Source organism: Salvia miltiorrhiza, chromosome 1 (genome assembly GCF_028751815.1).
Source record: "Salvia miltiorrhiza cultivar Shanhuang (shh) chromosome 1, IMPLAD_Smil_shh, whole genome shotgun sequence".
NCBI lineage: Eukaryota > Viridiplantae > Streptophyta > Magnoliopsida > Lamiales > Lamiaceae > Salvia > Salvia miltiorrhiza.
This window is the reverse complement of record NC_080387.1, coordinates 54889131-54949331: the sequence shown is the minus strand read 5'-3', so window position 1 is coordinate 54949331 and position 60201 is coordinate 54889131. Positions and strand designations below refer to the sequence as shown.

At 35.6% G+C, this 60201-nt stretch overlaps 7 protein-coding genes and 1 long non-coding RNA gene across 15 annotated transcripts; 5 read left to right on the top strand and 3 right to left on the bottom strand.

The window, feature by feature from the left end:
- Positions 1-7481: 7481 nt before the first annotated feature.
- LOC130994786 (NAC domain-containing protein 17-like) lies at positions 7482-10213 on the top strand. The gene is made up of 3 exons (XM_057919851.1): positions 7482-7803; positions 8380-9531; positions 9779-10213. The coding sequence occupies exons 1-3, from the start codon at positions 7623-7625 to the stop codon at positions 10132-10134; spliced, it is 1689 nt and encodes a 562-aa protein (XP_057775834.1). The 5' UTR covers positions 7482-7622; the 3' UTR covers positions 10135-10213.
- Positions 10214-11374: 1161 nt separating this feature from the next.
- LOC130994778 (NAC domain-containing protein 17-like) lies at positions 11375-14421 on the top strand. Its single transcript, XM_057919846.1, has 3 exons — positions 11375-11748; positions 12326-13519; positions 13952-14421. The coding sequence occupies exons 1-3, from the start codon at positions 11568-11570 to the stop codon at positions 14308-14310; spliced, it is 1734 nt and encodes a 577-aa protein (XP_057775829.1). The 5' UTR covers positions 11375-11567; the 3' UTR covers positions 14311-14421.
- Positions 14422-16335: 1914 nt separating this feature from the next.
- On the bottom strand, positions 16336-24211 carry LOC130994750 (uncharacterized aarF domain-containing protein kinase At1g71810, chloroplastic). 5 transcript variants are annotated; one of them, XM_057919828.1, is made up of 21 exons: positions 23778-24210; positions 23341-23385; positions 22945-22983; positions 22463-22633; positions 22175-22327; positions 21904-21939; positions 21540-21583; positions 20980-21070; positions 20576-20617; positions 20381-20489; positions 19814-19928; positions 19681-19730; positions 19472-19550; positions 19160-19210; positions 18880-19021; positions 18713-18757; positions 17984-18085; positions 17845-17886; positions 17247-17411; positions 17015-17125; positions 16336-16808 (listed from the first exon to the last, which is right to left on the bottom strand). In XM_057919828.1, exons 1-21 carry the CDS (start codon positions 24111-24113, stop codon positions 16698-16700), a joined length of 2079 nt encoding a protein of 692 aa, XP_057775811.1. In that variant the 5' UTR covers positions 24114-24210; the 3' UTR covers positions 16336-16697. The 5 variants fall into 5 exon arrangements, 4 of the variants coding, with proteins under 4 accessions (XP_057775811.1, XP_057775798.1, XP_057775814.1 ...); XM_057919815.1 differs by having other exon boundaries at positions 19385-19550; positions 23778-24207; XM_057919831.1 differs by lacking the exon at positions 20576-20617.
- Positions 24212-24910: 699 nt separating this feature from the next.
- On the bottom strand, positions 24911-25902 carry LOC130994741 (16.9 kDa class I heat shock protein 1-like). The gene is made up of 2 exons (XM_057919806.1): positions 25592-25902; positions 24911-25188 (listed from the first exon to the last, which is right to left on the bottom strand). Exons 1-2 carry the CDS (start codon positions 25779-25781, stop codon positions 24968-24970), a joined length of 411 nt encoding a protein of 136 aa, XP_057775789.1. The 5' UTR covers positions 25782-25902; the 3' UTR covers positions 24911-24967.
- A 1651-nt stretch (positions 25903-27553) lies between these two features.
- On the top strand, positions 27554-29962 carry LOC130994729 (uncharacterized oxidoreductase At4g09670-like). The gene is made up of 2 exons (XM_057919799.1): positions 27554-28166; positions 29221-29962. The coding sequence occupies exons 1-2, from the start codon at positions 27702-27704 to the stop codon at positions 29839-29841; spliced, it is 1086 nt and encodes a 361-aa protein (XP_057775782.1). The 5' UTR covers positions 27554-27701; the 3' UTR covers positions 29842-29962.
- Positions 29963-30048: 86 nt separating this feature from the next.
- Positions 30049-34356, bottom strand: LOC130994718 (laccase-14-like). Its single transcript, XM_057919788.1, has 6 exons — positions 33975-34356; positions 33189-33340; positions 32872-33116; positions 32660-32788; positions 30457-31398; positions 30049-30372 (listed from the first exon to the last, which is right to left on the bottom strand). The coding sequence occupies exons 1-6, from the start codon at positions 34062-34064 to the stop codon at positions 30242-30244; spliced, it is 1689 nt and encodes a 562-aa protein (XP_057775771.1). The 5' UTR covers positions 34065-34356; the 3' UTR covers positions 30049-30241.
- A 13707-nt stretch (positions 34357-48063) lies between these two features.
- LOC130994619 (uncharacterized) lies at positions 48064-51371 on the top strand. 4 transcript variants are annotated; one of them, XR_009091825.1, is made up of 6 exons: positions 48064-48437; positions 48523-48646; positions 48736-48804; positions 50090-50202; positions 50498-50600; positions 51097-51371. It is a non-coding gene; the product is annotated as an uncharacterized LOC130994619 (long non-coding RNA). The 4 variants fall into 4 exon arrangements; XR_009091826.1 differs by having other exon boundaries at positions 49241-50202; XR_009091833.1 differs by having other exon boundaries at positions 48523-48651.
- A 4910-nt stretch (positions 51372-56281) lies between these two features.
- LOC130993856 (laccase-21-like) lies at positions 56282-58732 on the top strand. Its single transcript, XM_057918893.1, has 6 exons — positions 56282-56420; positions 56507-56658; positions 56727-56971; positions 57112-57240; positions 57474-58400; positions 58474-58732. The coding sequence occupies exons 1-6, from the start codon at positions 56310-56312 to the stop codon at positions 58632-58634; spliced, it is 1725 nt and encodes a 574-aa protein (XP_057774876.1). The 5' UTR covers positions 56282-56309; the 3' UTR covers positions 58635-58732.
- Positions 58733-60201: the final 1469 nt, after the last annotated feature.

Genomic DNA, 60201 nt, shown 5'->3' with positions numbered 1-60201 from the left:
GGCCAAAACCTCTAACATTTGCCATAATTTGCTGCTTCCATATAAGAAAATTTGTGTCATTTAATTTGACAGAAAGTTGATTGCTTTGAAGATTTATGGGGAGTTGAGCTTGAGTTTGAAAGGTGGGTTCTGCCATGATACAAACAAAACAAGAAAAAGGGAAAAGAGAGGTAGGTACTCACGAGAAAGAGAAAAAGGGAAAAGAGAGAATGGTGGGTGGTGAGTATCACGAGACAGGTCCTCAAGGGGCCAGCTCTGATACCATGATAAGAAGTTGCATGAAAAAGGAAATAAAACTCGTGCTGTAATCTTTCATTGATATGTTAATTATCTGAACTGAACAATTACAATAAGAAGAAGGATTAAATATATACTAGTCTATCGAAGATGCTAGAACCACTAAGCTAGAAACCCCAATGCAGCTGTCAAGCTGTACAAGGTAAAACAAAAACATAAAGCTGCAAGAGACCATAATTACATAACAGACAAGCCAACAAAACATAGGACTATCACGTGCTGTGTTTGGCTGATTCAAGACATAAGGGAGCATCTTTATTCTCTTGTGTTTTCATCTTATGTGGCATCAAATGCTGAGTGTCATGCTGAGATGGACCAGGCTCAGTATGAGCAATACTTCTAACAATTTGTTTATTTATTTAATTGGGCGCATGTAATACACACACTTTTTTTTAATCGTTGAACTCGACTCGTTGGAACGAGCCTCACTTCAAATTAGGGGAGACTTCATCGACTGACTCATCGGATCAACTGACTCGAGCCACCCGCATGAACCAGTCGATGCAGATGCTCTAAATGTTACTATCAAATTAACACAATGTGTACTTACATATGGCTATGACCAACTTATATAAGTATATCATTGCTATTAAAAATACAAGTACATATCCCTTAATTATATTCAGAAAATGAAACGTTACTACAGATAAAAAAAAACATTATCTTAGCATCCAAAGAAAAAACTTTTTCCCTCGAAAAATAAAAGAAAACAACTTTTCATAGCATCCTAAGAAAAACAACTTTTCCCCTCAAAATTTAAAAGAAAAACAACTTTTCAAATATCCATAAATATTCATATCAAATACGTAGAATCATACATCCATGAAAAGGAGAGTCCACGAAGAGAAAAGAAGCTTAAGAATTAAGATTCAAGGTCAATTAGCAGGTATTTTTCTTAACTTTTAATTTTTCTGTTGACAAATGAACTTCTTGTAGCTATTATTCAGTTGTCATGGAGTAATATATATCTCTATCCGTACAACATCCCACAGATTATATAGTTTTTTTAAAAAAAATTAATTCTTCCATTTGAATTTCAAAAAAACCGGTTAATAAAAATATGATTCATACACTAAAATATTCTTCCATTAATTCGCCCTTGAAAAAAAGAAGATATTCTTCCGTTGGAATTAAAAACTCGATTGAAGTTTTTATAGTAAGGGTGCGTTCTCTTTGGTTGTAATTTTATCATGGGAAAATAAAGGATAAACAAAATTTCACCCTCTAAATCATTCATTTTATCTCTCATTTGTAGTGTAAATGAGGAATGAGTAATGGTCAAGTAGGAATATCTCTCATTTGTAGTGTAAATGAGGAATGAGTAATTGTCAAGTAGGAAATGTGGGAAAAGAATTGAATGATTTAAAATGTGAAATTTTATTTATCCCTCTTTTTTCTCATGATAAATTTACTACAAATTTTCTTTTAAATATTTTCGTTTGCAAAATATGGTTCTATTTTGATTTTTCAACCGTAGTTAATGCAAATTAACATTTTTTTTTTTGGAAATTCCTGCAAATTAACATTCAAGTGAATTCTAGTATATTTTTAAAATGTCTATTTTGTTATCTTAACTCAATCAACATATTTTCTAAATCAAATCGAATAATAGTTGGTGGTATAGAAGAATCAGTCTAAGGTTATTATCGTTTCTTGATTACAGTTTATAAATTTCCATGAGCCTAACTTTTGAGATAATCATATTGAACAATAAAATTTAATATTTGGTCCTCTCATCTTAAAAATACAATTAAATTTCGATAATTCTTTACAATTTCAAATTGTATTGCCCTTAAGTTGGAAGAACCAAATCGGATTGGGCGCACGGATTCGGGTGGTACTTTTGGTACTGGTGTTATAATTTGTGTCAAAAATACCAATATAAAGCAAAACAAAAAAATATTAAATAATTTGGTACTTTTGGCACAAATGAGAATATTAATGTCAAATGTACCAATATAAATAAAATAAAATAAAAAATCAAGTAATTTAGTAAGTTTGCCACAAATTTGGTACTTTTGACACAAATGACAATATTAGTGCAAAAAGTATCAAATTACTTGATATTTTTTTGTCCTAAGTAATTTGGTACTTTTGGCACAAATTATAACATTAGTGCCAAAAGTACCACCCGAACCCGCACACAACGATCCGGTCTGTCTAAATTAAGGGCAATACAGTCCAAAATTGCAAAAGATGGCCGAAATTTGTGTTTTTAAGATTGGAATGCCAAATATTGGGTTCTAATCCCCAATATGGCTATACGAGTGCATATTCAATTCTCAACTTTCATTTGATGTTTATATTAAGTAATATCTTACTAATCTAAACATTTATAACCACTAAAATAAAAAAGGTACCACCAAAAATTATTTATTTGAAAATCTTATTTATTTGTCAAACTTAATAATAATAATAATAATAATAATAATAATAATAATAATAATAATAATAATAATAATAATAATAATAATAATAATAATAATAATAATAATAATAATAATAATAATAATAATAATAATAATAATATAACTGTTTAGGGTTAATTACGTTAAAACTCATGAACTTTTGGCTGATTTTCGACTTTTACATGAACTTCATTTTCGTCTTTAATTCCATCAATTTAATGACTCGTTCAATTTTCCACACTTTTCTTAAATCCCCAAATTAGAAGCTGACATGACACATTTGAAGTTGCCAAAAATATGACATAGAATTGTCGGTGAATGAATAAAGCGACGTCGTTTAATTGGATGGTTTAAACAGCGTCGTTTAGTCTCTCTCTCAACCTAGACTGCTCCCGAATCCTGGCCAATTAACCGCTATGACTGTTGTGCTACTCAATCGAGAAACGTCTACCTGAATCCATGGCTGCAGCATGGCGACGCTGGCCAGGATGGGACTCTGAAGGGGTAAGAATTGAAAAAGGTATTGGAGATAATGTCAAGAAGCAGGAAAATGAACCCGATTTTGGTGGGCGATTTGGAGCCGGAGGCGGTGCAGTGGTGAAGGAATTGTTGAGGAAGATAGTGAACAAGGAATTTGTGGGTGATGGGAATTTGAAGAATGTTGAGGTTGTGTCAATGGAAAATGAACTTTTAGCCGACAAGAACCAGATAGCATCGAAAATGGAGGAATTGGCAGGGGTGATTCTCAATTTGGGAGATTTAAAATAGTTGGTGGAGCAACAACAACAACAATGGTAGGTGGTGTCGCAGACGGGAAGGGCCTTTGCGACGTAGACGAAGAAGCTGCTGGCTAGATTTGGCTATGAGAACAATAAGTTCTGGTTGATTGGAACTACGACTCTGATGAAGAGGTCGTCATTGATTTTGTCGACGGAGCTGCCGGCGGCGTAGGCGAGAAGGTCGGCGGTCCTTTGGTGGACTTTCACCGGACTTGGATGAGGAGGGAAGGGAATGGATGGATTTATTTATTTATTTTTGTTTTTTTATTTATTGTTTTCAAGTGTCAATTTTTTTAGTTCGAATAGGCGCCATGTCAATTAGGTACTACCACGTAGGCGTCATATCAGCTCGGTACTTCACCTAAGCTCAAAAGTGTGAAAAAATTGAACGAGTCATTAAACTGGTGGAATTGTAGACAAAAAATAAAGTTAATAGAACAGTTGAAAATCAGCCTAAAGTTCATGAGTTTTAACGTAATTAACCCAACTATTTATTTGGTGACATAATTAAATTGATATTGCAATTTGATTAATATTAATGTAAATTGCTCTGCCGTATGTCTGAATACAAATTGGGCACAAGTTTCTATGTCGATCTCATAATTGCTATTATAATACTACTTCATTAGTTCATGATACAACTTCATAGGAGGGAGTGACACGAGTTTTAGAAAAATATTGATGAGTGTATTGGAAGTGAACAAAAAGTTGTTAAGTATATTGAGAGTGGTGAAAATGTATTTTAATTAATATTAGAAATGATGAGAAGTAGTAAATGATGTATTTATAAGTGGTGGATATAATCCAAAAATAGGTATGTAGTTTTATTGTGGACATCTCAAAGCGACATTTTTGTGGCGTCGAAGCAATAACAGAGTTCCTTGTCGGGTCTCATCTACAATACTTCATAAATTATTATTTATATAATTAAATTTATAAATTACATAAAAATCAAAGCTCGATTTTTTTATTAATTATTTTAAATTATAAGAAAAATAAACAAATAAAACTTCAATTTTTGCGTAAATTATAAATTAATGATATCAATAACAATTTATGAGGTATTAATATAATTATATAAAATAAAAAATCTAATGCTAACATGAGCTAAACGACGGCGATGCTTATAATAAAGTACTCCTTCATTAGAGCATCTGCATCGCTCTACACGATGCGGCCTACTCGAGTAGAGGCGGCATCGTGTAGGGCGATGCAGCCCCTTCCTACTCGATGGATGCACGATAGAACGGGTAGGGGGAATTGCGGCTTTATGCACGCGCCGGAAAAAAAAAATCAAATTTAAAAAATCTGACCGTTTTTGGCATTTTCCAATTTTTTTTTAAAATCGGTCCATTTGACCGTTTGACATTTTCCTTTTATTTTTTTTCTTTCTTCTTTAAATTCCCATTTCTTCCTCTTTCATTTCCACCATCTCCTCTCTCTACTATCTCCTCTCCACCATCTTCAATCTTCTTCCTCTCTCTACAATTTCCATGGATCCACACAACCCAAACTACTATAATCTAAATTGGTGCCCCGATCTCTCCAGCGACTATCATCCCGATATGGAGGGATGTAACTTGGGGGATGATCCTCCAATCGGCGAGGAGGAGCCACCGGCAGCCCATAGTGCCGCCAAATCGAAGAAAGACAGCCGGAGGAAGAAAATCGCCTACAAGATCAAGCATGACAAGCAGGCGACGGCTGCGGCGGAGAAAGGAAGGACTATCCGTCATACCTACACCCTCGAGGAGACGGACCTCATCATCCAAATTGGGACGGAGGAGACCAACGACGCCATCTGTGGGGCCGATCAAAAGGGGGAGGCGTACAGGACACGGATTGTCGACCGTGTCAACCCCCTCATCGGCGCCAACCTCAAGCACCGCCAAATTTAAGGGCACTGGGCCCGAGTGATCCAAGATGTGCAGCTCTGGGAGAGTATTTGGATGGAGACACGCACCCAGTGGCCTTCCGACCATTATGACGATATGCTCCGGGACAAGGCCCAAATCCTCTTCAAAAGTCGGAGCCCAAATAAGGCCGCATTCAACCATTGGAATGCGTGAAAAATTCTCCGTGTCAACCACAAGTTCAAGTCGATGTACTTCGAGGGAGAGGTGCATTCCTCCAAGAGGACGAAGACTACAGAGGAGGGCGGCTTCACCACCTCGACGTCGGGCGAGGAGATCTCGTATTCCCGGTCGATTGGAAACAAGGCAACGGCGAGAACGGCGAAGGGGAAGGGGAAGGCGGCAAGCTTCAAGCAACCATCGGAATACAAAGAGGCATTGGAGCGATCCGACCAGAACTTGGAAAAAATCACCGCCGAGTACACCAAGAAGAACGAGCTAAAAGAGAAGGATCTCCTACTCAGGAAGAATGAGAATGAGCTCAAGGAGAAGGAGCTCGATATGCAGCTCCTCAGCTTGGATACGACGCATATGAGCGATGCACGAAGGAGGGGACACGAGTACATGGTCCAAGAAATGCTCAAGCGTCGTGGACTTATCTAGAGTATGATTTTAATTTATGTAATTTTAATTATGTTATTAAGTTTTTTTTTAATGTAATTTTTAGGATTTTTATTTTAATGGAAATTTAATTATTAGTAAAATGTGTTATTTAAATTTGAGCAATTAAAATTAAATGAAAAGCATAAAAATCAAAACTAAAAAAATCAAGTAGGCTATCATGTAATCCCAATGCGGCCTCCTTACTCAATGTCGTCCCCTCTAATCAAGTAGGCTATCATGTAATCTCAATGCGGATGCTCTTAGTCCCACATGAAACACCATGTTTCTTTTGTGCACGAGTATAGTATGTAGATGATTTAGCTATAAAATGAGTTGTTTATAATAAAGTTAGAAAAAGAAAGTAAATTTTTAGGGGTTTTATATTTTTTTTTTGTGATATATTGTGTAATTTATAAATTATATTGATGACACTATTTGTTATTTGTTGAATGTTCCAAAATAAAATAGGACATCTCAAGTGAGATAACCCAAATAGGAGTATAAAAATAAGACGCTTCAAGTGGGGAGATAGATAGTGTGTAACATAATATATACTCCCTCCGTCCATGAAAGAACTTCCTAGGAGGGAGTGACACAGGTTTTAAGAAAATATATTGTTGAGTGTATTGAGAGTGGATAAAAGGTAGTTGAGTGTATTGAGAGTAGTGAAAATGTGTTATAATTAATATTGAAAGTTGTGAAAAGTGAAAAATAAGAGGATTATAAGTGGTGGGGTATAGTCCAAAAATAGGTAGGAAGTTCTTTTGTGGACGTTCCAAAAAGGAAAGATATGAAGTTCTTTTATGGGCGGAGGGAGTATTTTTATATGTATATATAATTAATTTGCTTAAAAAAATTATAGTCGGGAAAAATCAAAATTTTATTCGTGAATTTATAATCAATTAATTCCAAAAGATACGTCGTGAAACATAGATCTATAAAATACAATTAAAATTTTGCAAAAAAATTTCAATACTAAAAGCAATTATTATGTACTCCCTACGTCCACGAAAGAACTTCCTATCTTTTCTTTTTGGGACGTCCACAAAAGAACTTCTTACCTGTTTTTGGACTATACTCCACCACTTATAATCTTCTTACTTTTCACTTTTCACAACTCCAATATTAATTGTAACACATTTTCACCACTTCCAATACACTCAACTACCTTTTATCCACTCGCAATACACTCAACAATATTTTTTCTTAAAATCAGTGCCACTCCCTCTTAGAAAGTTCTTTCATGGACGGAGGGAGTATTTTTTAAAGAACCATTATAAAATTTTTGTTTTCATAAAATATCAAAATTCAAAACCTTCCAATTTTATAAAATCCTAAGAATATTTGTCACTACAGAAAAAATAAAAAAATGTTTGTCCCTCTAGACTCCTCTGTCCACCTACAACATTTTTTTTCCCTTTCTATTTTATGGTATTTTCCAAATTTCGTCGTATAAAGCAGATCGGTTAATTAAGTTTAATGTATATATCTCCAAATTTGACCAAATCGGCATCTCTCTCCTTATATACTTGTCCACCACGCTTCTTCACTCTTTTCTTACCCTTCTCCCAAAACCACTCTCAAAAACCCAAAACCTTGTCCCATTCTCCCTCGCCTCGGTGATGATGCTGGATTCCGATTTCCTCGTCAGCGGGAAGAGATTCCCTCCGGGGTTCAGATTCCACCCCACCGACGAGGAGCTCGTGCTTTACTATCTCAAGAGGAAGATTTGCTGTAAACGACACCGTCTCGACGTCGTCACTGAGATCGATGTTTACAAGTGGGACCCCGAGGATTTGCCTGGTAGGGTTCTTATTCCTAATCTTGGTGTTTCTTGATTGGAAGCATTTATTTTACTGTTTCTGGTTGTTGATCTCTCATTAATTGATTTAGTAGGGCTCTGCGTTCTATTTGAGGGAATATTTCAGTTTCTTGATTTGTTATGAATGTGCTTGTGAGATTTTCTTACCGATTAGTTGAATGCAGAGTTGTGTGTTGATTGTGTTGTTTACTTTTCCAGGAAGGATTTTTTTTTTTTTTTTTCGTTATTTGATTTATTGCGAATTTGTGATGAATACGACGCAGAACTTAGTCTAATAGGCCTTAGGAAATAGGAATGAATCAATCGAATCTGGATTAAATTAACAGTGTATAAGTTTTCTAAATTGTGACGTGAACTGTGTTAATGACCTCGTGTGTCGTGTAGCTTAATGTATTTGCACATGTGTCTATTGTCACTTCCCAACTTTTCCATTGTTACTGTGTGCTATGAGTATCATTTATTCATTGTGTGCATAGCATTCATGCGAATGAGTTTTTGGTAGTTTATTTACTTTTCTTGATGGCATGATTTACTGACTTTCACTTTGTGATGCACAGGGATGTCGAAACTACAAACTGGTGACAGACAATGGTTCTTCTTCAGTCCTAGAGATCGGAAATATCCAAAGGGAGGGAGGTCCAATAGGGCGACCGGGCATGGTTATTGGAAGGTAACTGGGAAGGACCGTGTCATCTCATATGGTTCTCGTGTTGTTGGGACAAAGAAGACTCTGGTGTTCTATAGAGGTCGTGCCCCTAAAGGAGAACGCACGGATTGGGTGATGCATGAATATACCATGGACGAGGAGGAGTTTAAAAGATGCCAGGATGCTAAGGGATACTATGCACTCTACAAGGTGTACAAGAAAAGTGGGCCTGGTCCGAAAAATGGTGAGCAGTATGGTGCGCCGTTTAGGGAAGAGGAGTGGGACGAGGATCTTGAAGTTCAGTGTCCCCTTGAGCCAGATAAACCAATAAAGCAAGCTCACGAAACCATGCCTGTCGATAATACTAAAACCGTTGATTGTCAGCATCCGTCCTCATTAGATGAGCTTGAGGAAGTATTGAACCGAATAGCAACTGAGCCCGACTCTGTTCAGCCACCGATTGTTGATCGCGAGTATGCTCTGGATCAGTTTCTTGGTGAGGAGACCGAGAGTACATTAATTCACCATTCTTTTGTTGATGTGTCTGTACCAGTGGTTCATCCAGCTCATTGTGACCTTTCAGAGACAACTCAATTACAGTCACAAGTGGCGCCTGATCCCTCCTCTGCCACATTCGTCAATATGGAAGATCCTAATGTGACTGAGGAGGACTTCCTCAAAGATTACCTTGAAATGGATGATCTAGATTCAGATCCGAATGTACGAAGTCATGATAACTGGGGGAATTATTTTGGGAGCCTGCAGTTTGAGGATTTTGATGGTTTGGACAATCTGTATGAAGATGCTTCTTCTTTCCTTTCTGAGCCTGTTGAACCCTGGCAGGCTCCTCAGTCATCCGTGGATAACTTTGACAATGGAGTCATGGACCCGAGTTCAAGCTCATATATGAATAGGTTTGACAACACAACTCAAAATTATTTAATGCGGCAAGAAGCTAACAATTTAGATGGAGCGAGCTCTCAGCTGTGGAGGTGTGAGCCAAGTTACAGTGTAGTGTCCACATCTAAAGTTAATCAGGACTTCAATGCATCATCAACTTCAGGTAGGGATTCCCAGTGGAGCAATTCTTGAGCTGCTTCGACTATATTTATGGTTTTGTGCGATTTTCTGATGATGTGCATGCCAGTTATTCTATTCTTTCACCAATCGAAGAGAGCTCTTGTCATCTTCAGGGCGGTGAAAAACTCTCATTCCCCAACTGGAGACGGGGGGAGTTTGAACCAGCTTCGAGAGCTCTTTAGAGTTGTAACACTCTGTTTACTAATGTTGGTGGATTTTGGCGTGTTTAGGTGCTCCGTATCAAAACCAAAACAACGGTTTTGTAAATGGAGGAAACAAAAATGGGAGGGGCAAGCAGGATGATGATACAGACACATGGTTCTCCTCTGCCGTTTGGTCCTTCTTGGAGTCTATACCGACGAGCCCGGCTTCAGCTTCTGAAGGTCCTTGGGTAAATGGGGCGTGTGAACCCACACAAATGTGTAGCTTAAGTCGGGTAAGAGTTGATGTCAGAAACACTGCAACTTCAAGAAAAATTGGCAAATCTAGCTTTGGTTTCTTATGTTTTTCTATACTTGGAGTAATCTGTGCTATTCTATGGCTACTGACTGGAATCTCAAAGAGGGTTATTGGTTTGTGTTCATAGCTCTCGTAGAATATGTAAATAGAACTTTGCCTCATTGATTTGCTGAAAATCTTTGGTAAATCAAAAGCAGTTTTGAAAATATCCGTATCTTTTGAATTGCGATATATTGGCAAAGTATGTTGCACTCCATTTAACTGCCACCACAATACTCTTCAATTATTATTGGGATAAATGGTGTAAATTAATCGATTCCAATTTAAAGCATTACCACAATACTACAAACATTGTAGTTTGGTGGTATTTCGCTAAATAAATACTATCTATTTTCAAATTGAGACATTAGTTAAGACTTGCAATTGTGATTGAAGCATATAATATCAAAATTTTCTTTTTAACTCAAAATTTGTAAAATGGATCAGGAGTTAGATCTAAATTCATATACTTATATCGTATATTTTTTAATTTTATTGATATCCATATCTTATGGATTATGATCAGTAAGACGTCTTACACAATTAAACACTTCGATGAGTAATCAACTAAAATTTTCCAATAAAAGTAAATTTATCGTTTCTTTTAAATCAAAGCCAAATACTTCATATGTCCCATGTTTCATTTACCATTTTGGATTGTCTCATTATTCTCTTCTCATTTTCATATTATTATTGTCTTATTTCTATAAAAGGTAAAATTTAACCTTTCATAAAGTGTGGATCATATCACATTTTATTAATTTATATATTTTTCTTAATTTTTGTATATAAAATTTTGCGATAATAATAATAAAATGGAGAGAGTACAATTTTAGGAAGCACAACAATAATGGAACGGAGAAAGCATATATTTTGGAAGCTCTAAATTCATAATACTCTCCCCGTCCACGATAAGTGTGGTATTTTTGCCATTTTCATCCGTCCACAATAAATGTGATCTTTTCATTTTATGACATATACATTTATACGTTTATCTCATCCGTCCACGATATATATACCATTTATTAATTAACTAGCAATTTAATTTTGGCGGGACCCTTTCTCTACTTTATATACATCTCTCACTATTTTTTAAAAACCCGTGGCTCTTCCATCCACACCACACTTATCGTGGACGAAGGGAGTACTAGTAGTCTCCTAGTCGACGACGGAACCTCCTTTCCACACCAATCACAGAAGGAAATAAATAAATAAACTCTGCAAAAGGTGAAGCTCAGTCAACAAATAAAGTCAACTAAACCCCACAAGAAGCACAGTGCACTTCACTCGCAGCCTATCAAAATTCCTTACCATAAGTTTCCAAGAAACTTCGACTTCTCTTTTTTGATTAGTTAATATCTATCTCATTGACCCAAGAAGAGTTGGTTTCCTTCTCCGCCACTCCTCTTTCTCGCCCAATTCCCCCCTTCTGCTAGGTTTTTCTCAATCTCAGACACGCACACCACACACACTGAAGCCTCACAAACATTCCCCCCTTTTTCCGGGTTATTCAGTGGTAATATGAAGGTGAAATCGGATATTTCTGGCGACGGTAATGTTTTCCCGCCGGGATTCCGATTCCACCCGACTGATGAGGAGCTCGTGCTTTACTATCTGAAGCGGAAGATCTGCTGCCAGCGCCATCTTCTCGACGTCATCGCTGAGACCGATGTTTACAAGTGGGATCCCGAGGAGTTACCTGGTAAGGTTTATCGCTCAATAATTTCCCCCTTTTTTGGATTTGATTTCATCGTTGACCGTCTGTTTACGAGTATACTGGATTAGGTTATTATTTGTTAGACTGGCTTGTTATGTTTGATTTGGTCAGATATCTGATCAACTGTTCTTCAGGGTTTATGATGTGTTCTTGATTGTTCTGTTTGTTGCGATTTAGATTTGGTGTTAAATGTTAATGCTGATTGTAATTGAAGTCAACCGTCCATGTGGATAGGTTTGTTTTCCTTTTTCATGATGGCTGTTTTTTTGCTTTCTATCTCTTTATGTTGTTTAGTTTGTTTCTAGTCCAATTGCATTGTATGCATGTATTTCGGAAGGCTGTTTGTGTATATTTGAACTTGTAATCACTGGAAAAATGTCCAAACCATGGATCTATATATTTGCTTTTGTGAGATTTGGGATTTTATGTGTGATTGCAATCTTAGCATAGGGTTGCATGTATTGAGTTGGACAGCTGGTTTCTGATCTTTAGTTCTTTGTCGCAAAATTCGCTCTCTTCATTATTGTGCTGCTTAGTGACTTTTTACATGGCTGAAATGCAGGGCTGTCGAAACTGAAAACAGGTGATAGGCAGTGGTTCTTCTTTAGTCCAAGGGATAGGAAATACCCAAATGGAGCAAGGTCTAATAGGGCGACAAGGCATGGATATTGGAAAGCAACTGGGAAGGACCGTGTCATCTCATGTGGTGCTCGTGCTGTTGGTTTAAAGAAGACTCTGGTCTTCTATAGAGGTCGTGCACCTAAAGGAGAGCGCACGGATTGGGTGATGCACGAATACACCATGGATGAAGAAGAGCTGAAAAGATGCCAGGCTGCTACGGAGTACTTTGTGCTGTACAAGGTCTACAAGAAAAGTGGGCCTGGTCCCAAAAATGGTGAGCAATATGGTGCACCGTTTAGGGAGGAGGACTGGGCTGATGACGAAGCTGAAGTTCCATCTCCAATTGAGAAGGAAATTATACTGAATCCGGTTAATGAAACACCTCCTGCCAATATTACTAAATTGGTTGATTTTCAAGACCTTTCCTCACTTGATTATCTTGAGGAGATCATGAACCAAATTGTAGATGAGCCCCTCCCTGTTCAGCCACCAGTCGTTGATCATGAGTTTAATCTAGATCAGTTTGCTGGTGAGGAAACTTATAGTTCGTTGGTTGGCAAATCCTCCAGGGACATTTCTTTGGCAGCTCCCCAACCATTTTTACAGCAACCTATTCTAGCAACTAGTTTTGACCTCACACAGTCGGGCACATCTCAATTCCAGACTACCGACGCACCTGAGGTTTCTTCTGCCCCAGTTGCTAATGTGCTAAATTCTCGTGCCACTGATGAGACCTTCCTCGAAGATTTTCTCGAATTGAATGATTTGGGCCCAGATCCAACTGCACAAAACCCTGGTGAACTGGTTAAAGATATGGATGAGTTTCCATTTGATGATTTGGATTGTCTGCACGAGCTTGAACTGTTTCAAGATGCACCCCTCTTTCTTTGTGATGCGGGGCCTGATGAGTCCAGGCAGACATCTCAATCATACACGAATAGCTTTAGAAATGGAGCTATTGATCCAACCTCAAGCTGCTATATGAACAACGTTGAGAATACTACAACCTACATTCTTCAGCAACACTTTAACAATTCCGACGGAATCAGCTATGAGATGAGCACTGACGGCCAAAGTTGCAGTGTCGTAACCGAGGCACACACAAATCAGGGATTCGTTCCTCCATCGACTTCAGGTACTGATATTAGTGGAATCCATACTGAAGAAATTTTTGAACTGTTACAGACGCATCAGTGGCTTTCTACATTTTGATCTGCTACAGAAACGTTTATGACTACATTTTTTATGAACTTCAAAAGCATGTATGACTATTAATTATGAGCTGCTACAAAAGAATCTATACCTGTTCATTAAGCTGCTGCATAAGCATCTATGACTTTGTTTATTTTGTCATGACTTGCACACTGTTTACTCTCTTATTCTACTTAATCTAAGAGTGAGCTCTTGGTCAGATGGATGGTATGGAAGACCATGTCATCTTCAAGATGGTGAAAACTCTTATGCCCAAGTGGAAAGTGGGGGAGTTTGAGCCAGCTTCAAGAGCTCTTCTTGTATTGAACTTGTTTAGATTGTTTACTAATATATTAGCGGATTTTGCCATGTTTAGGTGTTTTACATCAAAATCCGAATTATGGTTTTATAAATCATTCTGCCGGAGCAAATCAAAATGGAAGTGGCAAACAGGATGATGGTGGTACAGACTCATGGTTCTCCTCTGCTCTCTGGTCCTTTGTGGAGTCTATACCAACAACTCCTGCTTCAGCTTCTGAAAGTGCTTTGGTGAATAGGGCTTTCGAACGAATGTCTAGCTTCGGTAGAGTAAGAATGAATGCCAGAAACTTAAATGTTACTGCAGGTAATGCCATGGCAACTTCTAGAAGTTCTGGCAAATCTAGATCTGGTCTTGTCTTTTTGTCTTTGTTAGGAGTAATGTGTGCTATATTATGGATGCTGATTAGAACCTGACTGATTGATGGATAACACTATTATGTGGTATTCATTTATATGTTAATAGGGAGTTTTTGCTCCGGTGCCTCGCCGGATCATCATTGGAAATATGAATGCAGTTTTGAAATATTCAGCATTTTGCAAAGCTTAGGATTTCCAACAGCACTTACATGAACGTGGTTTGCATGTGTAGTCTTTGCATTGTAGAATTGTAGCCATTTTCATTTTGGCTGCTTTAGCAAATCTGGAGTTGCATTAAGCATGTGTAAATACACATGTTCAAAAGTTAAAGGATATAAAATGGTACAACTAAAAAATTCTTATGGTGAGAACTGTGAGAATATTGAATTTACACGTTCAATGCATTATTGTAATTTAGTTACTTTCTAGTGCAAGTGTTCTCACAGTTTAATTATCTGTACCGTTTAATTTTTTTTTTAATATTTTAGTGAGTGCAATCATTGAGTTTGTACAATTATTTTCATCTTTTAGTTTTGAGTTTCTACAATTAATTTTACCTTTTAATTTTGATTAATAATCATTAAATCAAGCCAAGCAATTCCTAATACGTAGCTCATATAACTTGCTAGGACTTAACTTCGTTGAGTTCAGTATTTATTTTTAAATTACTAGTACTCCCTTCGTCCCTGAAATAACTTCTTTTTTTTTTCTTCTTTTTGGGACGTCTCTCAAATAACTTCATCTTTCTTTCTTTCCAATTTTAGGCAACTATTCCACCACTAATAATATATTTTTCACTTTTCACCACTCCCAATATTAATTATAACACTTTTTCACAACTTCCAATAATAGTATAATACTCCATCCTATTCTAAATGATTGTCGTTCTAAGCTTTTAAATTATTTGTAATTTGAGTGTCGTTTTGGAATTTTTTTCCATTATTTGCCCTTAATTATTTTCTCTTTCATTAATTACTCATGCATATGCATTCACAATTGTGGTGGCGCATCATGGAGAAGATAGTTAGTTTCTCTCTCCACTAGTTATCTGTTTATCAATAAATAAGGTTAATTTAGGTAAACTTATTTTTTATTAATATGTGTGTACGAACTTAGGACGACATATAATATGAACAGGAGGGAGTACTTTTTCTTCACTATCAATACACTTTACAATTTTTCATTAAAACTCGTGCCGTCCCCAAAGAGGAAGCTATTTCAGGGGCGGAAGGAGTATTATTTAGGGTTCCCATTGAGTCAAGTACTTATAAAATTTATTATTTCCGTTGAGTGAGTTGTTTTTATATAAATAATAGTAGTAAAATTTTGAAAAATAAAATTACATGAATTACAAACAAAATTAAGTAGCAAATTTATTACATATGGCTCTTCCCTTCTTTATTCTCCTTTGGTTGCAGGCGGCTACTCTACCAACAATTACTAGGCCTTGTTACTGATGATGGACCATATACCACATTTTCTAAATATGTTGTCTACAAGAGTTGAAGTTGCTTACTTCACATAACGTTGATTGAATAAAATTTGCTGTTTCGCAGTCCTAAAATCAATCATCAATCATTTCGACTTTATTTCTTGTTCATGTTCAAGTAATGCAGTTCCTTCTTGTTTTCTTCGTGAGGAACAATTGTAATTCGTTGTCCAGATTCTTCGAAATCGAAAATAATTATAATCTTAATAATATAAAGTTTAATTTGATTGGAACACTGCCGATTTTAATTTCCAAATCTGTGATTTGATTGTCCGGTTTATCCAATTTTCAAATAATAACAAATCTAAAAGGAACCAAATAATATACTTTCAGGTGTCCGATCACGTTCACTTTCTGTCAGCCAAAATGAAATTAAAGCAAATTAAGGTTTACAACGGAAATAAATAGGTATCTTTCTCCATAGTTCTTTAAATAAAAAATAATAAAAATATCAATATATGTACTGTACTAGTTTAGCTCTATAGCTCATAAGTCAAATTCCTATTATAGTATTATTGCATGCTAACTGAACACACTTATTCAAACCACAGATACTACTGAGTGAGTTACTTCAGAAGTTTGTAATGTCGAAATGAATCAATAATGCTTCGTCTTTTCCACTTTTCCTAGTTAAAGATTGAAGATTAGCATGGTATAATCTTTCTACAGTAACTAGTTTGAACACCGAATATATAATCTTCCACCAAAAATCACTTATACAGATTGAAACAAAGAGTATTTGAGTGAATAACAAGCGGCCAATTCCACGGAATAAATGTGAGCCATATTTTCTACCTTTGCAGCTTTGCTATTGTAAGTTTTTGCAGTTGAGTTGGGTGCTGCTCTCCATCTGATCATCCGATGGTCGGAGCAAAATCCGAAACAAAATCGTAAGGCTGATGTGAAAACACGAAAAATCCTCCATGTTTGATGAGATGAGCACAGCTTTGACAAATCAATTTAGTAGGAATGCCCGTTTTAACGTCCTAGCAGCAATGCGCGAGACTAGTTTTCCAGCCAGATCTGCTGGCAGTCTTAGCAATTGTTGTTGTGAACCTTGTGGGAGCTGAAAGAGTTTTACAATGGCGCACGTTAGTGAGGGAGAAATCATCCAAACTTGATGCAAAAGCACTAATTTTCTTAGCTGTTGACGATAGATGAATACTGTTAAAAAGCATCATCCGTTGTGTATGAATAAAGTATGAAAGGGCAAGATGCCATAGGTCCCTAGCTAAAAGCCAGTTGAGAATATGTTTGATCCATGATTCCTACCTCGGAAATTGCAGAGAGAAGAAGTGGCAGCATTTCCTGAGAAGATCTCAATCCATAAGGGAGCAGCGCGGCTCCATCTGAGGAGTCATACGAGCCAACTCCATTGTCTCCCTGCCACGAGAAATCAACGAATCATAAAATTTATTACTACTTACTTATTTTTCATCATCATAGTTAAGCAACAACTAGTATCCTTTGGAATGGGGAAGCAAAGGGAGTGTTTGTAACAAACCACTGCAGAAGTTTCAGTTCGTTGAAGCTCAGAAATTAATAGCATAAGGCGTCTCAGTGTTCGCAGATTGTTGATATCTTCATCAGTCATGGAGGTCGAACTTGGCCTGAAGGGTAGGTTTGCTGTAAGTGAGTCCAAGGTCGCTAATCCAAGTGCATCCAACCCCTATATGATCACACTTATAAAAAAGTAGTAAGAAAAAATATAGCCCTTGAAAAGTTGGTAATGACTTGCAAAGCAACAGAATTAAGAGCTAAAATGGTGAGCAGATATTGCATCTTAACATAAGAACTTTTCATAGTTTGCTCAAATGATTAATTTTACCTCACCCACACAAACAGCTTCAGTGAAAAAGTCGGCATATGCACATGCAGATTTAAACTCATAAGGGTTGGCATTGGCAAATATTAAAAACCTTTCCTATTCCGTGGACTTCGATTTCTTTGACAATTAATCAGGTTACTGGTCTTCTAAAGTGTCTCTAGCCTTCTTTGTTAACGCGGACATCATACAATCTATGGATTCTTAATACCATTGTATGAAAATACGTTTATGAAATCCAGAAAAAGCAATTCAGGAAGATGTCTCCAGATCTAACCTTGGCAAATTCGTCAAGAAGTATTTCTCTCACCAATGCTCCCTGCGCATTAAATAGAATGGATTTTATCATGTTAAGAGTACTTTTGATCTACTTTCTGCATTTTGCTAATTAACAAGAAGATAGAACTTAGAAATACCGTCTCATCCAAAGTAAAAGAAAGAACTTGCTTGATCATCTTCTTAGAGTTGTCTTCTACCTGTTCTCCAATCAATGCTCTTTCTGTCCTGGCACGCAATGACTGTCCCAAAGGAAACCTTTAATCAGAAAATTGTCCGCAAGTCCAACTGGAAACTCATTTAACAATTGGTTGTGAGGCAGTTTAGTAGTTCCTCGAGAAAATATGTATCTTATTAGGTTTCAGGTGTACAAATACTATGACTACCTGAAACTAAACAGCTTTAAACATCATGAATCAATACAAGACTTCTTTAGTATGGGAATAATTAAGTTTTGAGTGCCCTCTCCTATAGGAGGAGCTTACATCGCTGAGGTAACTGAATCAGGAACAATTCCCAAGCGATAAAGATCTCCGAAGAGCTATGAGTGGCTCGGTGACCACTTTAATATTAGATACTAATACTGATTACTGATTGACCATGAAGCCGAATGCAAATTTACTTGAATATCATCTTAAATGGATCTCCTCAAATGGTTCTCTAAATAGCAAAATATGGGAACAACAGAATATCTATATACAAAATTATAAATAACAAAATAAGGGGACAACGGACTTATCTCATACATAAACAACGGGGCAAGAGGGCACAAGGTAAATTCAGTTCTCAGGGATTTCTTATTGAACCAAAGGACATGGTGGAGAGAGGAGACAAATGACGAGTAATATTACAAAGAAATTTTATCTCACCTCTGATAAGAGAGACTCTAGTCGATCAATTCTGAACACGCCATCCTAGTTAAAAAAAAACTTGAGATCAGTATCTTGATTTGATCAAGAATGATGTTCGACTCGCAGAAAGTGGTTAGTAAAGAGCTTTGAAAGACCAACCATCATCCTTCTGGCAGTAGGTATACCTTGTAAAGAAGAGCTTGCAACGAAGATTTCAATTTCGCTGAGCTACCAATAAGCACCTTCCTGGCAATCCAAGGGTAAGTATTTCCCAAAACTTTGTAATTTGGATCAGAGCCGATGGCAATTCCTTCCAAAACAGCCAGACTGGAGCACCAAGAGAGATGAAACAGTAAGTGTTAAGTTGATTCCACACGACTAGAAGTCTAGAAGAAATATAGTTATCTTGAAAGAGTATTATATATTCATAAATCATAGAATAACAGATAAAATATACAAATCCACCTTCTAATGACGAGAGAAAAATAAGATGGAATCCTGAACTTGTATTTGTACCTGCAGCCATAACAGAGGAAAAGGCTTTATGATAAAATAGAATATACTCCAAAAACATGAAAAACACTGATCAAATTTTTAAATAAGGTGACAGGATAAGGTTCTATCAGTATGCTGATGTGCATAAGTAGTTTTGCATCCGGTCACCAGCAATTACAATTCTAATGAAGTTACCCAGAAAACATTATCAGTTCCTGGATTCGGAAACAAACACAAATGGAGATTATCCAGTAGAAGGTGAAGATGTCAGGAAACAAGTACATGGTGAATCCCAAATCTCCAAGAAGATCCCCAAAGCTAATGTTCTGAACTCCTTTGTCAACGGCACCTCGAAAGACACCTGCATATCATCTCACATTACAGAAACTGAATAATAGCCGATGGAGAATGAGAAAGAACTAGATGAAAGGCAATGAATTAGAAAGAGTACTACAGTAGTAAGTATACTGCATCTTAGGGTCAGATAGGACCTGTTAATGCTTTTGTAACTTCTTCCTTGTCAGCTGTTGGTGGAAGAAGCCTGTGGAATTAAGTTTCGCTCTTGAATATATACTCAATAAGAAGCATGCATCAACTTAATGCAGACCAGGATAGTCAAAGTACCCAAGAGTTACAAAGTCTATTGCAAGTGCATCATAATCACGGTTAACAAGGTGGAGACAAGCTTCAATAAATCCATCACGAAGTTCTTCTTTGAATTCACCCATCATGCCAAAGTCTGAGGAATAAGTTATATCTTTCAGAAATTGATGAATGCTACGGTTTGAAATGCAATTACAAAACCTAATATAGTAGGCCCAGAGACTATAAGAGGCATATCATATCAGGCTGCCACATTCTTATAAAGCATAGCCGTTTTCTGGTCAGCTCCTCAAAACCATGTTTAAATGAACAATATTGCTTCAGAAATCGTATTCCCTTAAAAATTGAATTTTGTCAGTCCCAGGCCTTAGCATTGATTGATCTAGGAACTGAACTCAACTTATCAACTGTATATCATAACAATGTAATGAAATATTTCTGCATTATGAATATCCACCAAAGAGAAGACCGATTTCTAAATGACGGCGACTAATTTTCACTATATGTTGCAACTTGTCATCTTCATATTAAGTTGTAATTCATCTTCTTCATATGCATAATCATGTAAATACTGTGCAAAAAAAGTACCTAGGTAGGCTAGTTTCCCATCATATGTGCGAAGCAGGTTTCCAGGATGCGGATCAGCATGATAAAACCCATACTCTAGAAGTTGATTGAATGAACAATAGACCCCGACCTGTTGGCCATCAATAAAGCAACTAGTTGTATAGAAGTCGATTCAGATAATAGAAGAGCAGACTGCAACTAGTTTCAAGAATAGACCTGAATCATGTAAAGATCCTTCACTTCCTCTAGCTTTTGACCCTACATGATGCAATATGAGCCATAAACATGGCTTTCTCATAAAAAAGAACGACATTTTAGAATTAAAAAAAATATCACTCTGATCATCAGTTTGGTTGAACAACTTTCTTATACTGCATACCACAAAACCGATATATAGAGGAAAACTTCATAGCCAAAGTTACTGATACCATGACAATAAATTGATGAACATACTTGGAAGTAGAATGAAAAAAGTTCTTTGCTGAGGTAGAATGCATGCAATAACCGGATCAACAAACAGATCAACTACCTTTCAGTTTGATATTTTGATCATTTATAAGTTTAAATGCCCTAAGGACTAAGGAGCGTACATATTCACATAAACAAAAGATTGAAGTTACCTCAATCCATTGCATGGTGAGAACCCTGCCAGTTGTTTGGTCAACATACATTTCAGGAACCACAACATCCTTTATGCTGCCGTATAACTGTCTGATCAAGTAGCAAATATTAGAAAGCCTTCTTGAAAGTAGCCTTCTGATTTCACAGAACAAAAGAATAGATGAAAAAAATGTACGAACAAATCCATGGAATCAACAAGCATGCAGATTATGGATCATAACTATTATCATATATCTTCCATAGATATGTGAAGTAAATGGATCTGAGAAAATTCATTAAGATATAGAACTTTGTCTGCTACCAGTAAATTTATCGCCAGACTAGAACTGTTTCTAACAGAAGTTCAAGGACAACATAGATTGAAATGACTGCTAAGTTTGATAGCTTCCATCAATCATTAGACTTTCTCCATCATTCACTGCTCACAACAGTAGCAGATTATCAAATACTTAAGGATCTCTTTTTACCAATCAAATGTTGCCGGTCCAAACTACAAGACAGGCCTTTTAAAGTTAAAGGATCTTGAGGCGCTATTATAGCAGCAAGAAAAATTACTTACCTAAACTTTACTCCATTTTTTGCTTCTTGGTTGTAATCCATCTCCTGCATTCAATTGGATTACCTGTATTCAATATGAAGCACTAAGAAGAAGTGTTGAGTAGAACTTCAAGTGATGCTCTACCAAGAAAAATGTGTCATCAAATAAAATTAGTAAAATCAAACGTCACATTAATATAATTGTATTTTCTAGAAATAATCACAACCAATACAAGCCAAAGGGTCAATAAACTTGTTTTTGTCTAAGGTAGTGCAATATTAAGTTCTACACGTCAGTATGTGTGATAGCCAAGAAAGTTCCTTTTTAGACTGCGGCATATTCAGAGCATCGAAATTCCATAAAGAAGTGAAAAAAAGAAAAATACCCGGAAAAGGCTTGATGCCCATTCGTCAACCACTGACTGCAAAATGGTTATAAGGTATTAGTTACACTTAACCCAAAGAAAGATATATGAACTAAGAGGAGATATATGATAGAAAATAGATGCAAATTTTCTCTGATCACTGAACTTTTTGACGTGTTATGTGTTAAGAAAACTAGAAAATGATAAGATACGGACTACCTGTGTTGAGGTGACATAAATTGTGTTCAGAAATCAAATTCGAGAAATGTGTCGAAGATTTATTCCATACTACCTGAAGGTCTGTGTTAAATCTTCCTACAGTCCTTATAATTCCTGCCAGGAAACGCAAGATCAGTATGTCCAACGAGATTGCAGCTCTAACTCCAGGCCTCTGCACTTTTATAGCAACAACCTTCCCACTTGACCGAAGCCTAGCTTGATAAACCTTTTCCCAAGTATCAAGAATTAGTTTTTGAAAAGTATTAGTTGACCTCAAACTTTGATCTTGTGATAATTTCTACAAAATCCATGAAGAGGACAAATTTCTAATTATTCTGATTATAACTTAAAAGTTGAAGACCTGTCCAAGTGATGCTGCTGCCACAGGCTCAGGGGAGATTTCCGAAAATAGTGCTTCTATTGGTAATCCAAGTTCTCGCTCTATTATATCAAATGCAACTGCTGTGGAAAATGGTGTAATTCGATCTTGCAAGAGTGAAAGCTCATCCAAATATGAGGGCGGTATCAAATCCTGTAAAAAACAGATATTCACGGGAATATTACTGCACGTAGATTGATAGGATAAGAACTTCAATTTATAAACTGATGGGGAACCTTTACGAATTTTAGAATTTATAAATTGGTTCAATATTGACTTGTTCATGCTTATCTTCTTATTAAAACCTTAAGCAATTTAAGTGTAGTATTTTGAAATTATGAGATTGGAAAATATTCACATTCAAGAGAATGGGAAAACTGTAAATTTGTTAAGAAACGCAATATCCAGTACAAAATACGTGATTTACAATCAAGTAGGATAATAAAGAAGCACACAGAACTTACAGGTCGAGACGAAACAGCCTGAGCTATCTTAATATAAGCCTACACAAAAGGTCAAGATACATTTTAGCAAATTAGCCACATAAATATGATGCAACATCATGAAGGAAATGAAAATGGACTTTGAAAAGCGGAAATTAATATGAAAAGGTCTCTGTTTTTTCATGTCATAGCAGTCCATAGATTCTTTCAAGTTTTAATTAACACCAGATGTCCATGCATTTGCTAGAATAAAATCAACAGCAATAAGATTCCCAGGAAACCGAGTTCAAAGTCCTAATTTGAAAATAATTGTAAGACTGTAAGGGAAAGCGTGCATATAATGGAAAACCGAAATTGAAAAAAACTGACACAACATAAAAAAGTGAAGCATTTATTATGAAAACTAAAAACATATACCGGCCCGAGTTGTACTAGTATCTTCCTCAATTCAGCAGCCCTGACCTACAATCCATAAGAAAAACAATGAAAAACTGATGAAGGTGCACACATCAAAAGAATATTCACATATTTATCAACTAATAAGCTGCAGAAAGTGAATAGACAAAGAGCAAGTTGTTCTTTTGCATATCTAATTCAATTGACAATGACTAAGTATTGAGAACAAAAATAAAATAAAATCAAATAATCCGTTTCACGCCAATGAACCCACATTTGAAACCAAAAGCTGCAAGTCATAAGACATTCCGTCGCTCAGGAGTTGCCTAATTGGCCTATACACGCCGAAAACCAATCGAGTTGCTCATGGGAATCACAATCGCTCCAAAATCAGAAATCAGAAGCACACACCATGTCACTCTACAGACTACAAATTAGTGGAGACTTGTAACCCTAACCTCGAACATGGCGTCCGCACGCTCGGTGATGCGGTCGTAATACCGGAGGGCGAACCACCGGCCGAGAGTGGTGGCGGTCTGCAACAACCGGCGGAGGAGAATCAAAGGCTTCTTCTGATATATAGCGGCGATTTTCGATATTTTGTATTCGTTCAAGGATTCGGCTTCAGATGAGCTCAGCTCGAAGAGGTAGCCGGAGTATTGCGTGAAGGCGTCGACTTCATTAGTCGCGGCGACCTGGTGGCGCCGAAGCGTGCTGAGTCGCGAGTGGCGGCCGGAGGCGAAACTGGCGGCAACTGGAAATGACGGCGGCGATGGAGGCGGGACCAGCAGCATCTTGCCGGGAACTGAAACGAATTTCGCTGCAAATTTGCAACCGTTGGCGGAGGTAGTTTGTTGGCCTCTATTAAAAGATTCGTATTATCTGATTTTTTTTTTTTTTTTGCTTAATTATGTCGTATTTATTTACAGGCGAGACGTAGGATTGCCACAAAAGTAATCACTACACATATTCTGCAAAAATAATTATTTTTGGTGTAAATTAAGTAGAAAGTAGTCATATAATATTCTTGTAGTAAGCTCCTCAAATATTTTTAGATACATAAATCATACTGATATACACCTTTAAGGGTCCGTTTGATTTACAATTTAAGATTGATTAGAATTAAAATTATCTTTAAAAATTAGTATGGATTAGTGTGAATTTATACTATTTCATGGGTGTTTGATATCATGACTACTTCATCCTATATTGTGTTTGATATCCATAGGATTATGTTGGATTATATTATCTAATATCAAAACTATCCTCATATAATTTTAAAAATATCATGTGTGTCCACCATTACCTGGGCATTTGCATCGATATGCGTGAAGAAGGGTAGCAGAATTTTTATCCAACTTCGCAGTATTAATGTTATCCAAGGGGGAAGGGCAGATTATTAGTATGAGTTATTCCCACAAAATAGCATGGAGAAGTGGGATTAAGTAGGAGTTGACCATATTAACTGCACATGATATCAAACATCACACTAATCTGTATTAATTTAATTTATCCTACCTATAAACCCATATTAAACGGCCCTTCAAATCATAAATTATACAGATGGCACCAAAAAAAAAAAAACAACCGGACTACCTACGTAAAATACACACACAAAGTTGAGGTGACATTCATATATCGCAGATTTCTATGTTGGTGCACGTAGCTCCTTCTTGGCCATCTCCACCGTGAGCACTCCATGTTCCAACCCGCACTTTATTCCCTCCACGTCAGCATTTTCCGGCAGCCGGAATCTCCCGCGGCTGCGCTCCACCCTGTGCCATTTATCCTTCTCCACACTTGTCTTCCCACTTATATGCAGAAAGTTGCCATCCTCCACCTGCACCTTCACGTCCTCTTTCCTCACCCCTGCCACCAAATTTAAATAAATCACTTTCTCTCACACCAATATTACCAAATAAAACACACAATCAATCAGTTTATCCAATTCATTACGATGTCAAGATAAGTTTTTTCATGACTATATATAATTTTCAAATTCAATATACAAATACATTTTATATTATATAACTTGGACCTCACCCAAAAATTATGAACTACCTAAAACTTGGATCACCATAATCAAACTTTTGTGTGCTTCAATACCTTCACACTTGACACAACAACAACACATACAAATTTATGTTATGGTATAAAAGATAAATTAATAAGACAAGAAGTTTTAATTAACTAGTTAATATCTAATGCTCAAAATCTCAAATTCAAATCCACGTCGCATCATCTTTAAAAAAATGTGTGTATATGTTATGACCAGGGAGATCGAGGCGGAAGATGTGGGCGCTGTCTGTTTCGCGCCAATGGGCCAGAGCGGCGGCGTCTTCGCTGCCTCCGCCGTAGTAGTCCCAAGGATCCCATGGATCGGAAGAAAAGGGCATGCTGAATAAAGGGCTCGTCCAGCTTCCACCGCCGCCGTCGTGCCACGCTCCGATATCGGAACTCATGTTTGCTGTTTTAAGGATTTATTTATGTGTGTTTGATAATATAGGATAGAATGTTGGATTATAGAAAATGGATGCAATATGGTGGTTCGGTTGCATGAAGCCACGTGTCTACCTTAGAGCTTAATTTTCTGCCACGTGTTACACCCTAAATTGTGGAACATAGGATTTCATCTCTAATTTTAGGGCCCGAGACACTGACGGATATGAAATATTTTAAAGAGATTGAATATTAAATTGATTTTTATAAATTCTAAGATAATTTTAGAAAGAAAACTACAAAAACGGATGAAAGTTATCATAAATTTACGAATTATACATTATCTTATAAACACGATGTATACTCCAATATTAGGTGACAAAGAACGAGACACTAATGATAATACAAGAATTAAATAGTACTCCACTTACATACGAAATATTAGAGGTAAAAATAATACTTCAATAATTCATTCATTATAACCATGAAATAACAAATCCCAATCCCAATTTGTAATTATTCCATCCTTCCCGTTAAAGTACGGAGTATATTAAAACGTCACATTAGTAATATTTTATACTTCATCCGTCTCTGAAATAAGTTTCTATTTAAGGACGACACGAATTTTAAGAAAATATTGTAAAATGTATTGATAATGGAAAAAAATATTATAATTATTATTGAAAGTCGTGAAAAGGTATTGAGAGTGGTGAAAAAAAAAAGAAAAATAAAAATAAATAAGTATTATTAATGATGAAGTAGTTGTCCCAAAATGAAAAGAAAGAAAGAGGAAATTATTTGGGAGACGTCCCAAAAAGAAAAAAAAGAAACTTATTTCAGGGACGGATGGAGTATTAATAATGGATTCAACCCATTTAAAATAATCTTTAAATATTTCTCACCAATTCACTTTATAAAATATTAATTTATATTATTTTTAATCTTCATATTAAAAAATAACATGATATTACTAATACACAAGACATTAAACAAAGAAATAAATGATGATTGATGGGATACGAATAGAACACAAATAACGTTTGATATGATATACTACCTTCGTATACATCAAAAGCCTTTCTATTTTCTCTTTTTAAGATATTTATAAAAGAATTTCTTAATTATTTTTAAATTATACCCCATTATTTATAAATACTACTCTATTCGTTTCATTATAAATGTCTCATTATTTTTTGGGTATGAAAATTAAAAAATGTGTAATTAATAAATAAAATAAATTGGAGAACGACGTGAGTTGGTGAAGAGAGATAAATAAATTAAAATTTGTAAAAGTAGGTATATAGAAAATAAGTAATGGATCCAATAATTAATTAATCTCTTAATTATCTAATAAGATATTTGTAATTAAACATTAAGACATTTATAATGGAAGGTGTATTATTGCCTTCCCCTTTTGAAGGACAGATTTTATACTCCCTCCGTCCCACTAAAGTTGGCTACATTTGTTTCGGCACATGAATTAAGGAGTTGTAGATTAGTATTTTAAGTGTGTAGTTAATAAAGTATAAAAGTAATAAAGTAAGAAATAGAAGGTGATAAAGTGAGAGAGAGAATGTAATAAAGTGATAAAGTAGGAGAGAGGATGTGATAAAGTATGAGAGAGAAGGTAATAAAGTGATAAGGTAGGAGAGAGAATTTGATAAAGTAGGAGAGAGAATGTGATAAAGTAGGAGATAAAATGTGATAAATATTTCCATTTTAGGAAAGTGGCCAACTTTAGTGGGACGCCCAAAATGAAAATGTAGCCAACTTTAGTGGGACGGAGGGGAGGGAGTACTCTATTTCTGATTTGTTAATAAGAAACAAAAACCCAATTCAGACAGACAGCAATGATTGGCGTTCCTTCATTATTAACTTTATGATTTATCTACGCCATTTCCTTATCACAGCCTTTAATCTAGCAATATCACAGTCTCCCAACCATGGCAGCAGCGCCTCCGATCAAATTCGGCATCCTGGGCTGCGCCGACATAGCTCGGAAGGTGTCCCGCGCGATAACCCTCTCCCCCAATTCCACCCTCCATGCCGTCGGCAGCCGCTCCCACGAAAAGGCGGCCAAATTCGCCGCCGAGAACGGGTTCCCGGACTCCGCGAAGGTGTACGGATCGTACGAGGCCGTGCTGGATGATCCGGAGGTGGACGCCGTGTACGTGCCGCTGCCGACGAGCCTTCACATCAAGTGGGCCGTGCTCGCCGCCCAGAAGAAGAAGCACCTGCTCCTGGAGAAGCCCGTCGCGCTCAACGCCACCGAGTTCGATCAGATTCTCGCCGCCTGCGAATCCAGTGGGGTGCAGTTCATGGACGGCACCATGTGGATGCACCACCCTAGGACCGCCAAGATGAAGGACTTCCTCTACGATTCCTCGCAGTTCGGCCTCCTCAAAACAGTATGTTTAAATGCCCTCGATATTTCTTCCTCATCATTCTTCGATTTCATCGCTTCAGAGCTCGTGCGAGATAGAAGAATCTTTTTTTTTATTTGACTTTGGGAGTAAATTAATAGAAAAATCGATTTTTATGTTTTAATTAGGAGAAATCGTTGTAGTTGGTGTGAGATAAAAAGAATCAACTTTTTTTTTTTGGAGGAAATTGGAAAAATCGAATTTATGTTTTACTTTGGGGAGGAAGTGAGTTAAGTTGCAGTGGGTTCTATTTGTGCCTTAATGCTTAACAGTTTAAGTGTGGTGTATAGCTGTTATATGAAGAATATGCAGTGGTTAGAGTTTTGGATCCCACAAATTGGTTGTGTGAATTATAGTAAAAATTGTTTAATTTCTATGTGAAACTATTCCAAGAACTTTGCTTCAATCTACTCAATCTAAGTAAGCAGAGAAAAAAAATGGGAATATTGAATAGAAGTGGTAAAGAAGAGATTAGGAAGTTGATGACCTATCATAATATGGGAAAACTTGAGCCTCGGGGCAAAAATAGTGGTGGAGGATGTTTTGTCTTGTGTGCTAAACTACGGTAAGGTGGGTCTCATGAGGGTGAAAATTCGGGTTCGAGGTCAGATTTTGTCTTGAATTTTTATGAATTTGTCCCTGTGCATTTTGTGTTTCTGAAATGTGCACACTAAGATCAACAATAAGATTAGGCTTCTCAAAATAGCCAAAGGGCTACTTTGATCTCATATATTGCTCTGTGGTTCAACTTCTTCATGATTTATAAGGAGCATTTTAGCGAGGAAAGATATAGGAGAAGCAATGTTGAAGTGGTAATGGAGAAGCGATGCTTAAACAAAACATAAAGTTAAATGAAATTTGTTATTTCTTTTCCTCACCGAGCATAAGATTTAAACAGATAAGAGGAAGGATCCTCCATTTTAACTTATTTCTGGTTTCTTGTTGGTTTAAATAAGGTAATTAGGGAATAAAGCCCTAAAGCTAGAGGCTCTGCACTATTCTTGGGTTTTTAATAGTTATCTCTCGTGTTATTTTTCAGGTGCATTGCTGCTTCACCTTTGCTGCCGAGAAAGATTTCCTAGAGAATGACATCCGTGTGAAGCCAGATCTCGATGCTCTTGGTGCACTCGGTGATGTAGGCTGGTACTGCACCAGGTCGATCTTGTGGGCTGCCGATTTTGAGCTGCCCAAAACAGCACTTGCATTGCGTGGCACTGTCAAAAACAGTGCAGGAGTCATTCTAGCTTGCAGCGTTTTTCTGCAATGGGAAGATGGAAAGACGGCCACCTTCCACTGCTCTTTCTTGGCCAATTTGACAATGGATTTAACCGTCGTTGGAACTAATGGCACTTTGAAGTTTCAAGACTTTGTAATCCCGTTCGAGGAGCACAAGGCTTCATTCTCCACAGCTGTGAAATCTGGTTTCACCGAGCTTGTAACCGGATGGGATCCAAAGCCGAGTGAGCACACTGTTATGACCGACCTTCCGCAGGAAGTTCTCATGTTGAAGGAGTTCTCAAGACTGGTCGGAAGCATCAAATACGATGGCGCAAAGCCCGAGAAGAAGTGGCCAACGCTTAGCAGGAAGACGCAGCTCGTTCTGGATGCAGTGAAGGCATCAATCGACAGAGGTTATGAAACTGTTGAAATCACGAGCTAGCTGCATTTCATTGCTTGTGTCGTCTTTAATTTGCCCTTGTATTTGTCGAGTGAACACGTTCTGCTACTTAATTATGCCCTTTGAATGGTCTTTGCAGTAAAATAACAAGTTCAGTGTGTAATCTTATCTCCTTTTCCACAATTCTTGATCCTATTTGAATATTGCTGATCACAATATCAAGAAACAGAGGAGGTATGTAGTATGCTATTTTCTGAATCAGAAACAGAAAACTGTATTTATGTTTTAAATGATCAAACAAGAACTGGATTTATTATTCATTTTCCTAACTGATCTTGATGGTCAAAACTATGTCAAGCCATTTTACAGGTCTGTATACAAATCAAGAAACAATATAATCAGAAGAGATCTTGCAGTGTTTTCTCTTTGATATGCCTCAGCTTTAGCATCTGGGCATGTCTGCAGGTGGAGGCAGCATCTTAGCGTCTTGGCTCTTTCCCTCTCTGACGATGAACGCCATCTCCATTCCCCAGGTCACGTGGCGCTCCAGATGGCAATGCAGAAGCCAAACACCTGCAAGAAATCGGATCTCTCCCTTTTAATGCGAATGGTTGCAGAAATGGGCACAAATGAGGAAAGGAAAGTACAGTGGCATACCTGGATTATTCGCCTTGAACCTAATCGCTGTCCACCCGTTTCTTGGAACTGCAATGGTGTTCTGCAGAGGAGGATCGACAAGATTATAGCTGGAAGGGTCCCTTTCCCGGTCAAAGTTTCCGTTGCCTCTTCCGACCACATAGAAGCTGTAGCCATGGAGATGCATAGGATGGTATGTCCCACCAAGAATGTTTGTTCCTTGGAAGACAAGCTCTACTGAAGTATTATACTCCACCACTCTAACTTCTGTCCCATTTTGAGGTATCCATAGCAGCTGTGGCACGAACTCCATCGTGTAGTTGAACGGGAAAGGCGGATTCTGAGGGAAATCTTCCTCATAGACTCCGTTAACACGGTTATAATAGGCATCAAGAATGGAGATTCTTGGCTGCACGAACGTTATGTTGTTGAGGCTCGTTCTGAACCGGCCTTGCAACGGTCCGTTGCAAGTCTCGTTTAGAGCGCATTCGAATATGTTTACCGAGAGGGTAAACAGAAGCTCCTTGTCCACTGTTTGAGGGACGTCAATGGGGTGAGCCTCTGTCGCTAAGCTTCGCAGCCGTGCTGTGAAACTGTCAGAGGCGACCTCGTCTGCAATGTCGGGGAGGGTGGGGAGGAGAGGAGACGAGGGTGCCGTGTAGTTTCCGGTGTACTCGAGGATGGCGGTTGTGGTCGTGTTGGCGAAGTTCCCGGCGACGTTGTGGGGCCGAGAGGCCATGTAGTAGTGGCTTGGTTGTTGGTTGGCTACGAACAAGACATCTATGGTTTGGCCCGGAGATATTGCCACGTACTCGGCCGTGAACGGCTTCGTGTAGGCGGCGTCGGAGCCGACTACGGTGAGGTTGTGGTTGGCGATTTTGAAGAACATGATGTTGTTCATCACATTGTTGATCATTCGAAGTAGGTATGTTTTGCCAGAGTCCACTTTCACTTTGAATGTATCTGTGAAACCGCATTTTCAACAGAAATAAGTTGATTTTAATTATCCAGATGAATGTGTGCCAAAAATAAATAAATTATTCAGATAAATGTGACATGTTAATTGATCGGATGGACTAGTAGTCTAATTAGTAACAGTTGAAACTGACTAAGATCATCTTATAATATGTTGTTTTTATAAAATGACACAAGTGTCAATGTGAAGTAGTAGCTGCAAAAATTGACGAAAAAAAGAAGATAAACATTTTACTTATTTTAATTTTTGGGAAAATGTAGCTTGTTAATTTGGTCGACTAATAAGCCTAGCAGTGAAATTTGACTCAGTAGTAGGAGAAAAGTAGCAAGTAATTTAATTACTCCTATGAGTTGGTTGAGACTAAGCTTTGTAAAGTATTATTTATTTGCAATCATCGGAGAATTTTGGATAAAGCAAGATAGTATGATTTTACTATATTTACAATATTTATAAAAACCAAAGAAGTATGTTTAAACAAGAGTACAAGATCTCAAGCAAAAGTTCAAGGGATAACTGAAAAAAAGAACTGAACTCAATGTTTACAAATAGAAGTGTAGACACAGTCGAATTAAAACAATTCAAAGTATGTGTATGTAACTACAACTTATTCCAATATGCTATAGGGTTAGTTTATAAAAATGTTCACGTTTGATAAGATGTATGTCAAAAATATTCATTTTAAAAATATAATTCGATGAAATTATAATCCACAATGACGGTTAACAAAAAACATATAAAAGTTTATTTTATAGAAATAAGTACTTAACACCAAACCAAACAAAGATTGAGAATACTTGGAACTTACAAAACATAAAATAAAATAAAATAAAATAAAATAAAATAAAAGTGCGTAAATGTAAAATTGAAATAAGATTAATTATGAGATCTATTCTAACTTTTTTTTTAATAATAATCTTTGATCAGTTTAAATGTTGGATAGAATCAATAAAATGAATAAAAATTGATGTTGATTTCACAATTAAATAACATTATCTGAAACCATAATTAAAAACTCCATTCGCTACCCAAATAACTTTCTATCCATCTCTTTTGGGTCGTCCTTGAAATAACTTGGTATCTATTTTGGGACATTAACTCACCACTAATGATACCTCATTTATTTTCACTCTCCGTCATTCTCAATATTAATTATAACACATGTTTATATACACTCGACAACTTTATCTTCAAACTCGTGTTCCTCCCTTGGGAGGGCTTATTTAGAGGGCAAAGAGAGTAACACATTACCTGAGTTGGAGCAAGGATATAGATCTCCAGGTTGACCATTAATGAGGAAAGCATTAGATGCATTAAAATCCGATCCGCTTTGAAGGCCTTCCCTCAGAACTTCCCTTATATCACTGTTCCACCATTCTCCTACAAAAATTCCCATATACTAGTATTTTATTTTGGTTCATGTGTGACAATAATAAGTATTAAGGAATTAAATATTTGAATACCTAATATGATGGGAATTTCGGCAGCAGGTTTAGGGAAGGGATATTGATCTCCCAAGTTAGGTAAAACAACGAGAGCACCATAGACAGTAGCGCGAAACCATTCGATGTGAGCGTGCCACCATAGAGTCCCGATTTCATCAGACAACACGATTCTTTGGCTGAAATTCGTTCCCGGTCGGATCGGGCACTGGGTTATGTAAGCCGGCCCATCTGACCATGGGTTTCTTGGCTGTTTCACCCCATGCCTACCAAAATAAAAACTTTTATCTTAATTTAATCGGGATAAAAATCATATACGTGAAGAAATTAAACATTACCAGTGAATAGTAATATTTTCACTAGCTCTGTTGATGACGTCCACAATTACTGTGTCTCCCACTCTCGCATATATGGTGGGCCCGGGAAATTTTCCGTTCACGGTTAATATGCTCTTACTGCCGCACAATCGTGTGTATGGGGCATCTTGTAACTGCAAAATATATTTTTTTTTAATAAATAAATTTAAAGAAACACGGAATATATTTAATTTCACACTGTTGTTATCTTATTTTAGTAGTGAAAGGTCGTAACTGTTAATGCATGCCTAAAAAAGGAAAAGTCAACAATTGCATTTTTCTTTAAAAAAAATTAATACTATTGTCGAATTCTTTCAATCTTGAATCATTCTCATTGATGTTTGCAAACCAGAACGTTTCTAAATGTGGGCCTAATTTTTGTAAAAAGTATATAATAATGAGGTTGATTACCGTGAAAACGTGAAAAGACTACACCGAATGTATATAAGGTAAATGTATTCTCATTTTTCAATCAAGTTTGTTGACTGAAAAAAAATTAAAATTTTGCTCTAATAAAATTCAAACTGACATACACTGTAATTCTTCACGATCGAAGAACTAAAACGGTTAACAGTTGTCACAATAATTAATGGTTTTCATTTGAATCATTTCTTCTTATAAATAATTAAAACAAAAATATATGGAGATGGACTAGGTAGCATGTGATGATATTCAACTTTGAAAAAAAAGAAGTGCAATCTATATGATATATAGTTGTACAACTTGTGAAAGAGAGGATGAATGTTGCAATTAAACTCATATACTTACCACAAATCTCTGTCTTAGGATCTTTCCATGAACTGCTACAAAGCCACATATGAAAAAAAGCAACGAAAAATACACGATGAGAAACTTCATGCTCTCGAAGATATTTACTACTCAGAAACTAAATAGATTTGAGTTTAAAATCATTGATGGGATTTTGTCTTCTGCTTCTCGATAGGTATATATATAGAGAGGTTGGATGATTCGAGGTTTGCTTCTTGCACTTGGATAAGAATACCATGATCACTTTTGCCTCTGTTTTGGAAATTAAGAAGCTGATTTTTCATCATTTTCAACTTCAAAGATAGTTTGAATTTTCTCATACTTTGAATTGAGGAGCATTTTACGCGTCCAAAATTTCATCTTTAAAGATCCCTTTGTTGACAATTCTTTGTCATCTATTCGTAGGAAACTAAGGTCAATAATCACCACAAATTTCAACTCTCTGTGGCTTTTTTGTCTTGCATTTTCTTTGAATTTTTCTCAAAAGTAGAGATGTTTAATTTATTTAATATAATTAACAACAATAGTGAGTTCTGACAGTGTTAATTTTAGGTGGCATCATTTCATCAAAGTCCATTCAACTTGCAAAACGTACCTAACTTCCAAGCATATAAATCTAGAAGTTTTTTTTAAGTATTTACCGTCTCCGCATGCATGCTCTATACATTAAGTTTGGAATTAATACAAAAAGTTTTGATAAACTTTGGTTATATTTTGATCAACACCATTAATTGTTTGATCTCTGTGAGGAGAAATGTGGAGATGAAGCTTTTAGAACTTCCATGGCCGACTCAGCATTGATTCAATTCCAAATAGGGTTGTAAATGAATCGAATATTTTTGCTCGATTCGAGATTCGATTCGAAATTGTGTTATTCGTATTCGAAATTATTCGATTCGTATTCGATAACAAATATTCGATTCGATTCGATTAGTATTCAAATACTTATATGAAATTATGATATTCGATTCGATTCGATATTCGCATGGATACATGATTAAATGTTTAAATATTATATATATGTATATATGTGTGTGTGTGGAGGGGCTAAAATAAATTATGAACTCATTTTCACCATCTGATTGTAAATTTTATGGTGGATTCATCACTTTATTGGATGAATTTAATTTTATATTAATCAATATCTAATTATATATATAAGAATTATAATATTATATAATAACTGACAATTTTAAAAAGGGAAAATGCAAAAAATCATAATATACATGCATTAAAGTAATTCTCCATAATATACAAGTCGCGCTTCGTCATTGAAATTGTAAACTAATCAAATAATTCGTATTCGATTCGATATTCAAATTTTGATATTCGTATTCGGTAAATATTCGATTTGAAATATAAATATTCGATTCGGTTAGTATTCAAATACGAATACGAAATTATGATATTCGACTCAATTCGATTCGTTTACAACCCTAATTCCAAATGTGGGCAGTAATGAATTATTCTTCTTTTTTCCGCCCAAAAATGGAACATCAGAAATATTATTATTGTCCCATGCACGCACCGACGCACGTGAATCATCTCGCCAAAACTTTTTTAAATAGTTATATATATACTTAGTATTTTGTATTTATAGGTTTATAATTAACTTATGAGATTATTTAATCATAATCATAATGTTATAAAATAACCAAAAAAGTGTTGATATTTATTTCAAATCCTCAACATCATTTTGAAAAATTTACTTTTTTTTTTCGATTTAAGACTACTGGAAAATTTGGTATATTGGGGCAGAAATTCAGGTGAGTTTGTGTTCTTGAATCGCTAGTATTGACTGTGAATTCGAGTTTTAAAGTTTGAATTACGACCATTGCTATTGTTAGTTGTGAATTCAAGTTTTAAAACATTGAATTCACAACTAACACTATTTCTAGTTGTAAATTCAAGCTTTAAAACTCGAATCCACGACTAACACTATTTCTAATTATGAATTCAAGCTTTAAAACTCGAATTCACAATTGAATAGAAAAAAAATACTCCCTCCGTCCACGAAATGAGTACCCATATTTCCTTTTTGGTCCGTCCACCAAATGAGTACCCATTTCCTTTTTTGGTAAGTGTACCCCACACATCCCACTCACAATAAAAGTGGGTCCCTTATTCCACTTACACACACTTAATCAATTTCTTAAAACCCGTGCCACCCCCAAATGGGTACTCATTTCGTGGACGGAGGGAGTATAAGAATATACTCCCTCTGTCCCACTATAAGTGAGACTTTTTCTATTTTGGGTATCCCACCATAAGTGAGACTCTTTCCTTTTTGGATAAAAGTTTTACCTTTTAAACACCTTTTCACTTTTTCACATACACACAAAATACACTCTTCTTAATTCTCGTGCCCCCAAAAAAGGTATCACTTCTAGTGAGATAGTGAGACGGAGAGAGTATTAGATAGCTTAGTTTTTCAATAAAAATAAAATTATTTATATGAAATATCTTATTTATTGTCAAAGTTAATAATTGGCCAAATTTTCATTTTAAATAAAATATAACTATTTATTTGATTACATAATCCAATTGACAATTGGATTAATATTTACTTCGCCAATATTGTGGATTTTTGGTTGTAATAATATAAGTTGAATTTTTTATTGGCATAATATAAATACTACTACTATTATTTTATATATTTTTCATTTGCTGAATTCTCATATCAAGTTCGTATAGAAATCTCATTGACTCCCCAAATTCGTTTGGATTTATACAAATAAGTAGTTACAATTGGCTATTTGTATCAATAAATTCAATTATTTAAATATTAACAATAAATATACATAAAAATATAAATTATCACGCTTGGCTTGACGGCTTGAGTATATAGTTGCAAAAACATCACATACTATAATCTTTTTTCTAGTTTATATTTGAGGTTAAGATTGTGAATATTGCTGAAATATAAACATTGTAACGTATGTTTAAGAAAAATTATAATATATATATAATCCTTTGGTGAATTATAAATGAACAGGTGTGGAATTAATCGGTGAATTGTTGTTGAATTGTGAGTTATACCTAGTGATTAATCGGAAAAGTGAGCGAGAATTGCTAAGTTGCTGAGAGCATGAGAATAAAATGTTGTAGTATTGAAAAGTAGTGATAGCGTGATTACAGAGTGCGTATGCGTGGGTATTTATAGATTACATGCTAGGGGCAAAATAGTAATTTCGCCTCAAAGAACATGCTCCCCGCGTGGTCGAGGTCATAATAGTAAATTTGCCCCCAAACGGGCGATTCCTCTGCTTTGGCGCATGGGCAAGCCCTACTTCTGCTCCTTGGTGGCTCCTCTGGCGAGAGCCATTCCTCTGGCGCGAGTCATTCCTCTGGCGAGAGTGACTTCTCTAACGAAGGCCATTTCTCAGACGACATCCGTTCCTCTGGCGAGGTCCGTTCCTCTGGTAGAGATCATTCCTCTGCTCTGCATATATTACTCCTCATCATCCTTAAATTCCATAAATCAAATAATTACATGTATACATAATTTTTTCAAATGCAATAAAAACTATATTTTGTAAAATAAGAGAGAGGAGAGATTTTTTTTTGAAACTTTTAATTTGTATAACTTTCTTATTTTAAATATATTATTTACGTGTTATATATTAAATTAAGTTCTAGTCACGATCTTTAATTTCACATGTATATTGTATATTTTATTATTAACTAAAATGCATGTTTTTTAGGAAAAAAAGAGGCAACAATATGAATAAAAAAAGAAATAAATAAAATATTATGAAATATTTCTATGTTTGGTTTGAGATTTTTCATACAGAGAGATATTTTCATGTTAAAATTTATACAAAAAGATGTAGAATTGTAGAAAAATAAAATAATAAATTCTCATTAATCTACATAAGACCATGAATTGAGGAAAGACTAGCAATTACTAATCATATTATGTAACAATTAATGATGAGATAATTTTTTTAGATACCAAGATGGCTAGCTCTCAAAATCAAAGAAGCTTTTCAGAAGCCAAAAAAAAAAAATTGCGTGGGTGAGAAGTTTTTTGACGGAAAAAATTGTTGAATACTGTATATTTATATAGATATAGATTTATATAGTCGATTCAAACTTATAGAAATTTGTTTATTTATTTGTCATCTTTTGATTGTCTATGTCAAATTAATATGGGGTGATTGATGAGTTGATAGTAATGTTTCTTGTGCAGTAGGTGCAATGGATATGTATTTCTTTCTTAATTTATGGTGATGGGATCGTTGTTATTTGGCTGGTTGTGCAATTAATAAAGTGAATGCTATTTATGAGTTACGTTATACTCTCTGTTTCGTTTGAATTAGTTTGTAGTAGTATTTTTATCCTTACAATTGGTCTGCTTAAACTCCACGTGGCAATCACTGTAGTCTGTAGGCATCAGCGGTGTGTAGAAATCAAATCGCATAAAAAAATCGATCGAACCATAGCTTTTTTGCGATACGATTATGCTTGATTGGCACGATTTACGATTCAATTTTTAATATAAAATAATGATAAAAATGGATATGATATCGATTTGCCCGATTTTTATCAATTGGACACCGAACCAAATCGACACATATATTTTATATTTATTTTTAAATCTAATATTCAAAATCCTAATATGTTAATAGTACACACTAAAATCAATTCACTCTCACAGTCACAGCCGACTTGTTACCGCGTTCCCACCACCGTGCGGCTCCCTCCCTCCCGCACTCAAACCGAACCACCCACCTACTACCTCCCTCCACCAGTGCAGATCACCTCTTCAAAATTCAGCGCGTGATTATTTTTTTGTTTTTTATAGAGCTCAACGTGTAATTGTTGATTACATATTTACGATTATATGAAAATTTGAAAACATATATATATATATATTTGAAAAGTAGTTTTATACAAAAGTAGTTTTCAGATTGTTTTTTGAGAGCTTAGCGTGTGATCGGTAATTGTTGTATATATATTTTACACATGATTTTTCAGCTGTAAAAACTTGTTGTTAGAGTAATATTTCTACTCTATTATATTACTGTCATTATGTAGAATGTGATTGTATCCGCAGATTTTCTTCTCATAGTTAGTATAGTAGCTTGGTCAGTATCTTCAGACGTACTAAGTGGCGACAGAGACATATAAAAGCTGTCAAACATGCTATCTGATAACTTTGGAGATCTTATACGATTTTATGGATATACATGGCCACGAATCTACAAATTTAATGAATCCTAATTAGATCACAATTATAGATAAATTAAAATAATCCAAGCAGAGTCTTCATCAAGGTAGAACTCATGTTTCCATCTATAACTAGGAAATGATTAACTTGGGCTAGAAGAGAATATTGGAAACGTGAAGGCTATATAAGGAGGCCATATTTCGTTCAAGATTACTGGGGAATTTCGTGCTTAATAGCTCTCACAATGTAGTCGAGAATTCTTGTTCCTGCTAGGTGTCCCCCGGACTTGTTACAATCTGTAGTACAATCATTGATATTGTACACATTTATTTGTTCTAGCAGAAGTGTGTGAGCATATATTGTAAAAGAGTTATAAACTCTTATCTATTTGGTTCTTATTTTTCAAGGGACTGGGTGCGCCTAGGAAGTAAGTCATTGTCTAGCTTTCAATTATTCACCGTTAGTGAGGTTTTGGGAAGATATTGAAGCTAAATAAGAGAGAGTCTTATTGTGTAAGTATCTTAACTTCATGTAGATAATTTTCCCTGGACGAGGCCCCCAGACATAGGTTGTTTGACTAACTGGGTTATCATCCTTTGTGTTGCATGATACATTTTGTGATACTATATCATCTTTCGTACTCATATTGGCTGTTACATCACATCTCATCACATATTTTATGAATTAATTAGTCATTCTTTTATATGTATTTCAAAAGAAAAAAAGAAAATATATATCATGCGGTTCGGTTCAACTGACGATTTTGTTGATTCTATTACGGACCCTGGGTTGGTACGATTCGGTACTCTTGTTGGGGGGTTAATTCAATTTTTTATTTTTGAAAATTGGTGCAATTTTGCACCGAATCGCACCAATGCATACCCCCTAATAGTCACCATTGGCCCTCTCAGATTTTTATTTAATTTGGTGGCTTTTTGTTGTCTTCATTTTTATTTAGTTTTCATCTTTTTCACGAACACAACTAATTATTAAAAATTTAATTAAGTAAAGAATTAATCTATCGAGCGGAGCATTGAAAGTGAAGTCCATATTTGAATAGAGTTTCTTTGTTGGGATCCAGTTAAGCTAATCAAAATTTGGCGCCAGCTCTATGGTTCACTTTCATTAATTAAGAAAATTGATTGGCAATACAAAATGGAAAAAGATAAAGTTATTACATTAATTAAGAAACTTGGCTGGCAATACAAAATGAAAAAAGATAAATTGCATAATAAATATATACACAATACTCTTTAATTATTAAAACTAAAATAGTCAGAATGCTATTTCGCCGAACAAAAGCATAAACTACGATTGTCTTGCCTAAATAGGGACTTAACAGTAAAATATCAAAAAATAAAAAAAATATTTTTGGTTATACGAACTTCCAAATTTTCTTGTAATTTGTGCACATGAAAAATAAATAGAGAGAAGATATTTATAGGAGCGAGGCTAACGCGCGGCCGGGTTTAGGAGTTCTTCTCGAAGTGAAATTGTCCAGGGGAGATACGCACCTTCCCTTATCCTCTCCCGATTCTACTGCTTTTCCCACGTCAACGTCAAGTCCTCGACGTTGGTCAATTATTCTCTTCTGTTCTCTTTGTTCATTTTTTTCCTTCCTACTCTTGGTCAATTCTACTGGTTGCTTGCTTGCTTCCCTTTGATAAATATGCATTTTTGCCTCTTGGTGTGTCATATTTGAGTTGTGAAGATTTTGTGGGTTTGATGGTTAATTTGAATGTATATTGGTTTATTATTGAGAATTTGTTACTTCCTTGTTGTTTGTGTTAATTTTCAGAAACATTGAAGCTTAATTTGAAAAAATATTATAAATTGTAGTCGAAGTTCATCTCGAGAAGGATATGTGGGCGCAAACAGATCAAACACCAAAAATGAAATGATAAGTAAAATAAAGGAACAAAAAATGGTGAACTTTTTTTTTTTGTAGAAAACGAGGAGAAAAAGAGAGAAGCATTTAAAGGCATAAATTTTTGTTATCTCTTATTTTTCCATGATAAAATTAATCAATTAATCAAAGCGAACACACCTTAAGATTACCTGGTGTTATACGTGAAAGTTCTGTTGCTTTCGGAAACACAAAAATGTTGGATAGAATGATGGAACAATCAACCCGACATCACAGTTGTTGAAATATAAACTTGATTTGTAAGTAAAGATATTTTGTAAAGAAAAATCTAGATTCAAAAATAAAAATAAAATATAGGAAGAAAGTAGAAAAATCTAGAACCTAAGATATTTAGATTAAAAGGCAACTTGAATTAATTAGCTAACTATCTAGATTATTCTAGCAAATAAGTGTCCTAGAATAGTCTAGCAAATTAAGTCGGTTACTTAACCGACATAGTCATAATATATATATGTGTGTACACTTTGGTATTGATGTGTAGAGCAAAAAAGCAATCAAGTTAAATAGCTTTAAAAATCAAGTGTTCCCCTTGTTCATTTCTTTGTTTGTCACGTCCACACACCCACATACACATTAATTCTTATATAGCCTCTTCATAAGTTTCATCCTCCAAAATAAATTTCTAAATAAATTTGCTTACATTCTCTCATCCTATATTCCAACAAAGTGGTATCAAAGCCACAAGATTCTACTTGTGGTATGGCGAATTTACAATCGTTTCAAGTCCCCATGCTCAACAAGAGCAACTTCGACAATTGGAGCATCAAGATGAAGGCGCTATTGGGAGCCCACGACGTTTGGGAGATCGTGGAGAACGGCTACGAGGAGCCGCAGGACGAGGCCGCACTATCCCAACAACAAAAGGATAGATTGCGAGACGCGAGAAAGAGAGACAAGAAGGCTCTCTGTCTCATTTATCAGGCGCTAGGGGACGACGATTTCGAGAAAATCTCAAACGCGAGCACCGCCAAAGAAGCATGGGAGAAGCTCCAGAACGCGTGCAAAGGAGCGGAGCAAGTAAAAAAGGTACGACTTCAAACTTTAAGAGGAGAGTTTGAGTCTTTACATATGAAAGAGTCCGAATCGATATCGGATTATTTTTCAAGAGTCTTGGCGGTGTCTAATCAAATGAAAAGAAATGGTGAAAAATTGGAGGATGTAAGAATTATGGAGAAAATATTGCGCTCACTAACCCCAAAATTTGAGCACATTGTGGTAACGATCGAAGAAACTAAAAATTTGGAGGAGATGACAATCGATCTTTTGTTGGGGTCGTTGCAAGCATATGAGGAGAAGCAAAAGAAGAAGCAAGAGATTTCAGAGCAACTTTTAAAGTTGCAAGTAAGCCCGAAAGAGAAAGAAGAAGGTCCGAGCAATGGCCATGGACAATTCGGGAGAGGACGTGGTCAAGGTCAAGATCGAGGAAGAGGTCGTGGACGTGGACGAGGACGAGGAGGCTTCGTCAACAGTAGTGAAAGAAAGGAGTTTACAAATGGTCGGGGGAGGAGCAACCCGCAGTCGAGGTACGATAAATATTCGATAAAGTGTTACAATTGCCATAAATTTGGGCACTATTCTTCCGAGTGCAGAAGTGAAAAAGTAAGGATTGAAGAGAAGGCCAATTACGCCGAAAGTACAAATCAAGATATTGGTAGCGTGCTTCTGGCATATAAAGGAGAAGCTGGAAGACAAGATGACACGTGGTACCTTGACACTGGTGCTAGCAATCACATGTGCGGGAAAAGAAATATGTTTGTGGAGCTCGATGAGTCGGTAAGTGGCAACGTCTCCTTTGGTGATGAATCTAAAATTCCAGTTAAAGGAAAAGGAAAAATTTTAATCCGCTTGAAGAATGGAAATCATGAATTTATTTCCAATGTTTATTACGTGCCCAATATGAAAAATAATATCTTGAGTTTGGGACAACTCTTAGAGAAAGGTTATGATATTCACATGAGAGATTATAACCTTTCAATAAGAGATGACAAAAATAATCTTATTGCCAAGGTGCCAATGTCAAAAAATAGAATGTTTCTATTAAATATTAGAAATAATGTGGCCAAATGTTTGAAAGCTTGCTATAAAGATCCGTCTTGGTTATGGCACCTACGGTTTGGGCACTTAAACTTTGGCGGCTTGGAGTTGCTATCAAAGAAAGAGATGGTGAGAGGCCTACCATCCATCAAACATCCCGATCAACTCTGCGAAGGTTGTCTACTCGGGAAGCAGTTTAGAAAGCCGTTTCCAAAGGAGTCAAGCTCAAGAGCTCAAAAGCCACTGGAGTTGATTCATGCTGACGTGTGTGGGCCAATAAATCCAAGCTCCCTGGGTAAAAATAATTATTTTCTGCTCTTCATTGATGATTTTTCTAGAAAAACGTGGGTATATTTCTTGAAGCAGAAGTCGGAAGTATTTGATGCATTCAAGAAATTCAAAGCTGCCGTCGAGAAGGAGAGCGGACGACAAATCAAGGCCCTGAGGTCCGATCGAGGCGGGGAATTCACGTCAAGGGAGTTTCTAGAATTTTGCGAAGTAAATGGAATTCGGCGACCCCTGACAGTTCCGAGATCCCCCCAACAAAATGGAGTGGCGGAAAGAAAAAATAGGACAATCATGGAGATGGCGAGGAGCATGCTAAAGACGAAGAATCTGCCTAAAGAGTTTTGGGCCGAAGCAGTGGCGTGCGCAGTGTACCTATCCAACCGATCGCCGACAAGGAGCGTGTGGGGAATGACTCCACAAGAAGCCTGGAGCGGGAGAAAGCCAGGAATTTTCCACCTAAAGGTATTTGGGAGCAAAGCCTACGTGCATGTACCAGATGAGAGAAGGAAGAAGCTCGATGACAAAAGTGAAGCATTCATCTTTATCGGGTACGACTCTAACTCTAAAGGCTATAAGTTATACAATCTAAATACCAAGAAAACAGTGATAAGTCGGGATGTGGAGTTCGACGAAGAAGGAGTCTGGGATTTCAGCTCCAGCGGTGACTTCACCTACATCCCACAGTTAGAAGAACAAAAAACAGAAGAGCAAGTTGGAGAAGTCCAACAAGAGCCAGTGACTCCACCAGCTTCACCAGTGCCAGTCACTGAAGACTCGCCACCATCTTTCTTAAATGAAAGAGCCACACCACGAGCAAAGAGTTTGGGCGAGATATATGAGGATACTGAAAGGTTAGAAGATCTTACCTTATTTTGCCTATTTGCTGATTGTGAGCCTGTTAGCTTTGAAGAAGCAGCAGATAGTGAAAATTGGCGAGTCGCGATGGATGAAGAGATCAAAGCCATAAAGAAGAATGATACATGGGAGCTCGTGACATTACCAAAAGGGCACAAGGCCATTGGAGTCAAGTGGGTGTATAAAGTTAAGAAGAATTCCAAAGGTGAAGTGGAAAGATATAAAGCGAGGCTCGTCGTGAAAGGATATAGTCAAAGAGCTGGAATCGATTATGATGAGGTATTTGCTCCCGTCGCTCGCTTAGAAACTATTAGACTAATACTCTCTCTTGCAGCCCAAAATAGATGGAAGATTTATCAAATGGATGTCAAGTCAGCCTTCTTGAATGGGTATATAGACAAAGAAGTCTATATCAAGCAACCAATGGGCTACGAGGTAAAAGGGCAAGAAGATAAAGTCTTGAAGTTAAAGAAGGCCCTATATGGATTAAAGCAAGCACCAAGGGCATGGAATAGCAGGATCGATAAGTACTTGGAGGAGAATGGTTTCACCAAATGCCCTCACGAGCATGCTCTCTACGTGAAAGCCAACGGAGGAGATGTCTTAATTGTGTGCTTGTATGTAGATGATTTGATTTTCACAGGAAATAATCCAAAGATGATTGAGGAGTTCAAGAAGGCCATGTCAAAGGAGTTTGAGATGACAGACATTGGGCTGATGGCGTACTACCTCGGCGTGGAAGTCAAGCAACTCGAAGATGGGATCTTCATCACACAAGAAGGATATGCCAAGGAAATTCTCAAGAAGTTCAAGATGGAGGACTGCAAAGCAATCAACACGCCAGTGGAATGCGGGATAAAATTATCCAAGAATGATGGAGGAGAAAAGGTGGACCCGACATTGTTCAAGAGCTTGGTTGGAAGTTTACGGTACTTAACTTGCACAAGGCCAGACATTCTTTATGCGACAGGACTCGTGAGTCGCTATATGGAGAATCCAACCACTACGCATTTTAAGGCGGCAAAGAGAATTCTTCGCTACCTCAAAGGTACGCTCAACTACGGCCTATTCTATTCAAATACTCATGATTATAAGCTTGTTGGCTATAGTGATAGCGATTGGGCTGGAGATAATGATGGCCGCAAGAGTACGAGCGGGTTCGTATTTTTTATGGGAGACACCGCTTTCACCTGGATGTCCAAGAAGCAACCCATAGTCACGCTATCAACGTGTGAAGCTGAATATGTGGCTGCTACATCCAGTGTTTGCCATGCAGTTTGGCTACGGGGTTTACTGGAAGAGCTTGGATGGCCACAAAAGGAGCCAACAACTATTTGTGTGGATAACAAGTCGGCAATCGCGCTCTCAAAGAATCCGGTGTTTCATAATCGAAGCAAGCATATTGACACCCGCTTTCACTACATCAGAGAATGCATTGCAAAGAAGGAGGTTCAAGTGGAGTATGTAAAATCACAGGATCAAGTTGCCGATATTTTTACCAAGCCGCTCAAATTTGAGGATTTCGTCAAGTTCAGAGTTTTGCTCGGAATGACAAATCAAGTTTAAGGGGGAGTGTTGAAATATAAACTTGATTTGTAAGTAAAGATATTTTGTAAAGAAAAATCTAGATTCAAAAATAAAAATAAAATATAGGAAGAAAGTAGAAAAATCTAGAACCTAAGATATTTAGATTAAAAGGCAACTTGAATTAATTAGCTAACTATCTAGATTATTCTAGCAAATAAGTGTCCTAGAATAGTCTAGCAAATTAAGTCGGTTACTTAACCGACATAGTCATAATATATATATGTGTGTACACTTTGGTATTGATGTGTAGAGCAAAAAAGCAATCAAGTTAAATAGCTTTAAAAATCAAGTGTTCCCCTTGTTCATTTCTTTGTTTGTCACGTCCACACACCCACATACACATTAATTCTTATATAGCCTCTTCATAAGTTTCATCCTCCAAAATAAATTTCTAAATAAATTTGCTTACATTCTCTCATCCTATATTCCAACAACAGTATGAAAAATAGAAAAACAACATAAAATAAAGTACGCACAATGAAATGATTTTATACTGCAATATTTATTAATTGCAGTTATATTTTCACTAAGAAAATTTCTTTTACAATGAAGATACATGAATCCACTCAATATATTCTCTCTTATTGAGTGGTATTGATAAGAATAGAAATCCCTTCTAATTCTATCACATCGAATATGACACACCAAGAGACAAAAATGTATGTTAATCAAAGGAAACAAGTAAGCAGTCTAGCCAAGAGGAGGAAGGAATGAAGTGAACAGAGAGAAGAGAAGAATTGGCTGACGTCGAATGCTTGACGCTGACGTGGGAAAATCGGTAGAATCGAGAAAGGATAAGGGAATGTGTGTATCTTCCCCTGAACAGTTTCACTCTGATAAGAACTCCTTAGTCCAACTGTGTGTTGGCCTTCAGCCCACGCCTGAATCCTCCTATAAATATCTTCTCTCATTTTATATTCCGTGTTCACAAATAAATTACAAGAAAATCTGAAAGTTCGTATCACCAAAAATAATCTTTTGTTTTCGGCATTTTATTGCTAAGTCTTGATTTGGGCAAGACAATCGCAGTTTATGCTTTTGTTCGACGAAATAGCATTCTGCCCATTTTAACTTTAATAATTAAAGAGTATTGTGTAGTTTTGATATCTGCTAAAATAGAAATTTTATTAAAAGGGGAGGAAAAAAAAACGTCTAGATGCAAAAGCAAAAACAGGCGAAAACAGTGTAATTTTGACATCAACAGTAAAGAAAAATACTCTATTTGTCTCATTTATCTTGACACACCTTTTTTTAAAATATATTTAATTTATAATGTCACTTTTCAAAAATGGTTAGTGTTCCCTATCATCTGATCCCGCCATATTAATAACGAGACTTGAGGCAAAAGGCATGAATTTTGAGTCAGGCGACTTCAAAACCAAATATGGCTGTCGGTTGTCGGTGGTTGAATCGGCTGCACTATTAAAGGAAAACCGGTGGCCTTGAAAACCAATAATGTGAGCAGGGTACCCCTACGTATTTATTTGTTTGGTTACTACTTTCGACATACTAGCAGCTAGGGCTGTCGATCGGTTCGGGTTCGGTTATCCGTACCCAAATTTTTGGTTACCCGAACCCGAAATTGCCATATTTCACTAATCGTTCCCGAACTGTTTTAGGCGTTCGGTTACCCGATTCGGTTATTTGGATATCCGAAATACCCATTTAAAAAATTAAAATTCAAAAAATTTGTTAGATAAAGGATTTGAACCCTAGTCTTCAGAAAATACACAAAGCAAGTTATCCACTAGATTAAAGCTTATTCTTATACTTTAAATATATCATAATTTTATTTTAGCTAAGAATCAATTTTTTTATTTAAAAATAAATAAATTAATGAATTAATAATTAAAATGTATATAAAATATATATTAAATAATTTATTAAATAATTTTCGGTTATTTCGGTTAACCCGTTTCGATTATTGGGTTAACCGATACCCAATTTTTTTTAAAAAATAATACCTGAAATCGAACCGATAACCAAAAAATTCGGTTATTGAATACCCAAACCCGATTATTTCAGTTCGGTTAACGAATTATTCAAAACCCAATAACCAATTAGACAGCCCTACTAGCAGCTGTATAGTAATAAATTCAGTCACTTTCGACATTCCTACGGCTAGGGAACTAGATCATAGATTATTCCCGAAATGTAGATAAACCACGAAGCGTGCGGAATTTTACTCCAAAATATAGAAAAACCACATGTCCCGCCCCGTCACTACAAAAAAACATTTTTTTACCGAGGAATTACCGAGGAATTCATGTCCCTCGGTAATTACCGAGTATTTTGCGACAATTTTCCGAGAAAAAAGTTTTTTCGAATATTCTCATGATTTACCGAGAGAACACCGAGTGAGTTCAGTACCGAGGGATTTAATCACTCAGTAAAGTTTAAATTTAATTCAAAATTAAAACTGTTAGTTTTTACCGAGTACAAAATCTCTCGGTAAATTGAATTTATATTGTTTACCTGGTTTCCAACCTACAACGCTTTCCCTCCCCCAAATTAGAAGCCCTATTCGAATCGCTGCTGCCGTCCGCCTCATTTGCGCTGCCGTCCGTCTGCCTCCATTGTTTCCGCCTCCATTTGCGCCGTGAGCTCTCTCCCCCCCCTCTCTCTCTCTTTCTCTCTCTCTCTCTCTCTCTCTCTCTCATTGCCATCCGCCACATCCTTGTCAGCTTCCTCATTCCACTGTCGTTTTTGCCGTCGCCACCGCCACCGCCGCTCGCCGCCTGTCGCCCGCCACGCGCCGCTGTCGCTGCTTGTTGCTCCCACGCCTTAGGAATGTGAAGTGGATGATAGGTTAGGTATTCTTTCCTTTCAAGTTCCAGTTCTGCAGGTGATAAGTTCTAAGCAAACCTTGATGAGGTTTATGCTATCTGTATCCACAGGAATTGGATTCAAAAGTCTGGGATTGAGAAGAACACTGCAGAAATTCTAGCAGCTGAAGAAATTGAACTGTGAGTATTATTCCCCAGAAATCCAAAATGTTCAATAATTTACAGGCTGCCTTCATCTCTCTTTGAAGTCGTTGATCAATTTTGTTCTGCTTTTGCTTCTCCCTCTATGTTTCTGCGACACAAACTCATTGATATATAAGTACATCAAATTCTACGCGTCAATCTTGGAAATTTTTGCTTTTCCTATTCTGAAACTTAATTTATTGCATCAGACCATCTGTTTAACTACTTTGTGTTGCATATATCACCACTATGAAGTCAATTGCAGTTAACTATGTAAATGAGATCTTACTCGTCTTTTCTAAGCATGAATTTTATTTCTCCCAATAACTTGGCTTTCACTCTCAACTCTTTGCCCGCTCTCTCTAGAATTTATTGAAACCTCACTCTCTCCGCAAATACTGTGAGTGATATTTGTATGGCCGCTAATTTGCAGCGCACTCGTGGACTGGCGAAATTGGGCAAAAGATGTTTATTGAAATCAACATCTTATTTCTGGAAAAGAATGACTTAAGTAACTAAAAGTTGGAGGAGCTACATCCATGTACTTGATGTCCTGTTATCGCTGACCAAAGGGAATGTGGTGCTCAGTGATTATGTGCATTACTATTACAAATTTCCCTAGCATAATCATTACTTTAATCGTTGAGGTGGTTGGGTGGAAGTAGAGGTTTCAATGTCTCATTACTTTAATCGTTAAACATTTTGCAATGTAGCCAATAATTTATTGATTTTATCATTATGTGGTGCAGTCTATGCAATGTCATCCTTGTGAATAGGTTCTTCCTTTGTTTTAATTTTATGTCATGAGCTAGATGTAGGTGAGTTTTGTGAATTACTCCGTGTCTTTTGTATTAGCTTAGAGTTTGTTCTAGAGATATAGTATTTGTTTGGCATCTAATGGGACTCACTAGCTGACATCTCAGCTAGATATTGCTAAAAACCTCAGTATAAATATACATAGATGCTGTTACACAGCTTTGTGGCACTGACATACCCTTGTTGAAGTAGACAAGTAGTGTCTGTGTTTATGCTCATTTGACATTTCCGCACCTTGAATATTTACTTGTGCTCAGATTTTTTGCAGTTAACTATGTGCATTTAAGTAACATGAAGTGGCATTGGCATTGTTCTTGATCATCTTGATTGTTTTGCATCTTTTCTGCTAGTGCCTCATCTATGCATATGCTTGATGACTGTTTTAAGTTCTTATTAGGAATTCTAATTGTAAGTTCTAATTCTTGCTGCAAAGGACTGAAATATGTGTTGCGTATTGACATAACAGATAAGGAATTCTTGTGTATTGACATAGCTGCTGGAGTTGGGGTAGCTATTCCAACTGGACAGTTGTTAAGAAGCCTTGTTCTCACGCTTTTAGTTCCTCAAATCTTGGGAAAGGTGAAGCTTTACGTTCTTTACTAGTCTTGTTAATCTATATTTACATCCTAATTCACCTCATTCATCTTTTCCAATCTTAATAAGATAAGGATATACTTTCTCTAATATTTTCTGCAAAATAGCATATAAGATGTGTTCTTAGCTGTTTCAAGAGAAAGGTAAACTGGTGTTCGTAATAATCATAATTTTTTGTTACCTTAAAATCTTGCTAAACATTTTTTCCAATTACAATTTCATTGCTGCCTTTGAGATTTGGATTTTCTGATCTCTTATCTCTATCACTCTCAATCAACAGGTTGCTCGAGAACTCTCCAAAGGTGAGGCACCTCTAAACGTATTTCGAGTCCATGAACTATTGCACTGAGGAACCTCTCTAAGAGCCAAAGCAGCAGCCTGCAGTAAGTGATCTCACCATCACTATCTTTGTCCCTAAATCTATGAAGCATTATGACTATTAATAATTTGTCCTTGTGCAGTCGTGGTCTCATTTCAAGGCTAACTGCTCTCTCCAAATTTATTTTATTTTTGTCCCTAAATCCTATGCATTAACTCCACCTGTTAGCATACCAGTTTTTTCAATTCTTTAATATCAGTTGTGCTTACAATTATCAGACTGTAGCTAGTTAATTTAATGGAATATGTGTGTGTGAAAAGTAGTTAATTTATGTGAAAATGACTTCACATAAACACACACACATTATCTTAATTGAAAATGGTTTGGAGCAGGTAAGGTAAATATATTCTTCATGTGGATCTAACAAAGCATGTATGTCTAGTGTCTTTATTTTGCAGTATAAGTGATTAAGTTCTACAGTTATGATTGATTTATAGGCTATTTACCATAACGTTTTTATGTTTGAACACCGCATTATATGTTCTTTTTTATGTTTGTAGTATACCACTCCGCGCTTGACTCGTGAGAAGTGTAGGAAGAAGTCAAGAACAAGAAAAGAGATTGAAAGATTGTGAGCAACGAAGGTCCCAGCAGTCGAGGAGTAGTGGCTTAGGAGGTTCTTAGCTTTTGTGTAGTATGTTTGGTACATTTTGATACATTATTATGATATTTCGCTTAGATGTAGTTTATTTAGTACTTTTTATGTTATTGTGTTATTTACATATAAACATATTGTTGGATATTGAACAATGTCGAATGAATTTTAAATTGGATTTATATTGTTCAGCACATTTTGAGCAACGTTTAGATTATATTGTAATTGGATTTATTGATAAACAGGTTGTCGTAACTAGGTATATAAAAAATTAAAATAGAAAAACATAAAAAATCAAACTTTACCGAGGGATTACCGAGAGAAACCACACTCGGTAAATTTGAAAAATATAGCCGTAAATTACCGAGAGAATCACATTTCTCGGCAATATAGCACATTTACCGAGGGATTACCGAGGGAATTTTCCCTCGGTAAAATTAACACATAAGCTGACGTGATACGCGACGACACATTACCGAGGCTGAATCCCTCGGTAAATCTCTCGGTAATTTTACCGAGGGAATAATCACTCGGTAAATTTTTTACCGACATTGAAATTATCGACGGAGCGTTTTAATCGGTGATCTCTCGGTAAACGTTTTACCGAGGGAAAATGAGGCAATTACCGAGGGAATACCGAGGGAATAGTCCCTCGGTAAAAAAATTATTTTTTGTTCTGCGTCGAAATGGATTGAGATTTAATTTATTATATTTAATATATCACTTTGTGTTTTATTTTTTAATTGTATTTATTTTTTTTTTATTTCAACTTTATATGTTTTAATTTAAGTTTATAATTATTAGTTAAAGTTTATTCCATTATAACTATTTTTATTATTTAATTTTAATTTTATTAACTAATAATGAGAGAGAGAGAAAGCGCAAAAATATATTATGACACCTATGTGTAATAAAATAATTTTGTGATAGTTTTAGATGTCACAAAATTTGTTACATGGATAGATGTCGCAAAATTTGTTAAATTTTTAAATGTAACTAAATTTACTAGTGTAACTAAAGTATATAGATATATGTATGTGTGTAGTTAAACTTTGTTATACTTAAAGATGTATACAAATTTTCTGACATATCTTTTGATGTCACTAAAATTGTATCGGTACAGACAATTTTGTTGTAGCGTCCCTGGAGAGATAGTGAGATGAGCTAGGCTAAGCTAAGTTAAGCTAGTACTTACTTCGTCCATAAAAATTAGTCCTACAAGAAGACGACATAGGTTTTAATTAAAATAAATCAAGTGTATTATGAGTGGAGGAAGAGTTTCATTTAAAAAATAGTGTTAATAATGATAATTATGAGAGTTCAGGAAGCGAAAAACCCAAAATCGGAGAACAACGATTATGAAAAGCAAAGGAAGCTAAAGAATCTGCAGTGGCGTTCCCTTCACGCGGTGTCCATCTAAATGGGAGCTTTTGTATGCCGTTGCCACGAAGGTGGATTCTCTTCAAGATATCGCCCAAATAGAAAATGTACTCTAAGTGGAGAAAATGATTCACTAGGTGAATATTTTCAAAAAATAAAAATAAATTAATTTTTGTGGACACATTTCAAAATAACAAAAATGAATTGTCTTTTATGAACAAGAGGAATATAATCTTTTTATTAAAGATTATATATGCAGTAGTCTTAGTGGAGACTTCAAGTTAAATTACTAAGCTAAACTTCTACTCCGTAGTATAGTTCTGTTATAAAATACCATTAACAATTACATTGGATGTGCATTGATCAAACCATCGTTTTTCAGTATAAAAGCATGCATTTGAAAGATATTTTTATTACCAAATTTTGTTACTCCCTCAACTGTTAAACACGAAACTCCAAACAATGTCCAAATTCTAAGCCAAAATCTTAGCTGTATTGCACAAGACAAAAAAAGAAAAGTTGGAAATGTACTAAGCTAGCTAGGTTAAATTAACCGCATACAAGTGAAAATATTTTACAGAAAGTGATTTATCATGAAAAAGAGATAAAAAAAAGTGACAAAAGAAAAGCAAGAAACTCATGGAATCTTACAACCCCATGCTCAAATTTCCCCTTTTTTTCTTTTACTTGCAAATGGTGAATGGACCTACCTCCATCTACCATCCCATGTTCATTTGTTTCCAAATTAATAAACAAAAAGGCACTATGCTCTTTGTAAACATTTTATCCTTCTCTATCAAGGGAAAGGAAATTGGCTAATCAATGCATGCATTCTCTATGGCTGAGAGCATAGATATTATAAAGATAATTTGGGAGATGTAGTTTATGGTTATATGCTACTTTTTTGTTTTTCTAATTTTAAAAATAAGGATCAGTAATTGGTCATAATTTCATAATTTCTTCTCTATGATGACTTGAACTCTCAATATAATGATTAGATGATAAATGTCCTATCAAGTCAGCTACATTTCGTTGTCCATATAAGATGCATGTTACATACATTTTACCCTAAATAATACATTTGAATTTGATGCATATTTAGATTTTGGCTTTCTTGAAAACATTAATAAGGGTAGTTTAGATTCATATATCATATTAAGAAATTAAATATATATTCAATGATATAATTAAACTATTCAAATCAACACATAAATTAGATGGTGTATTCAATTCAGATTCTCTAAGATTTTTTTTGTGTTTCAAATGTCTATAGGTATTCAATTCAAATTTAAAAAAATCCATAAAAATCTGTTGGTATTCAATTACTATAATTTTTAAATATTCATATAAATCTAGTGGTATTCAAACTTCCAAGGATACTAATAAGTTATGGATTTTGGAGAACTTCAATGTCCTAGTATAAATACAAAATTTCTACACAAATCTCACATCTTCATAAGATATTATAAAGTATTCTCTCTCCCCCGCCATCGGAAACCTTGATGATATTTCTTCTTCCAAAATTTTGATTTCTACTTCTAATTTCACATATCTATTCATTTTTCTTTTTCGTAGACATATAAGAAAATTTCCCAACTTCCACCATAATTAAGTACCATGAAATTTTGCCGCGAATGCAACAATATACTGTACCCAAGAAAGACAAAGAGCAGAAGATTCTGCTTTATGCTTGCCGCAATTGTGATCATCTGGAGGTTGCTGATAACAATTGTGTTTATAGAAATGAGATACACCATTTTGTTGGTGACGAAGGATTAGAATAATACATGATTAAATATAACTATAATGGAGTATAAGATTGATTGATTGATTGATTTAATTTTTTTAAGTGTTTTTTTATTTTAAATTGTCTTCAAATTATTTTATAAAATATTTTTTATTTTTTCAGAACTTAAATTGCATAGATGTATTTGTTCAAATTAATTTTCTACTATTAAATTTCAATTTTTTATTTTTTATTTTTTTACTAATATATAATTGAACAATGTGTGTCACTCTTCTTAATTCTATATCTATGCATATTGATATTCGGTTATTTGGAATTCAACTTTACTAATGTGTAATGTTGTTATTTCGCTATATATACTATAATTTTATATAATAGTCGAACAATGTGGCTACGAGACTCTCTATAGTATTAGTATAGGATTGTAAATGAACTAAGCTACTCGTAAGTTATTCAAAGTTTGGTTCGATAAAAGCTTGTTCTAACTTGTTAGTATGAAGTTCGTTAGTTAAACTAGTCAAGTTTGAATAAGGTAGTATTTGGCTCGATGAGTGATTTACCTTTAAAATATAATTAGATATAACTCATAGACAGGCTATATTCTTTAATTATTATTATTACATTAGAAATAGAAATGAATTACTATATAATTTTGAGAAAAATATCATAAGTTGACCGGATTGATGAATTAAATCATACTTTGAATTACTATAATTATAGTCATTTATTCATATTTTCTAACATTTATTTTAATTTCACTATATTTTTTGTAATAGACTATAATATTAAATAATCAAAGAATGGCCAACTCACAGTTATAATAAATCTTTTTTATTTTGATACTAAAGTAATGTCATATAGTATAATTTTGCGGAGTAATCAATCGATATGCTCACCGTGTGATATTATTATAACAATTTTAGCCATTCATTTGTATTTTCTAATTGTTTTATTTCAATTTCACTAATTTCTTCTAATATAAAGTAGTATAACATATTTGTAAGAAGTAATTGATCAATGTGCTCAACGTACGACATTATTCTCATAATTATATTCATTTCTTTATATTATATTTTAAATTCAATATTTATAATTTCTTATAATGTATATATTATAATTTTATAATTTAATCAATTGATTTGGTCTCTTAATCAATTGATATAGTAAATGTAAGCCATTATTATCACAAATCTAATCAATGATTAGGTATCATATTGACAATAACTTGTACACATATAATTGAATGAGTAAATTCAAGCATATCATAAACTAAATTAAAAATAAATGTTACAATAAATTATTTTGGGATTTTAATAACAGTGAAAACAAAATAATTAAATTAATGACAAAAATAATAAACTACATAAAAAACAAGATGAGAAAATAATAAACTACATAAACGATAATAAACCACATAAGTTGAATGAGTAATGCGTATATATTGCAGTGCATATAATCCATAATTGGTTGAATGGATAGATAAGATGAAGATTACTATATTGTAATACATATAATTTTATAATCAACGTTAGTTATATTAATTTATAGAAATAAAATCTTTTAATACTGAGGAAAGAGTATAAACTCAATATTATTTCCTTAATTACTGTAAAGGGTAACTATGTAAAATGTAAACTTCAATTAAAATGAATTAATTACTCAATATTTGGAAATATTGAAAAATGACATAAATATCTAATTATGTACGCACATATTATGTGTATTTAGCATTTTCCTCATCTCTTAAATTAATTAATGACAACAATTAAGTAGAGAGATCCCAGCAACAATAATGGATGAGTGAAATTAAATGAAGCTAATCATAATCAATTTTAATTAATAAAATAATATATTTAATTTACCATGCAAAACCACGAACTAACAATCAATTTACCAACAAGTCAAGATAAAGTACTAACTGCAATCCCTTATAAATACTGCACAAATTAGTAAGCTTCTCGAGTCTCAACTCAACAACTTAATTACCAGAAATGGAAATTAAATTAGCAGTAGTTTGTGCTAGGAAGGTTTTCATCCTCTGCTTCTTAGGTATAATTTTGGTGACGCCACTCCATGCTTTAGTTCGTCGCTGCAAATTTGAAGTACGTTTGTTTCTTTGATTTTTCTTGGTTAAGTTTTCTTCTTGTAGCTAGTTAAGCTAATCCGAGTCCTAAATTGTTGCATGCAGTTGGTAAATTCCTTGCACACTAGACTGTGCAGCAGCAAGAGCATGCTCACCATAAACGGACAATACCCTGGCCCGACTATATATGCCAGAAGAGGAGATTTGGTGATAGTCGACGTTGTTAATAGTGCTCATCAAAATATAACTATTCACTGGTAATCAAACACATATCATAATTATGTCAAAATGGAGCATAGTGAATTAAGTAATTAATTAATTTTAGGCATGGAGTAAAGATGCGGAGGTATCCATGGTCAGATGGCACCAACTATGTGACGCAGTGCCCGATTCGTCCCGGCCAAAGCTTTAGACAGCGGATGATCCTCTCCGACGAAGAAGGCACTTTGTGGTGGCACGCCCACAGCGACTGGTCTCGGAATACTGTGTATGGAGCCATCGTCATTCTACCGCCGATCACTCAGCCTTTTCCCTTTCCTAAACCTCATGCTCATCTTCCCATTTTAATTGGTATATTGTAATAATTTGTACATTTTTAATATGATTTTTCGGTAGCATATAAACATAAGATTTTATTAATTTCAGCTTATATAAGAATTCTAATCATCTTATTTTAGAGAGAATGAAATGAATTTTGAATAATGTTGCAGGAGAGTGGTGGAAAGGTGATGTGCAACAGGTGATGGAGGAGTTTCTAGGCGGTGGCGGCGAACCTCAAGTTTCAGATGCTTTCCTCATCAATGGCCAACCTGGAGATTTATATCCATGCTCTACACAAGGTGGATTTAATTAATTATTTGGACTATTTTTATATTTTATTTATTTATTCCTTAAAATTAAATGTGATCTTAAAAAATTAATGTTAAGTGAATGTATATGTGAATGGAGAAGGGAAGTAGAATAATTCTCAACCCATAAGTTTGGGAGTAATTTGAAACTAAAATTTTAAAGTAGCAAAAGTAGGAGATGCACTAAGTAAAGGCAATAAATGTTTGCGGTGCATGCATTGCAGATACGTACAAGGTGAGTGTGGAGTTTGGAAAAACTTACCTTATGAGATTGGTAAACGCGGTGATGGACAACATCATGTTCTTCAAAATCACCGGCCACAAGTTCACCGTGGTCGGCACTGACGGCGCCTACACGAAGCCTCTGATGACCGATTACGTGGCCATCTCCCCCGGTCAGACCATCGATCTATTGCTGGAGGCCAACCAGCCGCCCAGCCACTACTACATGGCCGCCAGAATCTACGTGGTGGGAGGAGAATACGTGAGCACCCCGACCACAGCTATCATCGAGTACGTCGGGAACTACACGGTGCCGTCGCCGCCGCCGCTCCCATCCTTCCCCGAATACAACGACACCGCGGCATCGGCCGATTTCACAAGCAGACTGAGAAGCCTCGCGGACAACGTGGACGTCCCTAAAAACGTGATGAAGAATCTATTCTTCACGCTCTCGGTGAATCTATCGCCCTGCACGAAGAGCGCGTGCGTGGGGACCACAAGGCTGATGGCCAGCATGAACAACCTGACGATGCTGCTGCCCATCACCACCGACATCCTTCACGCTTACTACGCAGGAATCGATGGAGTTTACGATTCCAATTTCCCCGAGTTTCCGCCTCTCGTTTTCAACTACACGGAAGATAGCATAGCCAAGAATGAGTCGGCGTCGGAGATGGCGACGGCGGTGAGTGTGTTGGAGTATGACACCACGGTGGAAGTGGTGTTTCAATCCACCAATTTCGGCAGAGGCGTTGATCATCCCATGCATTTACATGGATACAGCTTCTACGTCGTTGGATCCGGGTCGGGAGACTTCGACGCAACCACGGATCCGCCCAATTATAATCTACTCGACCCGCCCTTGATGCAGAACATAGCCGTGCGCAGAAATGGATGGACTGCTATCAGATTTAGGGCTAACAATCCAGGTTAATATTTAACTTCATTTCTTTTACACAATAATATATATTTTCTTATTAATTGCATTGATTTAATTTGTAGGAGTGTGGTTCATGCACTGCCATTTTGAGCGTCATTTGAGCTGGGGAATGAAGATGGTGTTCATCGTCAAAGACGGCCAACGCCCCGATGAGAAGTTGCTGCCTCCGCCGCCAGATATGCCGCGCTGTGATACTCCGCCGCTACGTGTAGCTAATAATTGATGATTATTCAACAATATAGTAATATTTCGTGATTCTACGCACCTTGTATGTATCTGCATTAGCAACATTATTTGTTATTAATAGTGAATTTATCAAAATATCTATTTTGTTATAATGAAGAAGAAAAATGAAGAAGATAAAAATAATTACTCCCTCCGTCCACTAATTTATGGCCTACTTATCTTTTTATCCATCCACCAATTTATGTCCTATCTATTTTTAGGTAAGTTTATATTCATATTTTAATCAAAATTGTGGGTCCTTTAATAAATTGTGGCCTAATTGCATTGACTTTAATAAATTGTGGGTCTCTTTCTCTACTCAACTAATAAAAATATATTTTTTCTTAAAACCCGTATTTTGCCTTCTAGGCCATAAATTAGTGGACGGAGTAGTTACTTTTGCGAATATTTGAAGTATTGTTCTGTCCTTAAATTACTATTAAGAAGTTTCGTGCACCAATGTCAATTGTTTGTCCTTAATATAATTATATACTTTCTCCGTCCATAAAAATTGTAGTATATTTTGAATAAGATGAGTTTAACAAATGACTGAAAAATGTGTATAAAGTCAAGAAAAGAATCCACACCAAAATTGAGTGGAGAAAGAATCCACAAAAATTGATGTGTTAAATAATTGATTTTTTTAATAAATATTAAGTGTGAATTTTAAAATATAAAAGGTAAGTTTTAAAAAAAGAAAAAATTACAATTTTCGTGAACATATATAAGTAATAATCAGACTATAATTTTTGTGGACGGAATAATTATTATTAAAAATTTAAATTTTTGAAAAATTATGCACGACCTGACCATATATACATTTTTGTGGAGCAGGTAGAAGCCAATATCAAGTACGTAGCTTTTGATAGTGACATGCACATGCATGCATGGTTTTCGATTCAAGGAAAGAAAGGCATTAAAAATTTCTTATAGAATTAAAAAACACAAGTTATAGTATTATAGTAATAATTTAAAAACCAATCCATTTATTACTAAGAAATTGACATCATAATTTAAAGTGGATGAACTATATAAAACACAAATAAAACAAACAAATGAAGCAGATGAAAATTGAGCAAAGCTTTTCACATCAGCAGCATCTCCGTTCCCCAGCTAACATGCCTCTCCAAATCAAGATGCATTAGCCAAACACCTGCAAAACTACATTAATCAATTTCCGTAATTAGGATTGGGGTTAGAGTTAGAGTTAGAGTTTAGGAGTGAGCATTGGGGCAGTTTAGTTTGAAATGGAACCAAACTGAAAAAAACCTTAATTCGTACTGGAAACCACTTAAAAAGTGAAACTGAACCGTATCATTTAAAAGGCCATACCCGAACCAAATCAAATCGAAAATTTTCGATTCAATTTAGCTAAAATCGTTTTTTTAATATAAGCAATACATATATATTATATATTTATGAACCAATAAACTCTAAATTTTTAATTCTTTTTTTTTAAAATTCAATATTAATAATTAATATGTATGTATATATATATATATATATATATATATATATATATATATATATATATATATAGGGAAGGGCTACCGTGAAAACACTTC

What these genes read in the sequence shown, in the direction of transcription:
- LOC130994786 (XM_057919851.1), top strand. Translation starts at nt 7,623, where the DNA reads ATGATGCTGGATTCCGATTTCCTCGTCAGCGGGAAGAGATTCCCTCCG. An exon ending in GGACCCCGAGGATTTGCCTG is followed by an intron (nt 7,804 to 8,379) that starts GTAGGGTTCTTA and finishes TGTGATGCACAG; the next exon opens with GGATGTCGAAACTACAAACT. An exon ending in CAATGCATCATCAACTTCAG is followed by an intron (nt 9,532 to 9,778) that starts GTAGGGATTCCC and finishes TGGCGTGTTTAG; the next exon opens with GTGCTCCGTATCAAAACCAA.
- LOC130994778 (XM_057919846.1), top strand. Translation starts at nt 11,568, where the DNA reads ATGAAGGTGAAATCGGATATTTCTGGCGACGGTAATGTTTTCCCGCCG. An exon ending in GGATCCCGAGGAGTTACCTG is followed by an intron (nt 11,749 to 12,325) that starts GTAAGGTTTATC and finishes GCTGAAATGCAG; the next exon opens with GGCTGTCGAAACTGAAAACA. An exon ending in CGTTCCTCCATCGACTTCAG is followed by an intron (nt 13,520 to 13,951) that starts GTACTGATATTA and finishes TGCCATGTTTAG; the next exon opens with GTGTTTTACATCAAAATCCG.
- LOC130994750 (XM_057919815.1), bottom strand. Translation starts at nt 24,113, where the DNA reads ATGCTGCTGGTCCCGCCTCCATCGCCGCCGTCATTTCCAGTTGCCGCC. An exon ending in AGTTACAAAAGCATTAACAG is followed by an intron (nt 19,551 to 19,680) that starts GTCCTATCTGAC and finishes GATGATATGCAG; the next exon opens with GTGTCTTTCGAGGTGCCGTT. An exon ending in GAACTGAAACTTCTGCAGTG is followed by an intron (nt 17,126 to 17,246) that starts GTTTGTTACAAA and finishes TTCTCGTGGCAG; the next exon opens with GGAGACAATGGAGTTGGCTC.
- LOC130994741 (XM_057919806.1), bottom strand. Translation starts at nt 25,781, where the DNA reads ATGAGTTCCGATATCGGAGCGTGGCACGACGGCGGCGGTGGAAGCTGG. An exon ending in CTTCCGCCTCGATCTCCCTG is followed by an intron (nt 25,189 to 25,591) that starts GTCATAACATAT and finishes ATTTGGTGGCAG; the next exon opens with GGGTGAGGAAAGAGGACGTG.
- LOC130994729 (XM_057919799.1), top strand. Translation starts at nt 27,702, where the DNA reads ATGGCAGCAGCGCCTCCGATCAAATTCGGCATCCTGGGCTGCGCCGAC. An exon ending in AGTTCGGCCTCCTCAAAACA is followed by an intron (nt 28,167 to 29,220) that starts GTATGTTTAAAT and finishes GTTATTTTTCAG; the next exon opens with GTGCATTGCTGCTTCACCTT.
- LOC130994718 (XM_057919788.1), bottom strand. Translation starts at nt 34,064, where the DNA reads ATGAAGTTTCTCATCGTGTATTTTTCGTTGCTTTTTTTCATATGTGGC. An exon ending in GAAAATATTACTATTCACTG is followed by an intron (nt 33,117 to 33,188) that starts GTAATGTTTAAT and finishes TTATTTTGGTAG; the next exon opens with GCATGGGGTGAAACAGCCAA. An exon ending in ATATCCTTGCTCCAACTCAG is followed by an intron (nt 31,399 to 32,659) that starts GTAATGTGTTAC and finishes GCGGTTTCACAG; the next exon opens with ATACATTCAAAGTGAAAGTG.
- LOC130993856 (XM_057918893.1), top strand. Translation starts at nt 56,310, where the DNA reads ATGGAAATTAAATTAGCAGTAGTTTGTGCTAGGAAGGTTTTCATCCTC. An exon ending in TCATCTTCCCATTTTAATTG is followed by an intron (nt 56,972 to 57,111) that starts GTATATTGTAAT and finishes ATAATGTTGCAG; the next exon opens with GAGAGTGGTGGAAAGGTGAT. An exon ending in ATATCCATGCTCTACACAAG is followed by an intron (nt 57,241 to 57,473) that starts GTGGATTTAATT and finishes CATGCATTGCAG; the next exon opens with ATACGTACAAGGTGAGTGTG.